This window comes from Lotus japonicus, chromosome 1 (assembly GCF_012489685.1).
Source record: "Lotus japonicus ecotype B-129 chromosome 1, LjGifu_v1.2".
Taxonomy (NCBI): Eukaryota; Viridiplantae; Streptophyta; class Magnoliopsida; order Fabales; family Fabaceae; genus Lotus; species Lotus japonicus.
Window position 1 is genome coordinate 93,862,246 of NC_080041.1, and position 72,089 is coordinate 93,934,334.

The window sequence follows — 72,089 nt, forward strand, 5'->3', positions numbered from 1 at the left end:
GTCATACATAATTGGTCACATTAATATCACATGCCTTTATCTTTTTCCCCTTTTTAATCACAGGAAGTATGTTACAGTCAGAATCCCACTAGGACAACAAACAGAAAAGCATATATGCTAAGTTTCGACCCTATCACCCACTATTATTTAATTCGTTTCCTGAATTGACCAAGGCAATATCTTTTAACTAAAAAGATAGCACATGAAATGAAAGGAAAAATCTGAAATGTGATTATTGAAGATATTTCCTTTTCTGGTTTTTTCCGTGTAAACTATTACACTGCACCCGGAAACAAGACAATTTTAAACCATACATATTGTAGAGAAAGATTCCAATTATTTAGATGCATTAAATGTTCCATTAACTATAAATGGACATAATTCTTGGAATCACGTTTGAGAAGCCAAGGATTCAACTTGTGCCTTTCCACAGGGTCCTTGTCTCCTAATGTAGAGTCTGTATTCATCATAAGTCATTGGTGGGTACAGTGCTGGCTTCTCCTCTGTCACAAGCTCCTTAGCAGGTTCAATAAGCAAATCACTCTTTGGGTTGTAAAACATGGCCAATGAAACTCGATCTTTGTTTGAGTTCACAATCACCCTGTGTTCCACACTCTTGTATATTGTGTTGCTCAGCACCTATAAGATAAACATTACATTAATTGAACATTTATTTTAGTCACTCACAGGCACCAAAATCTGAACCTTAGATACTGAAATTGCATGTCAAAGAAAAAGTAATTACTAGTATATGTCTTATTAACCTAACTAGCTAGTTAAAAGCTTTTGGTTTTTAATTTGAAAAATTTATGTTGAGAGGATATATGGTGACTCAATCTAAGGCAGATAATATTGCTATAGGCTTAAAGAGCATAGGGGACAAGCTAGTGGGGCTCCAACTGCTGCATGTCAGGTACGATATGCTGTCATGTTCTATTCGACTAATTTTTCAGGGTTAGTTAAAAGGTAATTGAACATTCTAGAGAGCGGTTAAAAAGACCTGAATTTGGTCACCAATGTTGATGATGAAAGCATTAGGGACAGGCTTAACAGTGATCCAATAATTTCCTTTGCGAACTTGAAGGCCAGAAACAAAATCATCAGGGAGAAGAATGGTCAAACCACCAGGGTCAGAGTGAGGTGAGAGTCCAAGAGTGAGGTCAGGTTGAGGGCATTTTGGGTAGAAATTCACCCTTAGGCAAGCACCAATCTCATTTTCTCCACCAAATGCATTAAGAAGGTAATCCTCATTCAGGCCAAGATCCATTGACATCAAATTGAGCATTCTTCCTCCAAGCTTAACCACCCCTTCACTATATTCAGAGATCACTTTCCTATTATCACAAAAAAAAAACAATTAGAAGAAGATATAGACATATAGTACAAAAATTACTAAGAAATCAATGGTTGTTATTGTTTTTCTCTTCATCTGAGATAGTGACAAGGTTATATACCATATATACTAAATATATATAAAGTATTCTTTCAAAGGCAAAAGGTTCAACATAAACGCCAATTAGAAGCTATTAGGCCTCACTAATTAGCCAGCTTGTTTAAAATATATATTATTCAGCTCGTGAGTTAGCACATGTGGCTAACAACAAAAAAATGCACTGGCTTCCCTATGTGTGACATTTAAATTATTGGATTCATTTGCTGATGGAAAATTTGACCAGAATGGCTAGGCAACTGGAGTTGGTCCCTCCAACTTTATAGCATTCACCCATATTTTACAATCATGATTTCTAAACATCCCAAACACACATCACATTATTTTTATCTTTATCATATTTTTTCTCTTCTATTTTTTTCTCATAATAATTTGGGTCTATTGAGTCTAATTATATTCAGTCTATTTTTATTTTTATCTTTTTTTTTGAAAAACCAAAGAAATATGCAATAAAAAAAGGAAAAAGGAACAAGTACAAAACCACTAGGTAAAGGAGCCAAGCACCAGAAGAAGGAGGCTCTCAATTGTAGAAAAGTTTGAATAAATCAATTTTCACCATGTAGCCATTAATTTAATTTTTTTTAGTTCTTTAGTAATTAAACACACTCTTTAATTGTGAGATTGCGAAACATGAGAAGTTTTTTTTTTCCAACTGAGTATTCCTCTCCATTAGATATCACATGTTTCTTTTTTCTTTTATCTTTGTCCTTTCGTTTTTATTTTCTCATTTTAATTTTGGTGTAAATTATGGGTACAAAACATTTTGCAATATTGTAATTAAACTACAAACGTGAGCCTCTTTCTCACTAAACATCCATCAATTGCACGTGTTAGAAGTAATTGTATTCTACTTTACAAGAAAGTTATATTTTTATTGTTTTTTCATGATTTGCTTAAGAGTATGGCTTCGCATACCCACACGTTTTCCATGCGATGGTATGGTAGTAGAATATAGGTGTTTGCGCTTGGCAAAAGTGTTGAACAAGCGTTACCATATCAAGCTTCACCACCCCACTAGTGGTAGTTACAAGTCTCCAAAGGCTCAACTTGGCTTTTTCCAGATTAAAAAATTAAAGGTTCACTTCAAGTGTAACACGGCTTTGCCGGGTACCCTCCAATTTGATGGTCTAAATTTTTCTCACTTTACCACCCTCTCCCCAACCCTCTTTTTCTACACCATGTAATATCTCACACCTCGTAGCTTTGAGATTAATTATTTCTTATCTCACAATCATCAATAAGTTCTTTTTTACCGCAAAATAAGGGTTGTCTAAATAATTCATGATAAAGTTTGGGTTAAATAACCCACCATCCAATCACATTGGAGATAAGTGAGTTGGAATTCTATATTTTATTTATTAATTTATTTCCAACTCATTTATCTTAAATGTGATTGGTTTACATGGCCCATATCATTTTGCACGTGTTAAATAATTATTTGGGAGCTTATACTGAACATTGTTCAAATCTACTAGGGACCGTTCTAACATATGAAAATAAATGGTTACCATACAGATATTTAAGATATAGACATATCACATATCATTTTTTATGCATGCACAACGAGTTTCTCATGCTTATGATATATAATGAAAATGGGAAAAAATATATAATAAAAAAAGTAAAATAAGTGATATGATAGATAATATTATTTTACTAAAAGAAGATAAAGAAGAAGAAAAACTAATGTATCAAAGCACAATGAATATTATATATAAAAGATAAATAGATAGAGATATTAAGTAAGTGCAAAAAAATGGCATGAAGAAAATCAAAAGTATCCATATATACCTCAAGGATGATGGAAGTGCAGGCCACTTAGATTGGTTCCTAAGTGAAGGAGGCATGTAATGGAGAAAGAAGTAGTCACTCCAATCCAAAATGGCACCTTTCTTCACTCCCAAACGACTTCCATAACCCTCATAAGTGGTAGGAGAGTTGGCATACTCCTCCTTCATCTCAAGTGGCTGGTTGAAGAACTCACGCCACAGCTCTCTAGCACTCTTCATCAGCTCATGGCTCACCCCATGGTTCACCACCTGGAAGAAACCCCACTCTCGGCACGCCTCTGAGACACGCCGCAGAGCCTCCTCGCGGAGGACTCGGTCCTCGCCTGAGAGGTGCTGAAGGTCGATCACAGGGATGTTAACGTGATCATGATCATCACTTTGGTGGGGAGCCAAGGTGGTGGTGGTTTTGATGGGTCTCTGGGAGCATGGCTTGATGTAGCGTGCAGGTATGGAGCTTAGGCCACTTTCAGCTAAGGTTTGGACTCGAACAATAGGTTCTGGCCATGCTTGGCAAGTCAACATTTTTTTTTTCTTTTTTGTGTTTTGCTTGAGTTAGACAGAGAACTTGAGAGACACAAAGACAGAGTGATTGGAGAGGGATCAAGAACTAGCCTTATGTAGCTTGTTGAAGTGTGATTTGAGAGCAACTAAGAAAGGTCTATATATAGATGGAATGGGATGATGACATGCCATAAATGTGGGCGCCGTGATGAAATTGAATTGCTATTTGCTAGTGCAATAAAATTTGGTGTACACACAATATTGTGGTAGACTACTAAAGAGATAGGAAAAGAGAAAAAAATAAATGATTTTGAGATGAAAAGAAATAGCACAAGAAATGAGGGTTTGAATTGTGTCATTCAAAAACTTGGTTTTCCAAACAATTAATGATGTCAATTAGTTTTTCGAGAACATGTGGTGCAGCGGATAATCAAGAAGAGTAATAAGCAGATGACACACATACTTTTTTCCCGGTTCACCCCTAAACAATGATGCTACATCCAGTCCTTAGTTATACCAAGATTTCACTAAATAAGTATCTAGGACTTCTCCTTTACAAGTATTCTCAGGGACTTCTCCCAACCCAAATATTCTCAGGACTCCTCCTAATCCAAGTATTCTCAGAAACTTCTCCCACAAGTATTCTCAGGACTTTTCCTAACAAGTATTATCAGGACTTCTCCTAATAAGTATTATACAAGACTTCTCCTACAATATTTTTCAAGATCGTTACACAGATCTCTTCTTACAAGAGTGATTGTAGAGACTTTCTAAGCACTAGAACTATAAAGTATGTGGTATTAGTTTTGACTCTAAATATCTATTTTATGTTCTCATTCTAGAAAGATAAAGATAGAATGATTTGATTCTTAGAAGATCTTCTCTCTTTGTTGACGCAGACGATGTTAGTAAGCCTTTTTTATGTCTTGCAAAGTCTTCATATCTTGCTCTTTATACTTCAGGGTCTTCTCTGAGGAAGATGATAGCCATTGGAGTTTGTACTTCACAGAGATTCTAGCCATTGGATCAAACAGTACATCGTGTACTTGTGTCAGATGCATTAAATGCATGGTACTGCTTGATGAAGACCTTTTGCGAAAAATGTGTAGTTTGTCAGCTAGTAGGTAGCATAGGCCTGTGCTTCTACCCGTTGGTGAAAAGATAAGGTAACTTGATAGTGACACCATTATTCTTTCACTTTGTGCATTCTACCTTGTTAGCTAATGTGATCTTGCTTTAAAACTCCTTCACAAGATATTCTGAGTTTTCTTTCAATTCTAAAGTGATGCACATTCTTTAAACACTGCAGCTTTCTTTGTATGATGAGCTCTTTCCTTCAGACAATCTTTTTGCTTTCTTTCTATTGATCAGAGAATTCAGATGATGTGAGTCGATCAATCATGTAGCTTCTGCTCAGAGATTGTATTATCTTGCTACTGTGTTGCCTTACTAGGATTGAACCAGGTAGGCATAGACGATAAACTTTGCCATTCCTTTAGGGAGAAAAAGAGGAAACTCGACCATGACAATGTTGTACTTGTTTCCTTGGTCAGTGTGCTTTGTAGAGTATCACATGATTCTTTTGCACTTGACTTTCTCCTAAAGAATATAGAGATAATTTTCAATTTGAAGATGATGCTCAATCTCTGGGCACTACTTTCTTTGGTCAGCTTGAGATAGACGGAGAATGCATTCAGTCAGTGTAGTCTTCTCTTGGGCAGACAGTCTAGCAGACTTGACTTTTCTTAGCTAGTGCAGACTGTCTTGTAGCTTTGACCATTCTTCTCTTTTGTAAATTGTATGTTGCTTCGTCTTGCATTAATCATCAGACAGTAGAGGATGTGAGACATAACTGATATTTCCTGAAATATAATTCACATGAAATTTTTAACCATTGCACTTATACTCTTGAAATTGTTATCATTCAAAATATGATAAACGGTGTATCTAGCGTTTGAACTTAACAGATCTATGTGATGTGAGATATATATGATGTAATGTGCGAGTAAAACACAGAGATAAAATGGAGAAAAAGAGTGTTTTAGGGTCAAGGTAAATGAATTTTGGAGTAATCTACATATTATTACTATTGCTAGTGGCTTGTGGCAGTAATATTTTATATGTGTAAAATATTTGAAAATATATGTTATTTTACAGTAGATTGTAACACCTCAATTTCTCGAGGGTCACTTTAGTAACCTTTTCCAAAAACGTGGGTAAATTTTTTATCCAAACCTTTTTAAAACATAGCTTGACAATTAAAGGAAATAGCTGAAGGAGTTAATTGACTGAATAATTTCATTTTATTAATCAAAAGGTTGATTACAAATAATTCATTCAATTTTAAAGACATAAAGGTAACTAATGTTCGACCGCCCCTGAGCCAACACAAAAAGAAGGTTTCTAGGTTAGGTTCGAACCCTAAAAGCAAACTCGGTTCACCCCCAAGTACATACACATCACACAATCCAAACCCGACTCATAAACCTCGAGCAACAACAGTCTCCTTTGTGGCAAGGATTAGATAATCTCCAAATGAGGAGGGCGAATCCTGGCTGGGAACCTCCTTAGTAATCCTATCAGCATCAGCTACAACCGGTAGTGCGAATCGAGGTGGAGAACATGGCATCCTAAGAGTCCCGTGATAACAGGTGAGAATAAGAGTTCACATCTGACGTGAGCGCTTCCATTCTCGTTACAGCCGGTGTAAATGTAACACGTTGAGCGTTGTCGATATCCCAAGCCGCATCGCCATCCATATCAAGCAGGTATAAGGTCACATCTCGGCTGATCGCACACATGCTTGTCATCTAGGGGTTAAGCGCCCCAAACAACAAGCAAGCAAGGGTATACTTCTAACACTCACATGTCACAAGGTATACTACCCTATCATCCACAAGTCATTCCTTAAGCTAACATTCACAAGTATAAGGAACTATTTCAAGTACTTAGATTCACAAGTAGAGGGAACTATCTCATAGTTCTAAGTTCAGTTAGTCAATGCTCGTGCAAATGCATGCATACGCTTTGGATATTCATAACGCCAATCCTTCCCGGAAATGCAGGACAAAACACGACTCCACGATCGGGGTCAACTCCCAGCCAACGAACCGCTGTCCTACAGCTCCACGATCGGGGTTAGCCTACGCTAATGCACTGTCGTTTCACGTTTTGTCCCTCGTTCAGGTCCATCGCGACTCCCGAACATACATATTAGCCCATCGCGGTCGCTGATCAAGGCCATCAAGCCCATCGTGGTCACTTGGTGCTTGACTCATGCCATGCAAGTTAGTCATCGTCTCAAGGCTCCCAACCTTACATGTTTGCACCTCAAACATCATCGTAGATATATAAATATAACTTGCATGCATATCATAAGTAAAGCTAGCAACCTAATCACATAATGCATGTTCATCATAACAACAACTAGCATTTATCATATCAACAATCTTATATCATCTCTAGCATATATAATCATTGACAATTCTACTATCATGTTCACTGTAACAGTCCATAACAGGGTCATACACAATCACAAACAAGTATCTAGGTCGTAGCCGAAGTGTCTTTACTAGCATGTTCATATTCTATATAGATCCATAACATTTCACAATCATACATATCAAGCACAATCAAGATCTATAGGCCGTAGCCGAAGTGTCCTTATCTCAAAGTACGCTTTCTTAAAAGTCTCAGGTGTTAAGTTCAAACACTAGATACATCATTTATCATATTTTGAATGATAAAAATTTTCAAGAGTATAAGTGTAATGGTTAAAAATTTCATGTGAATTATATTTCAGGAAACAACACTTATGACTCACATCCCTCATCATCTGATGAATAAGTGCAAGACAATGCAAGAAGACAGTCCATACAAGAGAAGAAAGGTCAAAGTTAAAAGACAGTCCGCACTAGCAAAGAAAAGTCAAATCTGCTAGATTGTCTGCAAGAAGAGAGACTACACTCAGTGAAGAAATTCATCTTTTATCTCAAAGCTGACCAATGAATATAATGTATAGAGAAAAAGCGTCATGTTCACATTGAAGAAATCTCTCTAACATTCTTGAAGAGAAAGTCAAGTGTCAAGAATCAAGTGATACTCTACAAAGCACATTGATCAAGGAAATAAGTACAACGTTATCTCTATCAAAGCTTCTTCTTTCTCTCATACAAGGAATGAAATAAAGCTTGTCGTCTACGCCTACAGTGATCTACCGTGATCTGGCAAAGCTTCATCTGAACAAATCCAGTTCTTAAGAAGACGCTACAAGAATTTGGTCATAGGTTATCGTCTAGTTCCAAATGACCAATAGAAAGAAGAAGGAAAGAAGAATGATCGAAGCTCAAAGACCGTCTGAAGAAAGGACGAACGATTGAAGCAGAAAATATCGTTTATCATGGAAAGAAAGTTGTAGTGTCTAACGAATGAACCTTATGCTCAAATTGGAAAAGATCTCAGAATAGCTTCTTGAAGAAGTCTTGAAAGACAAGATCACATGTCTTGACAAGGTACAATGCATAAAGTGAAAGTACAATGGTGTCACTATCAACTTACCATATATTCACACCAATGGATAGAAACAAAGACCAATGCTACCAACTAGTTGACAGACTACGTTTTTTTCAAACAAGTACCATGCATTTAATGCTCTTGAAACAAGTGCCGTTTGACCCAACGGACAGAAGCTCTGTGAAGTACACGCTTCAACGATTATCTTTCATCTCACAGAAGATTCAGAAGTATAAAGAGAAGATCTGAAGATATTGTAAGTAAGCTTTCGGCTATTTTTCATCATCACTGTCTGCTTCAATATGGAGAGAAGATTTTCCTAAGAGTCAGATCTATCATTTTATCTCTCATGTAAAAGAACATAAAGTATACTCTTAGAGTCAAACCTTATCCCCAATACTTTATTGTTCATGGACTGAAATATCTCTACTATCATGCCTTTGAAGAAGAGAACTTTATAGAAGTAAAAGATCTTGTAAGAGATTGTTTAAGGAGAAGTTCTACATAATACTTTGTAAGGAGAAGTCCTGCAAATACTTGTAAGGAGACGTCCTAAGAATACTTGATAATTCTTGAAGAGGCCGTGACAAAATAATACTTGTTAATGCTTGAATAGGCAGTGGTAAAAGAATACTTGTTTTGCCTAGAGAGGCAGTGGTAAAAGAATACTCAACAATGCCTGAAGAGGCATGAACAATAATACTTGTAAGGATAAGTCTTTGATATTGGCATAGTGAAATCTTGGTATAAGCCAAGGACTGGATGTAGCCCTATGGTTCTGGGGTCAACCAAGATAAAAATGATTCTTCTCTATACCTACTTATCTGCTGCACCAAACAGTACCAACGCATGCGACTATGCTTTCAATCATTTGGAAAACCAAGTTTTTGGATCACACAATTCAAACCTCCCCACTCCCCACTTTCTTGTGCTACTTCTGATCATCTCAATTGGTATTAGAGATTAGTCTCTGAATACTACCCTGATTTAAGGAGAAGTAAGGGTGGATCATCCTTCTGAACAAGTTGGGGAACCACCAGTGGCATAGGGTGTGGAGAAAGGTGGTGAACAAGGTGTGGTTCTACAGTAAGACAACAATGATGAGAGGTTGAAGGATATTTGATTCTAATGAGGTGGAAAGGTGTAGGGGTGAGGGTGATGTTGATAATTTTGGGATCCCTAGTTAGCCATTTAAAAAGCAAGTGAACTTTGAGAAAGAAAAAAACCGCTCATGCTACAACGCTTCATTTGTCTCCATGAAAGTCTTTAGGGAGGATGAAAACATTAGCCATGAGATAGAGATGGAAATGGGTCAAATTAGTGTTTGTTGATGAGGGTGAATTTGGGAGTTGAAAGTGGTGATGGGGTGGATGAAGGCTTCAAGGTGGTGATGGGGAAATGAGGGAGTTCAAGGTGATGGTGGCTTGAATGAGGGGGTGAAAGTTTTACTTCTACAAATTTTTTAAAATGAGCATGTCAGATGCTGAATATGTAAGTGAAGAGTTTGAGAGTGAAAACTATGATTCATATAGATTCAGGCGATGGGGGATCAAAGCCAAAATATGTAAAAATTAAGCAAAAAGAAATAACAAAGAACTTTAAGTTCAAGATGGACATGGAGTTCTCATCTCTTGAAGAATTTAAGGATGTCATCCTTGAACATTCAATTTTAAATGAGGGAGATTAAATTAAAGAAGAATGATTTGAACCAAGTTATGGTGGTTTGCAAACACAACTTGGTAAAAAAAGGTTGTACAATATTAATGAGCAATTTTAAGATATCTTTTTCTTTTCATATGTTGACACATGTATAAATTAGAATATTGCACTTGTGTTTTTACCTTTAAAGGTCATGAATTCAATAAGAAAGTCTCACCAATAATAATACGATAATGTTTTGTTTACCATTGTTTTCCACCTCCATTCAACAAGAGGTGTGTGTGAATCATTACTCTAACATGAAACAAACATTTACCATGCGTTGTTATCAAAAGCTTTAATTGTAACCCCAATAGCAACTATAAAATGTTCATCCGTAAGAATTTACTTCAACCGATAATAATTAGCTTACAAGTATAAACGATAATGTCATGTAACCATAAAAATTCAAATAAACATAATCTACAAATAAGGGTGGAAAATGAAAATATCAAATTTGAGTTGGCAAGCCGATCCAACCTAAATCGTCATTAGCTTGCTAAAATGCGGGTTGGGTTGGGCTCATCCACTTAAAAATTGGGTTCAAAGGCTAATCCAGCCCGCCAAAAAAGGTGGGCCAAACAGGCTGACCCAGCTGGTATATTCTCTTCAAGACTTGATACTTAAGTTACTGACCAAATGTCAAATCCCTTATAGCTTAGTAGAAAAAGAGCTGGGAAGACACTTGCAAGTCCCGGGTTCGAAACCCGTCGGTGTAAAAACCACCAATCCCCTCCCCCTGACCAAAAAAAAAAGTTACTGACCAAACAGACAGGTAGATGAATTTTGAAACCTTACATCGCATCCGAAAATTAAGACGGCAGTTTAATTTATATGGGATTAGACTAACATCTTACTTTCAAGTGTTCAGATCCCAAAAAAAACATATTTTATTGTTGATAGTGTAAAACTGACTAAAAAAGAGTTATACTAATGCTGCAAGTCATCATCTTCAAACGGAAATAGTAAATACTTTCTCTACCAGCTATTTTCAAGCAGAAGTGAAGATAGTGTACAAGATGCGAAAGGAGCATAGCTTTGCTTTTGGAACAAATGGTATCTTTTTATTTTTATTTTTGTGCATAATAATAACAATAATAATAGGGTGCTTGTTGTGGTACCTTAATTTAAATGAGGGTACGATACCTTAAATGATGTAAAACCTCTTTATCTCCAATTTTTTAACTTCTAAAAGCCTCTAGCACCATCATTCATGAACATTTTAGTAGATTATCTCATTATCTTGTCGTTCGCCAGACACCAATTTTCATATCTCACTCTTATTGTGGTCAATAACTCTCTTGTTCTAACATCGCATACATTTTCACTTCGACCACTAGATTCTAACTTAAAAAGAGCTGCAATAACCGACATGATGTCTAAGATTCCAACAAAAGTTAAAATGTCTAAGCTTCTCTCTTTCTCTGCCCTTCAATTTCACAATTTCATCTAGTCGGGATACCGTAGCAAAAAAAAATCAGGGTACCACAGAATTTGCCTAATAATAGTTACTCACACAACGTTACATCATAATAAAGCAATCATACATGCATGTTATTAGTGGACAACTCCCTCAAGTGAGGAATTGAAACAAGCCAACCCAATACTCCCTCCGGTCCTATTTATAAGCATGAAAGAGAAGAAAAACCTTGGTCCTTTTTATAAGAACCAAATGAAAGTTTGAGCTATATTAATTAATTTTTTCCAATGATGCCCTTATTAATTCTAACTTGTAAAATGTGTTTCATTAATTATTCTCTCTCTTTCCCACTTTCCAACACTAATAGCAAAGGGTAATTTTGGAAGTTTATTTTGATTTAAGACAAATTTAATGCATTTTATCTACTTTAACTACATTTCTTAAACTATGTGAATTTTTTTTTTGTTGCTTATAAATAGGACCGGAGGGAGTATAAAACAATTCCAAGACCAGCATTTAGACTGGTGCTAATATATAAACTTCATCATATCCTTTCCTGCAATTAAGTAGTATAAACATCAAATGAGTGACTTCACATGCTGCAAAAACAAATAAATTAATGTCAAAGTCGTAAATACAAATTGGGCCTACCCAGCTTTCCCGCAATAAGTGGGACTGTAATTGTAAATGAGATTGTCACGTACTTCTTGAGCAACAGGTCTGTTTATGGATTTCCTAGCTTCACTGAATCCAGATCCGTGAAAGTAGAAAAACAATTGTAAACATAAGCTATATATATTCATAAATATGTTCACCAAAAGAGAAATGACAAATGGAGCTCAAGCATTCATAGGTACCAAGTGTGAACTACTTCTCAACATTATTTGAATCCACAATTAAGATGTAGTTGGTGCCAAATCCATGAAGTATGAGTCTGATGCACTCCATTTCCTCCCCACAAGCTCAAAATTTGTCTCAATAATGCTAATATTCCTTTCCTCATATTTCTGTATTTAATTCCCCTATCACTATTCTTGATGGTTAATACCCATAACCTATCACCTAGTCAATAATACTTCCCCTCATTGTAAACAACACTAAACATATATTACATTATCTTTTATTTTCATTACAAACAAGCAATTACGCTGGATAAATTTGTCAACTATTTAGATAGCATGATGGAGAACCATCTATCAGGCATGAGTAGCAAGTAATTGACGAATATATCATCAAATTCTGAGTCCTAACCTGACCAAAAAATTGGCAGCGTTCTGAGTTATCTGAATGGCATCCTCCGTGTGTGGAATTTCCCGTGAGCCCCATTCAAAGGCATTTTTCTATGGCATCATTTACAAAAGGATGTTATATAGAAGAAATTAAATAGTAACGAGGAATTGGATCATGCATAGAAAATTCATTAATCACCTCTGGATGCCATTGGAAGGCAGTCACCGGATAGTTACGCGAACGCATTGTCGAAACATAAACCTGAAACAATTACTAATGCTATTAGATTTACTTATGAAAGAAGCCAGTGGCAGGTTATGGATATGTGAAAAAATTGATTTACAAACAGGAATCAAGTTACAATATTGAATACCTTATCATCTTTATCCTCACAAGTTGTCAAGATCTCAAAAAAACTAGATAACTCGTGATTTCCCTGAAGCTTTCCTGGGGATATGCCATACTGTCATGAACCAATATCAGATAAAAATCATATTCCTGAATTTTGAAAATGTATATAAAATAATCTTCATTAAACTGTATTTTAAATGTTTAAGAACTAAGATAGAGTCAACATTTACAACTTTCAACATATAAACAACATCCACATAACTAAAGAATGGAATACTACAGGCAATTGTGAGGTGGGGAACCTTCAGAACCAGGTACACAAATTTTAGTTTGTTAAGTGGGATACACTAGATTAATGTCAAGCTATAATGGTTACTTACAAAAGCTGAGGGGAAAATCACAAGATAGATGAAAGTTGACAAGTGAATTGTAAACTTAAAATTCAAGCACGGGGTAGGTCCGGTGCTATGAAGCTCAGTCACACATTGCTAACTCCAACCATTGTGCTAACACCCTCCTTTAAAATTCAAGCATTTTGAATATTATATAAAATAAAAAATATAAACACTTTGAACCATATTACTCAGTTTCATATACTGGCACAATGGAATAATCTTTAATACCAAATGAAATAACTGATGCTTCATTGTCCACTGCCATCCATCATGACCTTTTCAATCTTCACATATCTACGACCACCCTCACTTAAATCATCATACAAACTTTGATTAGGACATGAATCAACAGGCGTAGGAACAGAGTTATTGACATCATTCCTGAGGCCTCGAATCTTAGATAGCCTGGCATAGACCTGCTTTAATTTCTTCTCTAAAAGAATCAGATAATGGAACCTGATGCTTAAGGTAGGTGATGGTGGTACTATAACTGAGCTTGCCTGAGATCATGCTCACATATATACCATGTTATCAAAATCATTCAATTGATTCAATGGTTCGGATTCAGAAGTGCACCAAGGGATGTACCATTATAGATTTGGCAGAAAAAATGTACAAGTTGTAAATGTATAAAACAGGGCAAATTTAAAGTTAAGATCACACAAGGAAGCTAAATACTCAAATTGATGACATTTTACTGGTCAAATTGTGAAACTCAGTAGAAGACTCATGTTTAATTGCCTATAAATACTCACATGATGATTTTGCATGACAAGACAATCTGTACTCAACTTCTCTAACAAGTCTGAAGGAAATCTGCCAGAAAGAGAGAACTGAGTAATTATGAAAACTATCAGAGTTTAGGAGAAGGAAATGAAAAGATGAACTGAACTCTTAATTAGCTGTAACTGATTTCAAAGGTGCTGTTATATAGTAGCACAACTAACTCAGATAGCACAGCTAACTCACAACTAACTTTATATTACCAGCTATTCTAAGTTTCTAACTACTTAACAGAACATGAGAAACGCTAATTAGGAAAGGCTATATACTAACTACACTAAGTGTGACTATAATAAGTGAGATACAAGTAAGAAGCCTCATTATTTCACATATAATAACTATAACTTGTTCATAAAATTCTGTGACAGAAATGATAAAAATCCTATAAATTTAAAACTTCTATAAAAAAAGAAGATAAACTTCACAGTAGATGAAGAGAAATTTTTTTATAGACACCAACTTAAAACATCTGGAGGAAATCTGAATCCTGCAGGAATGAGAGAAGTTCTTGTATGATGGCATTGTTCTCCAGAGTCTCTCACCCCTCTTCTCTCTCAAAGTTATCTCTTGGCCGTCTTTCTCTTTTCATGCTTACCTTTCATTCATTATCTTTTACTCTCTCTTATTTCATCTTTGTGCCAAATCAAAATCCCTTGTCATCATCATCTTATCATGTTCCCTTTCTGGTAAAGAAGAGGATTCTGGTAAATCTGGTCATGCCATATTGGTAGGAAGCAGTGTGGCTTCATCCACATGCTGATGGACTTGGTCAGTAACTGGTCTTTACATACTTGCTAACTGCTAAGTGAGAAAGAATCCGTTTGAATGCAAAGGAGCACTTATTGGAGCTCATTTAGTTTTTTTCTAGTAGATAAGGTCCAAAAAATCTCTATCCAAACGAATTCTAAGCATCAGACCTTATCATAGTGGCTTTTGTGTTTGACAGTTCATATGGACTTGTACAGAAAGTAGCCTAACTTAAAACTTGAAAGAATTTTATATGGTACACAATAGCAAACCAGTTGAGAAGGGAACAGAGAAAGTAGATTCCTACCCACAAGAAATGTTTGCTCTTTGATCATTGCACACCAACCTCCATTATCACAGGTTACCCTCATGTCCAAGTACAAGGCATAACAGTATTTCATATGGATTGAGTCTTAATGCAACCATGTATGAGGTCTGTTTTAATAAAAGAAATTATCTTCGGTAAATGAATCCCATGCCCTTGCTAAAAATGGTATAAGATAGACAAAGGAGAGAACACATTTTATCAAATAAAAAGGAACAAAATCTTTATCAAAAAGAACAGAACAAGAAAATTAGACGATTGGGGATACTCTTCAGCGAAAAAGGGGTAAAACAACATAAATATACAAAAAACATCCAGGGAATAAAGTTGGCAATTTCTATTAAGGGAACCAAATGCAACTTCAGAAGAAATACAATGGATTGTTTACCTTTGAAATAGAGTTCCTTTGATATTTACATTCTCTACAAATTGAAGAGTAGATGCCTTATTTGATGCAGCAAATTCTTCAAGAATATTGTTGTCCTATTATCAAACAAAAGAACAGCCGAACTTGTAAAATCACAAAAAGAATACAACAGGAATTGTTGCACAAGTCTCCAGCTTTCCTCAACATTTCATGAAATGTCTAACATAGATGCAAAGTAAAATTTACCAAGTTGACATAGTGGCAAATTTTCTACTATCACATGTTCCAAGAGAAATTATAACCAAACAATGCTCACAGCACAAGGCAACATGACAATATATAAAATGTATTCCGCTTGAATTAAATTAATCAGAAAATTATCCAACGGTGATTTACAAGAATTATCTGCAAACTTCTTCGGGCAAATGAATTTTACAAAGGAAGTCACAAACGATAAAACCATGCTATAACTTACCTTGCTGACGATCATTGTTATAAGTTCGAAACCTAAGCAGATGGCATATATAGGGAAATGGTGTCCGGCATCATTCTTCTCTAGAGCTTTCTGCATGGACAAATAAAAATTAATACCTTAAAATCCTAAACAATGAACAAATTAAGTTCATATATCAATGAAGCATCCTTAGCATCTTGAAAAAAGAAAAAAGCTACTAACAAGAGTATAAGTAATACAATTTCTAATAACTAACTCCTCCACTATATCATTATTTCCAATTCTACAAGCCACAGTTTTTTCTTCCCTTCCCTGGTGCAAACAGAATTTCCAACAAATGCAAGTGGTTACTTACTTACTCCTGTCTCCTGGTACAAATCACTCAGAAATGTGCAAGAAGCGAGTATTCGTAAGGGAGTAGTAAAGGGAAAAATAAATAAATAGACAGATACCTTAAATATTCTTCCAATAGTTTCGAAATACAATCCACTTTTTTCCCAACCACCAGTAAAGAGGACTCCATTTACCAATTCGAGCTTCTGCAATGAATTGAAAAATATACACATAGCATCATAAATATTCGCACACCACCGTGAGTGGAAAAATTTAGGATAATGAAAAATAGTGCAGTATTTAATATATTTTACAAAATGTTTTTGATTGAAATTAAAGGTACGTGCACTTGTAAAAAAAAATTGAATTCCATCAAATTAGAAAATATATTTTAATTTTAATTAAAAATAATTATTCTTTATTGATTGTCTATTTTACAATGACATATCTATTAAACTCATTTTTTTTATAAGCTACCCTCACCCTTCAGAAGCCTACTATTACGGATTCAGAATTTAGTCACAGTTAAAGCTCTATATCACTCCCGCTAGGATCGAACCCAAGAGCAGCTTACTCCACACACTGTCTGGGTTGTCAACTGAGCTACCAGGCCTAGGGTACCATTAAACTCATTTGATTATGTAAAAAAAAAAAAACATTGAATATTGTCAATAAAATCTTAATAACAGCTCTCTTAAAAAAAGATCCCATACCAATTAAATATTTTTTTAATAACTAAAAAAACGCTGGTTAAATTAAATTAAATGCTGTAATGATTTATTACAGCAATTTTTTAAATGCTGTAATTTAAGATCCTATGATAAATGCTTTTTTCATTTTACCAAATTCTTTCAATTGATGATTTTAAATTTTAATTGTAACACTGACAGAGGATAATGGACGATTCATACCTTGAAAAGCTTCTCCGGTGGCTCGTTATAGATGAGGGGAACTACTCTGGCGCCAGCGACCTCCACGAATTTAACGTAGGAGGCGGCGATGTAGGAAGCGCCGGTGGCGTTGCTGAGGCGGCCGGAAGCGCCGTCGCCGGGGTGGGTGACGATCCCGATTACCGGCTGGTAGTAGAGGTTGGGGTCAGGCGCGGGACAACTCGCCGGCGTGTTACGGTTGAGTTGACTAGGAAGAAGGATCGCCGAGTGGGACTCGGCGGAGAGAAGAAGGCATTGAAAGGTGGCGGCGACCAGGAAGAGAACCCAAACGGCGTCGTTTGACATGACGGAGGTGATCACTGATCAGTGTCGCTGTTGCGGAATGTTGCAGCTGAACAACGTGTTGAAAATATATCACGTTCACCGGGCCCACTTGTCACACTTTGCTGACTGTATTTCTGTTTATTTGTTGGAAAATTTTAGATTAAGTAATAAGTGTGTACACGTGTTGAATTGGATGTGTTCTTTCTCGAATTTAGAATGTTAATCTCTTGATGCATTTGCATTTGGTAGTGGAACTCAGACGTGACTTATCCTGAGATGGTGATGGCAGTGGGTTTGAGCGAAGGGGAAATACTTGCAGAAGATAAATTGATGCTCCGGCTAGTAAGAAAGCAAATAGAGAATCTATTAGTTTAAGATGAACTTATAAATGCTAGAAATGAATAGCATACTTAATAAAATAACTATTAACCTATATTTATAGGTTAGGGTATTTTCATAATCTCTGCAAGTGAGTGAGAAGATCTTTAACTGGAGTTTTCGAGCGCACATTGGCTTTGATGTCGTTGGGCATAAGTGTATGTCTTGGAATTGAACATCTCTAGTACAAAATAGTTTAGTTATTGACAAACATGAAATATAAAGCAAAAGAAATAGAGAAACTCATAACTGGACTAGAATGATGAAATCATTGTCCTTGCACAGCTCCAATATCTTCAAAGTAACCTCCCTTGATCTTCTTTTCAAAAGCTTTATCTTCTAAATCTCGTTAGGTCTTCGATCTTTCATTTTGATCTCATTATCAAAATATATTAATTAATCTTTTATCATCTTTTTTTTTTTTTTTTGCATATTTGAGATACTTGGATTGGGTGGGAGTGGGATAATTGGAGAAAGAAAATAAAATTTAGTTTATGATGGTGGAGAAATAAATATTGATTCAAATTTGGGCCGAGGCAAATCAAAATGGTTTTGATCATATCATCAAATAAAATCAATTACTTTAAAGAGATTGTGAGGTGTGAATAAATAAAAAATGTTTAATTAAATAATAGAAATTGTGTCCTATCCTACTTCATTGAGTCAAATATCAAAGCTTGTCCATCTCTATAAAACTCGCACAATCTTCTTACTCGCTTTGCATTAATTCAAACTCAATCCGCATCATCACTTCACTAATACTTCTCACCATGCAAACTTCATCATACATCAACTTTAATCAATATCAATCAATCAATATATATTAGAAAAGAAGAATTTCTATCAGGTTGATTCAGTGACGTGTCATTCTCACGTTAATTCTCATAAAAAAAATTTCACGTGTCATTCTCAGCTAATTCTCATAAAAAAATACATTTTTAAATTTTAGATTTGATTAGGATTTATGATGTTTATTTCTTGATTTTATCTTAATTTATTTTTGATTTATTTTTAGAGTATTAATTAATTTTTATGAAATTTTTATTGAATTTTTGGATTTTTAATTAATTCAAGATTTTATGAGTTTTTATTGTGATTTGCTAGATTTTGATAGTTTATATATATATATATATATATATATATTTATTTAGTACCTTTTTAAATTTTAAATTTGAATGGGTAGAATATTCTTGATCTTAACTGGAGTCCCCATGGAATGGTGGAAGAGAAAAGATAGAACAAGAAGAGAAAAAGAAATGAGTAAAAAAAATGTGGAGTGTAATAAGTGTATAACTCATCTCATATAGTTTTTCAATGTTAAAGAAAAGACTCATCTCATATACAAATATGACTTTTATTTGATCAATTCCACCTTGGATTTGCCCTAAAACAATAAAGTAATTAACTTACAATTTCTTGCCAATTTTCTATAAATATACTAATTACGATTTGTGTGTGGGAAAGCATGGGTTGTTCACATGGTTTCATCTTATTGATGGTTATTTTAATTTGTAGTAACTGCGCTACTTCTTGCATACTATTTTACATGGATTTGGAGATTTCAGGTCAAGTCCAGCTAATGGCTCCAAGTCAACTCACTCGTTAGTCAAGGGATCAAGTATAAACATTTGAGACAAAACAAGCTTACCCAAAAAATTTGAGACAAAACAAAAGTAGTTGGGGCAAGAAGAAAGGGTATTTAATTAAAGGTTGTCTAAGTAACTCATGTGGTGATATGAATAAATAATGTGAGGTATAAATACTTTCTGATTTTCTTTCAAAGAGATTGTGTGGTGTGAATAAATAAGCAATGCTTAATTAAATAATAGAAATTTTGTCGTATCCTACTTCATTGAGTAAAATATCAAACCTTGTCCATCTCTATAAAACTCGTATATTCTCCATACTCCCTTTGCACATTAATTCAAACTCAATCTGCATCATCACTTCACTAATACTTCTCACCATGCAATCTTCATCATACATAATTCGTCGTCTCTTAGGAAACTTTAGACCTGAACTCCTAGTTCAAGTACTGAATTCCATTCCCACTCCCTCGTTCATGTAAGTTGTTTCTTCATCTTTTATTTCACTACTACATATTGCTATCTACATCCTTTTCATTCGTAGGTATACAAAAAATGAAATTGAATTATGAACTAACATTAATTATTGATTGTTCTTTAGAACATACAGATCGCGTGGTGGACCTAGACAATCAGATCCCAGCAAAGGGAGCGGTGGAAAACATAACCGATAATAGCTGGGATTGGAATGAATCTATATAGGATGAATAAATACTAGCTACTATCTAGCTAATATAGCTTTACGGATGAATAATGACTGTTTGAGTGTCAATTAGTTGTAATCAGCTAGTGATTCGAAAATTATTGTGTGGTGAAAGCAAAACAGCACAAATTCCATAACAAAATCTTCAACAATCCAAGGCTCAATTATTGTGTAAACTTCAGCTCTAATCATGCTGTTTAATTTACTTGTGCTTCATCGATGATATGTTCTTGATCATTTTTATTGCTATAGCGTTTTTCTTTTCCTTTACCATGCCAAGCTAGCCAAAAAGAATATAAAAAAATATAAGTTGGAAGCTGAAGTGATAACTCACAATTCATTATGTGAGACCTAAAAAGTCAAAGCATCTGGAGTCAAATTGATATAAAATTAAATGAAAAAAAAAAAACCTTGAGAGTGAGAGTAAAACTCTTGGTGCTTGCTATGATACCACAACACTTGTGTGGGTATGATAGACGAAAAGGTTGTGGACCAATCACATCCTCTGTATTTAAAAAGAAAAAAATAAAAATATAAATTATTTTTATTGTGGACCAATCACATCCTTCATGTATGATACATTGTGGGTATCATAGAAACCACCAAAACTCTTTCTTTCAAGTAAGTATAATGAGTAGTGATTGGTGGCCCGAAATGTTTTCCTTACGAATTAAACGAACAGTTGTATAGTTTATAACAAAAAATCTTGTCATTAGTAGAAACACAATTTTGTTGACCAATCAAATGAGGGCATGGCACGCAGACGAATTTCGTGAATTTCGTCTCATGCCATATAAACTAAATACTTTTACTACATAATTTTTTTTTTCTAATGTACTTTTTCAATTTTAAGTGAGGACACTTGCCCTCATACCCATGTACTTGCATCCGTCTATGTCTATGCTAGTCTACTCTTGAAGTTTGGAGTGGAAACTTCTGGCGAATAGAGCTCTGCACTTTGTTGAGGTCTTGGAGTATTGCAATTTTCTAGACATCGACTATCGAGGCTAAAGTAGAATTTATGTGAATTGGCTCTAGAGGTGAATTTATGTCTTGTAGAGGGTAAATTAAGTAGAAGAAAAGCAGAGGCAATTACCAAAAACCCTTAGGTGGTAAGTAGGTTCTTTGCTATAAAGAATTTCATAAGGCTTCTTTGTAGAGGGTCTTGTTGTTTTGTTTCATATCTCTTGTTTTACCCAATGCAATTTGTTTAAATAGGCTCAAGATGTAGAGTATGATGCGAGTTATGATATACACACACATATTCACTCATTTTTCACCTTCATTCTATAAATTTTTCTTTTTTTTATTAATCAAATCACCTATCACATTTTTACTTTCTCTCTCTTTTCTTCCTCCACCTCTCCACACCTCATTACACCTCAAAAAATGAGGTGTGAAGATATAATTATTCGTATGATGTTGAGTGATAAAGAGTATGATTAGAGGCGTTGGACTTTCGTTACTGAATTTTTTTCTCATTGTTCTTGACCGGAGTCGCCATGGAAGAGAAAAAGGAAAATGATTGAAAAAAAAAATAAAAAACGTGGAGGGTAATAAATGTATCAAAATTCATCTCATGTAGTTTTCCTATTTAAAAAAAAAAAAGACTCATCTCATATACAAATATGATGTTTTTTTTAATCAATTAATCCACCTTGGAATTCCCCTAAAAAAATAAAGTAACCTAAAATTTCCTGCCAATTTTCTATATATATATATATTACTGACGAAATGAGTGTGGGGAAGAATAATGTTCTCTTCACACGTCTAAGAGAGGTGGAAGGAAGAAAAAAATATAAATTAAAGAAAAAAAAATAAGAGAGAAAAAATATGAGATGTGATAGATGATAGGAGAAGAGGAATAGAAATAAAAATAGATAGAAGTGAGATGTACTAAAAATGAGGTGTTAACATATCTTTACTAGTGTGGGAAAGCATGGGTTGTTCACATGGTTTCATGCTATTTTAATTTGTAGTAACAGCTACTTATTTACTAAATTACATGGATTTTCAAAGTTGGAGTTTTCAGGTCCAAGTCGATCCAGCTAATAGTTCCAAGTCAACTCACTCGCTAGTCAAGGCGATCAAGCTAAGTATGAACATTTGACAAATAGACCAATAACCATGGTAGACGCAGAGATAGAAGAATCAACAAAACAAAACAAAAGTAGATGTGCAAAAAGAAGGGGGGTATATAATTAAAAATAAAGTTTGATTCACTCTTTAATTAAATAATAGAAATTTAGTCCTATCCTACTTCATTAAGTCAAATATCAAACCTTGTCCATCTCTATAAAACTCGTATATTCTCCATACTCCCTTTGCACATTAATTCAAACTCAATCTGCATCATCACTTCACTAATACTTCTCACCATGCAATCTTCATCATACATCAAGGTTCGTCGTCTCTTAGGAAACTTTACACCTCAAGTCCTCGTTCAAGTACTGAATTCCATTCCCACTCCCTCGTTCATGTAAGTTGTTTCTTCATCTCTTATTTAAATTCTACATATTGCTATTTGCATCCTTTTCATTCGTGGGTATACAGAAAATGAAATTGAATTATGAACTAACATTAATTCTTGTTTGTTCTTTAGAACATACAGATCGCGTGGTGGATCCAGAAGATCAGATCCCAGCAAAGGGAGCGGTGGAAAACATAACTGACAATAGCTGGGATTGGAATGAATCTATATAGGAACTCAGAAATTTCAGAATCATAACAATGAAGCTGGCGATCAAATTACTAGCGATTTTGGAGTATGCGGATTAAATACTAGCTTCTAACTAGCTAATATAGCTTTAAGGATGAATAATGTTTGATTGAATGTCAATTAGTTGTAATCAGTGATTCGAAAATTATTGTGTATATTTTGAAAGCAAAAAAGCATAAATTCCATAACAAAATCTTCAACAACCCAAGGCTCAATTATTGTGTAAACTGCAGCTCTAATCATGCTGTTTAATTTTTTTTTTTTGAACAACAAAGAATTGCATTAAAGATGAGCACACAAGGAGTACTCCAACCCTTCATACACAGAGAAGAACAATACAAAGAAAACCAGAGACAGAATAAGGAGGGAAAAAGGGTTACAAAGAGACATAACAAAATAACCCAAAAGAATTCACCCTCCCATTATAAAGACTCTCTTAATTTGGCTACTAGTATCAATTCTGTTCTTCAAACCAGATCCAAACTCCAAAGTGCTCAAATTAGAAGAAATAGAGAGCTCCAACATACCACCACTTCTGCATAACTAACAAAGGAGTACAGCACCCTCCATATAAGCTCATATAATAGCGAAACTCCAAAGGAAACCAGCAGAAACCAGAGCACATTAAACCCACCATGAATAACACAGCAGCAGACCCGTTTGATTATGTACCCCAGGTCCCCAGCTGATATTTCCTTCATGCTGTTTAAATTTTAATTTACTTGTGTTTCATCGATGATATGTTCTTCATAATTTTTATTGCTATAGCGTTTTCCTTTTCCTTTACCATGCCATCCCATGCCAAGCCAAAAAGGGGAAAAAATTATAAGTTGGAATCTGAAGTCACAACTCACATTTCATTACGTGAGACCTAAAAAGTCAAGCATATGGAGTTGGAGTCAAATTGATATAAATAGAAAAAAGAAAACCTTGAGAGTAAAACTCTTTCAAGTAAGTATAATGTATAAACTTTTAGAGATATAATATATAAAACCATTCATGGTCCCTTATCCAACAACTTGAGTTTTTCGGGATAAATGATTGCTTGACATGGTATTAGAGCCTCTATGACCGAGAGGTCTAGAGCTCGACCCTTGCCGCTTTCAATTCTTCTAATAAAAAAAAGTTTAATTTCTTAAGATTTTGAAATAAGTAATTATTTGACATAAACATCCTATCTCAATCTACCAAATCCACCCAAAAATAGCCCACAAGAAATACATATAAAAGAACATCCAAACTTCGATGCCAACACTCAAAAGTCAAAAGTTTGTACTTGAGAGTCTCTCTCATTCTTATTATATATATATATATATATATGGAGTGTATATATATATAGAGTGTAACAAGTGAGAACAATGTTTATTTGTCCTATTTATAAATGATTGTATGGTTTGATGCTCTCATCCCTCATAATAAACATTGCTCGCACTTGATTCGCTATATATATATATATATACATACAAAAGAACAATGTTTTTTGTTTGACTTCTGGCCCCTATTCTTGCTCCTTTTCTTTGTTCTATTGGTGGAATGGGTTCTGGTTTTGGGGAAGGCAACGAGGGTGGTGATGGGGACGATGATGGAAACAACAATGCATATGGTGGTTCTAGGTTAGATGTTGTTTCGGGCCGAGGTGGTTCTACCAAGGCTCGTGTGGCTCTCTTTGTAGATGGCATCTCATACTCGATTTCCTATCATTAGATTAGAGATTTGTTCACCCAATTCGGTTGCTTGGTGAACGTTTTTGTCTAGCGCTCTAGGAGGCCTGGGAGACGATTTCGCTTTGCTTTTGTTTGTTTTTCATCGTTGAAGGCTGCTTCTACGACGATTAAACGTTTTGATAGGTTTCGGATGGGTAAAACTTTTCACTTTGTGTCTTTGACTAAGTCTCCCAATAAGGCTGTGATGGATTTCGATGACAAAGTCTCTGCTAATCGACTTGCCTCTAGGATTTCGGTTTCTGGTCTTGGTGCTCCCTCTTGGAGGGATGTTGTGGGGTTAAAGAAGGATTCTCAAGCGTCGTTATGCTCTGTTTGGGGATGTGGTGGTACGCCCTGCTTTTCATAGTGATGTTGTTACCGTTCCGTGGTTGTCAGATTTGGAGGGATTTTCCGTTGTTGGCAATTGCGGCGAGTTAGGGTTGAGTATCCCTGACGAGGTTCTTTTCCCTGAAGCTTTTGGATCATTTCTTAAAGGTGGTTCGACCTTTGTTGTCAGAGGGAGAGATGTTTTTCTTTTCCCTGAAATTGGTTGTCCTTCTAGAGTGGTAGAAGATGTTGAAGGTTTTGATGTTTCTTCTATGACTGAGGTGTTAGATGACTCGCCTTTTTCCAGTTATTGCCCCTTCGAAGGCTATTAGCGAGTTGGTAGTTGATTCTTCACAGGCCTTGTCGGTGTTTTCTCCTAGTATTAATCGGCTTGGTATTAGAGGTATCATCTTTAATGATAACTCTGTGGGTGTTGTTCTGGTAAGCCTTATGCGTAGCCTCGTCTTTAGAGAAGGGAAGGTTGTCTTGGCTTTGCCCTTCGACATTCGGGTTCCTTTGCCTTTTCTGAGATCTTCCCCTGATGTCTCCTCTTGATGGATTCATTTCTACAGCTGAGACACTTGACGTGGGAAGCTATGGGTTTGACTCGATTCGTTCTAGTGTTGCTGATGATGTGCTTGGTTTTCTTCCTCCTAGGCCATGTCTGGTTCCGTTTGAAAATGATGGGGTCGCTCAACATCAGCTCATCGATATGGTAGTTGGTTTGGATTTGTCGTCTTTGCTCCTGATGTTCTTCCCCGTAGGAGAGGGCGTCCAAAAATGGTCAAGAGAGGTTGTAAGCCTCGTCAGGTGCCCCCGACGACTTGTGTGGGTTCGGCTGCGGTTGGTGGAGGAGGTCCCTCCTCGAGTGCGATCTTGCCCTCGGTTTGTCCTGCTCCGTTGGATTCAGGGAACGCTCCAGGTGGTCGTTCCTGGACGCGAGTTAAGAAGGCGTGGATGGTTGGCAAGCTTGTGGGGTATGCTTTTGACAGTGGAGATGAGACAGCTATCCGCAGCCTGGCACAGGAAATGGAGGAGTGGTGGCTGCCTTGGGTGTTGATATTACTCTTGGTGTTGTCTTTGGTTATGGTTTAGGTCTTTGTTTTTTGTTCCTTCGGTTTTTCTCTTTTGTTCAGGGAGGTTCTTGTTGTTTATACCTTTAAGGTGGTTAAGTGGCTGTATATATCTGTGGATGATTGAGGATTTTTTTTGTATCCTTGTGGTCTTATTCCTGAGCTTAGCCTTTTCTTTTTTTAAATTTTTTTATATATTTATATTTCCAAAACGATAAATGAGACTGAAATTTCATTCCACTCATAATTAAGAGGGGAATGAAATTAAACTCAAAATTATAGATTTTGGTTATGGGTTCTGGGCTTGTTGACTAGAAATTGTCATTCTAAAGAAAACAATGTCATGTCACACCATTTCACTCAAAGTTATGTGCTGCATGTCGCGCTATTACAATCCTGCTTTACAATAGGAAATGCGGGCTTCTGAGTGTTAGCTTAAGTGATAAGAGCTAGATGACATAAGAATTGGATGGGATGAAGGATGAAGTGACCAGGGTTCAAACCCTAGATAAGGAGTAACTTACTAACATTACTAAGAACTAACTTTTTCCTATGAAAAAAAGGAACTTCATGCTAAAAATGTATTTCAAATTTTCTTTAATAGGCAGTTCCATTAAGTGTGTGTCTAATTATATTGGAATAAACTCTTAATATTATATTAAAATAAAAAAAATTAGACATAAACATAGCCAAAAATTCAAGTCATATACTAATAGTTTGTCACTTTGTCCATTTGTTGTGCAGACCTGGATCTTAAAAATCAAACAGTGAGAGGAGAGAGTGTGAGAGGAGAGTCGAGAGAGTCACTATTATCTTAAAATATAAGATCATATAATAGTTTGTCACTCTACACAACAATTTTAATGGATATTGGATCTCCGACTCCCGTATGAAATCCAGAAAGGAAAAGAGTGAGAGCATAGTCAATAAAAGACAATTGGCACTTGGCTTAAGAATTGTAGCATACTTCTATCTATGACAAATTATAAAGACTAGTCCTTCACGACACCAACCAGAATTTACTTCACAACTTTAATACCAAAATTAAATCAATAATTGTTTAGTAACATTTTTCTAAACAACTCACTACTAAAAAGTGCAAATTAGTGACGGAATTTAGTGACGGATTAAAGTTCATAGCTAACAGTTACGTCTTTTGTGACGGATTTGATAAATATGTGACGGATTTATTTTCCAGGTATTTAGTGACCAAATTAGTGACGAACATTTCCTTCATAAAATGTTCCATCACTAGTTTCGTCACTAATATTGTCATTTTGCATATAGTTACGTATTTTGACATGGAATTTCCCGTCACTAAAAGTTTTCGTCACTGATTGCCAATTTTGTGATTGAAATAGTGATAGAATATTTTCCACACTATTTTATTTCATTTCACATACTATCACATTGGTTACACTACAAGAAAAATGATATTTAGGGACACTTTTTTTTAGGCAATAAAATTACTGTTGCTAATACAATTGGAAAATTAAAAACTTTGCATTAGGTATTGATTAATTGGTGATAATTTATCTTTACCGGTAATTAGACTACAGCCACCAGAAAAGACACACTCCCACAAGGCCACACACGATGTTTACCTCTCGTTTCCCACTGAAACCTGAATTGATTGAGCATTTCCCCTCTCTCATGCGAAGGTGAAAACGACAAGGATATTGCGTGAAGGATTTCTTTGTTTCTCGATCCAATATCTTCACTCCAACTTCGTTTCTCTTCCTCGACCCTTTATCTATGGTTTGATTTGAAATGTTCCCCTCACAACACTCACTCTTTGTTGTTTCTTCTCGTGCTGAGCTACGGTTTTGAGTTCAGAACCGGATCAGAGGTGATGTGAAGTGGATCTGTTGTAAATGGTCATGTTTGTGTATAAGGATGAATTCCAAGATTGATCCATCGCTTTTTCCACTGACCACACAATGGATTTTCTCATTGTTCCTCTCCTTGGTTTTGTAGTGCAAACGACTTCTCACGATTGCAATTTTCTATATGTAATCACTTGCTTTGAAGCTTGATCTAATTTTAGGCGCATAATTTTCTCTTCGTTGAATCTTGATTGCATTGGTTGTAGTCTTATTTCATAAGGAATATCAATGTTGAGTTATAGATTCTTAGATGCATACACTAAGACCATGAGAGAATATTGGGGAATCATTACATGACATGCCCTATTCAAAAAGTATTTAACTCTCGAAAAGATTGTGAAATGAGTAATAGAACACCAAGACCACTGACATGTAATTGGAACTTACATTGAAAAGCGTTCAAAGCTTGTGCAGAGCTTGTAGCTATCAGCAAGGAGATTGCAAAAAAGTGTAGGGACCTCTTGCGTCACGAGCATTATGAGCTATCTTGCACTGGAAGAGCGAGGAAAATGAATGAGTTGAATTTCAGAAAAGCACGTTTTGGAATTTACCTGATGAAAGATGTATTCTAGCAGCCTTAAGGTTGAGCTACTTTCATTTAACTTTAATCTTGGGACAATATTTTTCTTCTTGTGACATGTTTCCCAAAGATACAAAATTGATACAAGGGCAATCTGGTCCATCTTAGGATGGTAAATGTGCTTATCTTATCTAAGAAAAACAAGGAGGTAAAAGATGTTAGTAATTCAATTTGGAAGGAATGATATCGAAAATCATTCTTTAGAATATCTCTACGATTTTAGAGGAAATATTTCTTCCAAGAAGCACGACCATGTTCGTAATCTGGCTGAATTTATCATGGGGAAACAATGTGTTACTTTGGACTTTACAACCCAAAGATTTAGATTTACGTGTCTGAGAATTTCTCGGTCAAGGGAATTATGTGTTCCATTGTAAGATTTATCACATGAGAAGAAAAGTACAATGTTTTGGATATATATATGGAATATTAAGTAAAGTGGAAAAACTGTTGTAAGGTAAAATATTTTTTCTGGTTTTGGACGACTTGTGTAACAGAAATGGCCAATGAAATTCGGATTGAGTGGAGAAAAATGGAACAAGTTCATCTATGTTAAGTTTCGTAAATCCAAAGGTGCTTCTGTTTGGGTACCTACTCGTGATATGGATGTTGCAAAAATCATGGGAATGTCAACTTTTCAACCTCACTGTTTGCATGGTCTCTCCAAGGATGACATGTTGGTTGTTTTTTAAGTAACATGCAATTGGAGCTTACAATGAAGAACGTTCAAAGCTTATGCAAAGCTTGTAGGTATCGGCAAGGAGATCACAAAAATGTGTAGGGGATTAACTCTTGCATCACGAGCATTACGAGCTCTCTTGCACTTGAAAAGTGAGGAAAAGGAATGAGTTGAATTTCAGAAAAGCACGCTTTTGAATTTACCTAATGAAAGATGTATTCTAGCAGCTTTAAGGTTGAGCTACTTTCATTTAACTTTAATCTTGAGACAATGTTTTTCTTTTTGTGACATGTTTCCCAAAGATACAAAAATAAATAAGGGCAATCTGGTCCATCTTAGGATGGTAAATGTGCTTATCTCATCTAGGAAAAACAAGGAGGTAAAAGATGTTAGTAATTCAATTTGGAAGGAATGGTATCGAAAATCATTTTTTAGAATATCCCTACGATTTTAGGGGAAATATTTCTTTCAAGAAGCACAATCATGTCTGTGATCTGGCTGAATTTGTCATGGGGAAAGAATGTGTTACTTTGGACATAACAACCCAAAGATTTGGATTTGTGTGTCTAAGAATTTCTCTGTACAGAAAATTATGTGTTCTATTGTAAAAATTATCACATGAGAAGAAAAAGACAATGTCTTGGATATATATATGGAATATTAAGTAAAGTGGAAGAATTGTTGTAAGGTGAAATTTTTTTTCTGGTTTTGGACGACTTGTGTAACCGAAATGACCAAATGAAATTCAGATTAAGTTGAGAAAAATGGAACAAGTTAAAATATGTGTTGTCCTATGAATCAAATGTGCTTCCGTTTTGATACCTTCGTGATTTGGATGTTGCAAAAATCATGGGAAAGTCATCTTGTCAACCTCACTATTTGAAATGTCTCTTCGAGGATTATTGTTGGTTGTTGTTCAAGTAACATGCAATTGGAACTTACAATGAAGAGTGTGCACAACTTGTGCAAAGCTTGGCAATCAACAAGGAGATCGCAAAAAAGTGTAGAGGATTACCTCTTGCATCACGAGCATTAGGAGCTCTTTAGCACTTGAAGAGCGAGGAAAAGGAATGGGTTGAATTTCAGAAAAACACGCTTTGAAATTTACCTGATGAAAGATGTATTCTAGTAGCCTTAAGGTTGAGCTACGTTCATTTAACTTCAATATTCAGACAATGTTTTTCTTTTTGTGCCATGTTTTCTAAAGATACAAAAATCCACAAGGACGATCTGGTCCATCTTAGGATGGTCAATGTGCTTATCTCATCTATGAAAAACAAGGAGGTAAAAGATGTCATTAATTCAATTTGGAAGGAATTGTATCGAAAATCATTCTTTAGAATATCTCTACGATTTTCTTGGAAATATTTCTAAGAAGCACGACCCTGTCCGTGATCTGGCTGAATTTGTCATGGGAAAAAAATGTGTTACTTTGAACAGAACAACCCAACGATTTGGATTTGTGTGTCTGAGAATTTCTCTGTACAGGAAATTATGTGTTCAATTGTAAAAATTATCACATGAGAAGAAAAGTACAATGCCTTGGATATATATATGGAATATTAAGTAAAGTGGAAGAATTGTTGTAAGGTAAAATATTTTTTCTGGTTTTAGACGATTTGTGTAACCGAAATGACCAAATGAAATTCAGTTTAAGTTGAGAAAAATGGAACAAGTTGAAATATGTGTTGTCCTGTGAATCCAAAGGTGCTTTCGTTTTGATACCTTCGTGATATGGATGTTGCAAAAATCATGGGAAAGTCAACCTGTCAACCTCACTATTTGAAATGTCTCTTCGAGGATTATTGTTGGTTGTTGTTCAAGTAACATGCAATTGGAACTTACAATGAAGAGCGTGCACAACTTGTGCAAAACTTGGCAATCAGCAAGGAGATCGCAAAAAAAGTGTAGAGGATTACCTCTTGTGTCACGAGCATTAGGAGCTCTTTAGCACTTGAAGAGCGAGGAAAAGGAATGGGTTGAATTTCCAAAAAGCACGCTTTGGAATTTACCAGATGAAATATGTATTCTAACAGCCTTAAGGTTGAGCTACTTTCATTTAACTTCAATCTTGAGACAATGTTTTTCTTTTTGTGCCATGTTTTCCACAGATACAAAAATCAACAAGGACGATCCGGTCCATCTTAGGATGGTCAATGTGCTTATCTCATCTATGAAAAAAATGAGGTAAAAGATGTCTGTAATTCAATTTGGAAGGAATTGTATGGAAAATCATTGTTCAGAATATCTCTACCGATTTTAGAGGGAATATTTCTTTCAAGATTCACGACCGTGTCCGTGATTTGTTGAATTGTCATGGGGAAAGATGTGTTACTTTGGACAATACAACCCAAAGATTTGAATTTACGTGTCTGAGAATTTCTCAGTCTAGGAAATTATGTGTTCCATTGTAAAATTTATCCCATGAGAAGACAAGTATAATGCCTTGGATATATATGGAATATTAATTAAAGTGGAAGAACTATTGTAAGGTAAAATAGTTTTTCTGGGTTTGGACAACTTGTGTAACTGAAATGACCAAATGAAATTCAGATTAAGTGGAGAACACTGGAAGAAGTTATAATTTAGTAAAGAATTTTCGTCGATTCGATTATTAATCCTCCATTAATGACAAAGGTTCATTTTACGAAAACTCTTAAACATTAACTTAAATTAAAACCCAAAACATTTAAGACCTGCATAGCATTCATAGGAATAATGCCCATACTTGTGACAATTGTAGTAATTGTAATTTTATGTTGTTCTTGTCCTGCAGGGAAGTGCTCCTATAATCAATATAATTAGGCTAAAAAGCACTTTTGGCCCCTGATGTTTTAAGTTTGTGCAAATTCTGCCCCTACTCTATTTTTGTCGATGTTTCTACCCCTCATGTTTTCAAACAGTGCACCGTCTACCCCCCGTCAGTCGGACGTTAAAAAACTAACGGAATAAGCTGATTTGACTTTTTTAAAATATTTTTTTGACCTGCCACGTGGAAATTACAAGTGAAATTGGAAAAAGGGGGCGTGGGAGATTCAAACTCAAGACCTGTAAGTAGAAAAATATGCATTTAACCAGTTCAGTTACATACATAATTGATATATACATCAAGCAAATTTAATTTATAGCATTTTCTTGATCATCATCAACTTCATATACTCCTCTTCATCTCTCCAATCCACTCATGAACCTCTCTTGAGAAAGTCTGACTGACGGAGGGGTAGAGGGTGCACTGTTTGAAAACATGAGGGGTAGAAACGTCGACAAAAATAAAGTAGGGGCAGAATTTGCACAAACTTGAAACATCAGGGGCCAAATATGCTTTTTAGCCATATAATTAATAAGAGGTGAATCATCATGAGTATCAGCACTGTCCCTATCATATGACCATCATCCTCACTTTCGAGTGGCATAGTGAGGGTGTGACGCTCGCTCTCATCATCCCCATCATCCCCATCATCCTTCCAATTACAAACTTGTAAGGAAAATAGAAATTGGCAAAAGTAATTCAAGCTGTAACAATTAAAATCACCTGATATTCATATTTAGGTCTCTTCCTCTTCCTGTTTATGCCAGACTTCCTATATTTAATAAATGCTGCTGCTGCTTTCAGAGGACTCATTGGGAAGATTTGTGACAAGGTAGGAAAACTTATTTGTCCACATATCATTTAACTCTGGATAATTATATGCCTTCCCAAGACCCTCATATAAATACCAATTAATATCTTTGTATTTGTTAGGCTGAACAACTTTCATCTTTGGAATAGCAAAAACATTGACAACCTCCAAACCCAGTTGTTTAAAGCATATGTCGGGACGATTCAAACTAACAGTTTGGTAGCAAATGATAGGCACCATGGCATACTTCACACGCAACTGATTCACATCATCCTGAGGAAGCGCCGGCCTCTCATATGGATTCCAAGTAACCTTGCAAACATAAAAATTGACTATGTTAGATAATATGGAACAAATAATGATAATAAGGTTAATAAAAATTAAAATGAAACTTACATCCTCCTCCTTCATCCGGAAAAAATAATTTAATGTAATATTCCACTCTTTTTTGTGTGTTTGGTTTTTAAGTATGTGTACACCACATCTATCCAGGTAAAATACAAGGGTTATATAGGTGGTAAAACAAATGTGTTCCTTATGAAGGGGAACCACTCTAATGCAAATACCAATAAGAAAGAAATAAAGTACAAGAGTTATTAAATAATATAATTCATATAAATTGAAATGACAATCTAAAAATCTAAAAAAAACTTACTATCAAGCCCCATGTGAAACAACAAATACTTTTTTTGTCATTGCCCAAAGCATTTTTTATGTGTGCAAGAACAGCTGCTCCCCAAGCATATTTATTAATTTTTTGTAAATCTAAGAGCTCCAAAAAGTCTGGCATAATAGTCCCTTTCCGATTGGGAAGAAGTGTTGTTCCTAACAGGTACATAATGAAAGCCTTTGCATGGGCCTCCACAGAATCAGAAGCATCACTGGGCAATTCCTTAAAGTATAAAGGCAATTTATTTACACTGATTTCACCCTTGCATGTACCTTTTCTGAGCAAATCTCTTGCTTGATAATCCTTCAAATTTAAATGCTTCATGACTAAGTCCACAGCCTCATAAGTAATATATACAGACACCTGCCACAATCATATCAATATCAAATTGTATTAATTTCTTCAGGCTCATATTCATATAATAAAAAATTGCAAAATGCAAAAAAAATCTGAGATAGTAGCTCACCTGGATCCCATCTATGGGAAGTCCAGTGATGAAGTAGATATCTTTCTAATCTCATATCTAAAATAAAATCCCTAACCTCTTTTCCAAGTCGAAAGCAACATTTTTCCTTATCATAAACCTCCAAGAGGGCTTCTAGGGGACCCAATGGTAAATGGAAGTTACCTTTGGAAAAGCACTCTTTAACCTTAAGAAACTGAGAAAAACAGGTCATTTCAATTTTTTTGGCCACTCTCTCATGCATAGACCATTCACACAGTTTATTCATGTGCATATCGGAAGATTTACCCATAACTAGCTCTCTCATTAAACAACAAACCTGTCAAATACAAAACAATCAAAATCTCAATAAAAATACACATTATTAAAAGTTGCAATCAGAATTTTGCAATGAGACAAGAAGGCTTGTGTTGCTTAAAATAATGTAGCAATTTAATCCTCACATCTATTAAAAGTTCCTAATTACTTCCCCCAACATTCCAAACCCTAACAACTAAGAAGGCAATGGAGATGTCTCCAGAATTGCTTTGGAAGCACTGGAAGCAAGATATGCTGAACAAAATGCCTCTAGATGTAGAAATGATGGATGCTCTCCCGTTTTGGAGGTTTGTTGCAATACAATCCCCCGCTCTTATTTATAAGACCCCATATTGCCTGGTTTTATGTTGTTATTGTGATTGTCTTTTAGGGTACTCGATTTTCTAAGAGCATCTTGTATGAATATGCTGCTATGAGGAAGAAAGGAATGCCTACTTACGAGACTAGTAGGCTAGAAGGGTTGCTTCCTCTTTATATATCTTTGCAAGCTGCAGAACCACAATAGGCTTTTCCAAAGGATTAGAACTAAGGTAGTCCAATACAATCTGGACATACTCTCCAAAAAAATGAATATATCAAAACCATTTTAATCTTTCAAATGTATATATGAATTCATAAAATACAAAGATACCTACTCGTGATATGGATGTTGTAGAAATCATGGGAAAGTCAACATGTTAACATCACTGTTTGCAAGATCACTTCGAGGATTATTGTTGGTTGTTGTTCAAGCAACATGCAATTGGAGTTTACAATGAAGAGCGTGCAAATCTTGTAGCTATCGGCAAGGAGATCGCAAATGAATGTAGGGGATTACCTCTTGCATCACAAGCATTAGGAGCTCTCTTGCACTTGAAGAGCGAGGAATATGAATGGGTTGAATTTCAGAAAAGCGCGTTTTGGAATTTACCTGATGAAAGATGTATTCTAGCCGCCTTAAGGTTGAGCTACTTTCATTTAACTCCAATCTTGAGACAATATTTTTCTTTTTGTGTCATGTTTCCCAAAGATACAAAAATCAAGAAGGACGATCTGGTTCATCTTAGGATGGTCAATGTGCTTATCTCATCTAAGAAAAACAAGGAGGTAAAAGATGTCAGTAATTCAATTTGGAATGAATGGTATCGAAAATCATTCTTAAGAATATCGCTACGATTTTGGAGGAAATATTTCTTTCAAGAAGCACGACCATGTCCGTGATCTGGCCGAATTTGTCATGGGGAAAGAATGTATTACTTTGAACAATACAAACATGACAAGTTTGTTGGAAAACACACACCATATTCTTTACGGTGGCCAAGGAGAGGTATCTTTAAACCAGGGAACTTTCAAGAAAGTTGAATCCTTGCGAATATTAAATAACTTTGAACCTTGCTTTATGGAAGAATGTGTTACTTTGGACAGTACAAACATGACAAATTTGCAGGCAAACACACAGCATATTCTTTACTGTGGCTAGGGAGAGTTATCTTTCAACCAAGTAACTTTTAAGAAAGTTGAATCCTTGCGAACATTGTGTAACTTCGATCCTTGCTTTATAGAAAAATATGCTTGCCTACCAAAACACTGCTCTCTTCGAGTATTACAAACATGTTCTTTCAATTTATCATCCCTTAGAAGATTAATTCATTTGAGGTATTTGAAGCTTAATGTGATTGACATAAAAATCTTGCCCAACCCAATTTATAGCTTGCACAAATTGGAAATCTTGAAACTGAAATGTTTGCGCAAACTTATTTGTTTACCCCAAACACTTGACTCGGTTACAGAATAAGGCATATATACATAAATTATAGACAAGACTCATCACCGATTTTTACACGATATTGACACTCTGACACAGCTAGTTTTTAAAAAGTAGGACACTATGATATTGCTTATATACATAAATGTGCATGTTGCGTGTTTATAGATAGATAGATAGATATAATGAAATTCACAAAGTCAATAGAAATTAATCTCTTTATAAACAGGGGCGGAGACAGGGGGTGGCATACAGATGCCATGGCTAACTCTCTTAAAAAAAAATTAACAATAATGAACAATTTATTACATACTCTAAATTAAGTGATGATACCATATTTTCTTTGCGCCCATTTTCTCAAGATATAAATTTCTTTACTTTAATCTCAATATATAAACAATAAAAACTTGTGTATGCTCGATGATGGTACACTACTAAAGCGGGGTAAGAAGAGAAAATAGATAAATACTTTAGATGACAATTAATAGTTTGTCAATTTTTAAAGATAAAGTGTATACGTGACTTTAGAAATCTGTATGTTTTTTAATATTTAATTTTGGCCCCTGTCAACTTAAAAGTCTGCCTCCGCCACTGTTTATAAAAAAACATGAAACCAATTTCCTAAACTCTATGTGAACTTCATAAAAATACTATAAGATACCATTTTACAAAGTAACCTCTTTGTCTAAAAAAAGTTAATCTAGCTAATAGTTTTCACCTCCTTCTTGATCATCACCGGTGAAAAGTATAACCTTTAGTTTCATTCATCAAGTGAAAAATGTAACTTCTTTCATGGTTTGACTTATAAAATTATTTTTTGAAAACTATAAGTGTCCTAGAGGTGTGCGAGCTAAGAAGATGTATCAGCTCAAGTGTCTAAGCCAAGAAGATGTGTCGGCTCAAGTGTTCGAACCACAAAAAATATTTTCTTATTCAAACACTGCGAAGAAGCGTCAAATTTTATTATGTATGTATTTGGGTTAATGGTAAGGGAGTTTGATTTAAGTTCCTCTGAGGACTATATTACTAAACCATGAGAGAAAAAAGTCCACACCTTACCTGATCCAAGTCCTAGATTGCTCTTTGGATCTATTTGTTTGTGCAGGAAAAACAAGGCTCATAATTTCCCGCGTCAACTACACATTATGCAAATGAACGATATCTTAGTATATAAACAAATGAACGTAACATATTTATTGGCTCGGTGTCATTGGCGGTTGTGTCTGTAAGAGTGTGGGAAGTCCCCTAAGTGAGACCTCTGATCATGTGGGTAGCCTTTTTGGCTATCCCATATCTTAGTATATATACGCATTGTCTTGGCCTTCTTGTGGTCGGTCAGTCGTGAGCCGGGACGGGATGCATGTCTCTTTCATGGTTATTCAGTATGTCCTTCAGACAAGTTCCTGGGTGCACACCTTTAGCTTAGCGAGTTGCTTTCGGATCCGACGGCTTTGTATTTGGCCGAAACAATTTTATAATAGAAGATAATATGATACATCAAGGTAAAAAGTTAACGAGCTCCACCATTTTTGTTGGCTAGGACTCAAATCACCTAAATCGTTTTTCTGATCATACTATCTTTATTCCTTATTAACTGTTTCGAAAGAGAAAAAACATACATATTAAGAAATACAATTAATGTAGTTAACTTTCAAAAAATATTATTTATTATTTTATTTTACCATTTAAAATATATTTTATCTCATCTTATTTATTATCAAGTAAATCATCAATTAATACCCTATTAAAATTCTAAACAAGTTTGTTTATGGAAATGAGCAAAGTAAAATTCCCTTTTATACCATGTATATAGGTGATTCACCTTACAATAGTTAGACAGGTTATCAACTAAATTAGAGTAAGCACTTTCTTCTTCTTCTTCCATGAGGAACATAAACCAATATCTTCTATTCATCGTGATCACTACACTGGTGGCCCTATCATCAGTGTTAGGTGCTGCTCTCAAACGCTGTCCAGATTGTGGTAAAACTCAGGTCCCATACCCGCTGAGCACCGCACCAAACTGCGGCGACCCATCCTACAAGATTCGCTGCACCGGAGGCATGCTCTTCTTGGACTCCATCAGCGGTTCCGCTTACGCGATTACCGCCATCAACCCTTCGTCACAACGACTGATCATTCTCCCACCGGGCCTCGCCAGCAGCAGCATGTGCGTGTCCACCGATTTCCAAAACGGAGGGATGTGGATTGACAGCAACTCACCCTTCAACATCACCTCAAGCAACACGGAAATTCGCCTCAACTGTTCCAAGGAAGTCTTCACCGAAACTGCGTGGAACTGCTCCTCGTCGAGCATTTGCCACAAGTACCTTAAGGAAAATGCCGCGGCGGCGAAGGCGTGTGGGGGCTTGATATGTTGCGATCTGAAGACTGGTGGGTCTTCCACTGCTTATAGGTTGAGGGTCAGGAAAGAGCGTTGTTCTGCGTATGCAAGTTTTCCCAATTTCGATCCTTCTTTGCCTGTGAGTATGTGGCGGCCGGGGGTGGAGATTGAGTGGCAGTTGCCGGAGGAGCCGCCATGCAGAGTAGTTGGGGACTGCTTGGGTTTGGCAAACTCCGATTGTTTGCCGGCTGCCGGAGGAGGAAGGAAGTGCTTGTGCAAGTATGGCTTCTTGTGGGATCCTGTAAATGTAATATGTCAAAGTAAGAAAGGTAAGACACTTCAATTCTTTTTAATGGATTTCTGAAGTTAATTACGTTTTTAGTCACTGATGTTATGATACTCTACTTTTTGTTCTTGAATCTAGTCACCTACATTTTAGTCACTTTAGCCTTAATTTTTAATAATTATGAAAAGTAGTATTTATTAGTAATAAATCTGTAAAATGTTTTATTAACTTCAATTTTCTAAATTACTCGTGAATTTTTTGTTAAATTAATATTTTTCAAAATTATAATAACTCTTTCATATTAAATATTAAAGTAGGTTTGAAAAAAATATTGAATATTTCATTTATTCTTTGGTATTATAAAGTGATTTATAATTTAATTAGGACAAAAGGAACTCTCAAAAATGAGAAATAGGCATGAAATGAGTAATGCATAGCAGAAAGAAAGATTTGTACTAATAAACAAAGCATTAGAACAATTGCACATCCATTTGCTTTGCATGTAAATACTAAAATAAAGAATTGAAAGTACTTTAAGATGCATGTTACTTAGAAATAGCGCTTCAAGCTTTTTTCTAGGGGGAACGGGTTTTGGAGTTGGGGGTGTGGGATGCAATTTGTAACTCTAATCATTTTCATATATGCCATGTAATTCTTACATTGAGAAATTTATTTAGTGATCATATAAAATATATTTTTTTTGGTTGCAAGAGGAAATTTAATAGAAGACCAAAACTAACTAATAGTAGCATCTAGATACATAGATGCATAAACAAAGGAGGGAGGTGTAGCCCAAACTTGAACCGGAGCCCCTGTTCGCGCCGCTTCCCACCTTTATAATCAGCTGTCTTTTTTTATATAAAAAAAGATAATATATTACTAGAAAATCTTCACAACAAACGCCCCGGCCTTCCATGTAAGAGAATGAAAACCTCCCAAATTCAAACAACAACCAACCCAAACAAATTAATCCAAGGTTTTTAGTTTTTCTATATTATCAGTTGTCTTTCTCTATTAATTGGTTTTATTTTATTTTTATTGTTTTAGTTTTAGAAAATCGATTCCGATGTAAAAAAAAAAAAAGTTTTAGAAAATCGAAAATTGTCCATTTCTTAATGTAAGATGTTGGTGATCACTACAACTGGAATGCTATTTTTTTTAGATGCCAATTCCTGTCAGCATGGAAGATGCCAGCACCGTAGGAAGAAAACTCCCCTCATTGGAGGTAACTTCTTCGGATCCATACAAATTATTCAGATTTATAGTATATAGTTATTTCTTCAAGAATAGATTTTCTACGACTATTGATGTTTTGAGCCAGGTGTCGGGGACAAATACACTGAAATTTATCGAGTTTTGAGCATGCATGTGCTTGGAAGTGAACACATCGTACTTGTCTTTGAAAACGCAAAGACATTGAACACATCGTACTTGTCTTACTTTAGGAATACTCCCTCCATTCTATATATTAACGAATACTACAGCAATCTAAAAGGATTGTTATTTAAGATTTTAGTAAAAAAGAGTAAAATGATAATTATTGATAGTATAATGTTAGTGAGTCATAATTAATGTTTTTTCAAAATTGTAAAAGTGACAAATAAATAGAAATATAAAGAGAATCAAAATAATGACAACTATATAGAAATAAAGGGAGTATATATAACCCCTATATAATGTGGTTGTCTAAATGATCCAAGAAAAGTTTGAGTTAAATAACTCATCATTCAATCACATTGGAGATAAGTGAGTTGAAATTTCTATATTTTATTTATTAATTTATTTCCAACTCAATCTCCAATATGATTGCATGATGAACTATTTAACCCAAACTTTCACATGGGTCATTTAGACAACCTCATATATAATTGGAATATATAAGGCTTAAGAATTTAAGAAAATATTCTGTAAACACATGCATAGAACATGCATGGCCAACAAATATTTAAATGGGAAATAAAATGAAGAGAGAAGTCATGGATGTGAAAGATTATATAAGGGAGATAGAGAGGGAAAAAAAGAGATTGTATGTTACATATATGCACTGTTTGTATATATGAGTATCATTACTTCAGATTTAATGATATATATAACCACTCAAATCTCCCCACAAATACATGTGTATCACTTGTTCTTCTAGAGAAATGAGATAAATTACCTAAATCTTTTTGTCTCAAGTGGTGGTGCAAGTCCGGATATAACTTTTCTATCTCAAAAAGTTTTACGTTGACATGGCATGGATTTACCGATAGAAGACTCAATGAGAGTGAGAGAGAGGGAAAAAAGAGCATCTCCGGGACTAAGAAAAACTTAAGTTTGAATAATCAGTAATAAGTACATAAACGAATTGAACGACTACACCTAAATTGATAGGCTTGATGTCCATCATAACAGTCTCACAAAGCCTTTAGGAAGTCTTTTGGGAGATCTTCCAAGATCTTGGTTGTCCCTAGACAACCTCGGATTTACTTTTTGGTAAGACAAATGGATTAATAAGAAGTATAAGGGGTGTATCAACCCATTAAAAAAAGTCCAATTAAATGATAAGCATATAGTTATAATACATAACACATTTTCCAGGCATCAAACACGTTACAATTAAGCTTTAAATAGTCGTTAATGAGTAAGTCAAAGTCTCGTCACTCAGCCATAGCTGTGACGAGATGTTTCTTACCTAAGTCGCCTCATCGGAAACTATGGTGCTCACTTGATTGTGAGACCTTTCGGCCAGCGGAGATGCTATTATTGGGGCCTTTTGCCCTTTTGGAATACCACTGATTTTTTTTTCTCATAGCTTGGAACTGTTTTATGTCTTTTTATTCTCATTTCACATGTTTCACTTAATCATATAAAATGTACATAAAAAAATTGATGCATGATCCGGTTAACTACTTAGTAAAGTTTTTTACATATTTATCTTCTCCTTTTTCATCACAACAATGTGAAACAAAATATTACGTTTCTAGAGACCCACATATTTAATAGTCATAAGAAGAAATAGATACAATAATTTTAACTTGGTATTAAGGTTTCACATGAAAGCATACCAACCAGAAGTTTCAAAAGGTTATGCACTGCTTCATTGTATCAGAGAGAAAAGTTCATAGAATATATTTTGATGAATTTGAAATCTCAGGTTTAGCATTGGCTGGGGCCACCATGCTAATAGGCTCTTTGATTATGGCATTGGTCTTTTACCTTAAGAGGCGAAGGATGAAAAGAGAAACCCAAGAAAGCATAAACAAGGCCCGCAACATATTGAATACAGACAACTCTAGTGGCAAATCCGCAAAAATCTTCACCATGAAAGAGATCATAAAGGCGACCAACAACTTCTCCGATGATAACCTCCTAGGTGCTGGTGGCTTCGGCGAGGTCTTCAAAGCAACGCTTGATGATGGAACCATTACCGCCATCAAGAGACCCAAGCTTGGCAATACCAGAGGCAACGATCAAATACTCAACGAGGTCAGAATACTCTGCCAGGTGTGTTATTTTTATATTTTGTTGAATAAAAATTAGAAAAACAAGACGAACAATACAAAAAATGAGAAAAATATTCTATTATTTTTTCATCAGTTGCTCCTCCATTTATATATAATAGAGTAGGAGTAACACATAATCCATTACATAGCTGCTACGTACTAGCTAAAATAATAAATAGACCTATTAATGATAATGTGAAATTTCCAGTAATTGTATGAGGGAATAATAGCCCTTCAACAAAAAAATAAAGATTTTTAGCCCATTAATAGTAACCCACACCCACAAGCATGCGTGTGCCAATTTTTTATTTTAAAAAAGAGGCAGAAACAAACAACGGGATATAGCCCAATTTTTTCATTCTGGGCTAGGCCCTCTATGAATGAAACATCTCTCCTCTTTGACAAAAAAAAAAAAAAGAGGAAGAATAAAATTATAAAAGATTAATGGTCAAATTTGTCTCTGGTTTTGTAATTTTGTAAGCGAGTTTGATTTTAGTCTTTCGGTGGTAAAATAACGTTTAGTGACCGTTATTTTTATAATTATTGTATGTTTATTACCACAATTAAATGTCATTTTTCTTCGAAGGACTAAAATCAAATATGTTTACAAAATTAAGAACTAATTTAACCATTTATCAAAATATAAAATATCTATAAAAATTATTGGGCGGGAAAAGACTTCAATTTTTTTTATGTAAAAGTACATACATATAATTAATAAAGAAATTAAATTCGGGAGTTGCGGCTTCTATCAACCTTTTTATATACGTTCCTGGTACATTTTAGCGTGGATTAAATCACTTTCTTTTTTCTAATCACTTTTAATGATATACGTATCGCAACGGTAATCAAAAATAATGTTAGTTAATTTTTTTTTTTGATAATCCGTGAATTATATATTGAAATGAAGTACAAGGGTTACTTCAACCCAATAAAAAAAATAAAAAAATAAAGTAAGAGATCAAATTAAAATTACGACAACTTAAAACCCAACCAACAACCAACTAGAGCATGAGCACACCCATCTAATTAAACCCCTTGCTCTTGAAGGTTAGACCTTACAAAAAGTGTCTCATAAAAATCTTCCAAGGAAAAACTCAATTGAAATAAAAATTTATGAATGAAAAAGAGTACACCAAATGTAAAGCTTTAAGTCAACCTCCTAGAAGATCCAAACAGAATGAGAAATCCGAATGCCCAAAGTCCCTGAGAAAGTCCACGTTTGCCGAGTTGGAGCAAAACCAATTTCCCAAAATGCATGAATGAATGGTACCAGCTTCTTCCTAGCATCACGTTCACCCCTCAAAAGCCAGAAACATAGTATACCTGCCACAAGCACACCAACCCCTATCAATGAATTGATTTTAAGCACAAAACTGGATTGGAACACCACTCAGAAAATGATTGTTGGAATCCCCGCGCTCTTGTGGATAGCCACTTCCAAGACCTCACTTGAATTAGTTCAAAGACCTTCCCTGCAACAAATTGCTCCTCCCTAAATATCAGATTATTCCTTGCAACACCTGACCATAGCCTTCTACTAATGTTAGTTAATGAATAACTAGTACAATTTTTCATATTTGCGAACCTGCATTATATTCTTTTATTCTCTAATTATTACTAATTATTAGAGACTTGATTTTTAACAAGGTTAACCACCGGAGCCTCGTGAGACTCTTGGGCTGTTCCGTGGAGCTTTCAGTGCCACTTCTGATCTACGAGTATGTCTCCAATGGAACCCTTTTTGAGCACCTTCACTGCACCACTTCAGAAAAATGGATTCGTCTTGGATGGCACGTTAGGCTGAGAATCGCGCACCAAACCGCTGAAGGGCTTGCCTATCTCCACAATGCAGCCATACCAACAATCTACCACAGGGATATCAAGTCCAGCAACATTCTCTTGGATGAAAATCTTGATGCTAAAGTTGCTGACTTTGGCCTTTCAAGGCTAGCTGTAAGTGAAGCTACTCACATCACAACGTGTGCTCAAGGAACCTTGGGTTATCTCGACCCTGAATACTATGTCAACTTTCAGCTCACAGATAAGAGTGATGTGTACAGTTTTGGGGTGGTTTTGTTGGAGCTGCTGACTTCTAAAAAGGCGATTGATTTTAACAGAGAAGAGGAGGATGTGAACTTGGTGGTTCTGATCAAGAGGGTTTTGAAGGAAGAGAGGTTGATGGAAGTAGTTGATCCGATGCTGAAAACTGGTGCTAATAGACTTGAGTTGGAGAGTATGAAGGCGTTTGGGTTTCTCGCTGCTGCGTGTTTAGATGAACGAAGGCAAAATAGGCCCTCAATGAAAGATGTTGCTGATGAGATTGAGTACATTATTAGCCTTGTTGCTGATCTTAAGGCTAAGGTCTAATACTCTAATTAGTTCTGGGAGGTGATCCATCTATATATTCCTAATTTGAATATATATTCCTGTTAGCTAGTGTGCATGTTCAAGACATGAGGAAGATGAATCTACGTTAGCGTGGGAGATGATGACAAAGAAAATTAAAAAGCGAGGAGGAAAAAATTGAGATGGGGAAATATGAGTTTTACTACACCAGTATTTATCTTTTTTTCCAACACAAGTATCCTGCATAGGAGGTCATGGGTGAGACTTTAATTTATTTAAAGAAAATCAAGCATGTGCAACTTGAATTAACCACTTTATGTTTACATGCGCAGTTTTATTACAGGTTTAATCAATGTTAATGCTGGTACTCTTATTCAAAAAAAATCTTGGTACCCTTATTTTAAGGATTTCGTGATCACGGGTTTTCTTACTTTATAATTCTCAAATTTAGTCCCTAGTTTGGTAATTTTGCAATTTTAGAACTCTAATTTTCTTTAGGAATTGTTATTGTCATGAGTCATCACCCCACAACTATTCATGTCATCCTTAAATTTGTAAAATCCGAAAAAAAAATCCTTAATATTTTTTCGCTCGTACTTTTAAAGTGTGTCACATTCGTACTCTCAAAGTGCGTTAGATTCACACTTTAAAAGTGCAACTGTTACGCACGGTAAGAGTATAAAAAAAAACAATATCAAGGATTTTTGCAAGATTTTCATTCTGTCTTTCGTTAAACAGATTTCCAGTCCAACGTTATGGAAATGTAACGCTCCCTACCACCGTATAACGAATAAAAATCATGTGCTTTGTAAAATGTGACTTCTTGAGTATTATGATGCCTGAAATTTTTTTTCTTGACGTTGATGTCAGTATACCATGTATGAATATATTATTTTCGAATTCATAATTTTAGATCTTTTTTGAAGGTAACTTTTGAGACCTTGAGATAGCAAAGCCTATGGATAACACAAACTTTAGATAAGAATACGCAAAGGAAGGAAGCATAAGCCCAATTTTAAAAAACAGAGAATAGTACAGAGATATCAAATATAGCAACTTCCATTTACAGCATACCTTGTCATCGATGAATCAAAAGGATTCATGATTTAAATTTTTTGATAAGCTACAAGATATTCACTCTAATACACATTCTGACTGCACTAAAAAGTTTTGATACAACAGGTAAAAACGAGTAGAATCATACACGTCACACCATTGGCTCCATAACACCATGTTTAACAGAAGTAACAAGTGCATGTATATTTTGGCGTACTCATTTCTTCGTGACTCACACCGCACCAGGGGAAAAGACCCTATCTAACAAAGAACCAAATAATCATCACAAAGAAGCCAAGTCCAGAATGTAGGATGATATTACACTATTTGGAGGGACAGATCAAATATAGGCAAACACTTAATTAACAACTATTCATTTCCTAAGTTTAAAGAACCATCTTTCATCAACTTCAAGCTCAAGCTATTGAATCTTCCACGAGAGTAATGCCTAGATGCTTTTCTCCAATCCGTTCCCGTTTTCATCATAGCCACAAATTCATCATAGCTTATCCGTCCATCCTGTGATTGTTCAAGAATTTTAGAAGGTATAGTTCCCTAATAAAGACTTATTTGTAATGAAAGTACTATCAGATCTTCACCTTATCTGTGTCCACTTCTTGGAAAATGTCATTTGCTACATCTGTACAGTCATCAGTTCCATCTTCCATCAAGGCATTCCGTAACTCATCTGGTTCAATATATCCATTCCCATCCTTGTCAAAATAGGAGAAGGCCTTGCGGAGATGCTCATCATTAGCCATCTTTTTCAAATGAAGAGTAACAGCAGCAAATTCTCCGTAGTCTACTGTTCCCTTACCATTATTATCTACCTGTTGTCACCATTCAACAAAAAATGAATGACAGACAAGACAAAAAATTCAAGGTGGTGGAATATTATATTTTAGTATACCACTCAAACAATGGCTTGACAAATAACATGGAAGAAAGGAAAAGAAAAATCAAGAGTGTGATAAAGAACAAAAAAAGGCACTGGTTTTAGAATGATATAAGTGAACAAGATCATTCTGAATGATAACTAGAAAATATATCAGAGCCCCATGCATTTAAACTCACATTTACATGTTCGTATGCATGAGATATCAACTTTTGTAGGTCAATAATATGAAGAATTATGAGATGTCGCACGTGACAACTTTAGAATCTAGACGCAATAAAATAGAGGAACAAGGGAAACTTGATAAATTCTTACAGCTTCAATAAGCATCTGAACTTCAGATTCAGCAAGTTGGGACCCTAAGTTACGAGATCCAGCTTTTAGATCTTCAATGGAAACAACACCATCATTATCACTATCCATCTGCTTGAACATATCTTTGATGTCCCCAACTTCTTCATTGGATAAGAAATCAGCCATGACCTGTTTTGAAATGAACAATCTTAGCTCTAATATACAGTAAAAGCACTTGCTAAAGACATCACCAGATGCAGAGAACTGACCCTAAGGGCTTTTCTTTTGAATCTATTCATCACTGAAAATTGCTTAAGCCTTGACTTGACAACATCTCCAAGAGGAACATTAGGAGCTTTCTTAGCATTTTGGAGCCAGGGATGCTCTGCAAGACAAGAGAAACAAAAAACTCATGCATTGATTCTGACAATTCACTATCATAATTACCTTAAATAATTTCTAATAGAAATCACTAAGAACAATTCATTACTATAATGTCTGTACAAACTACATAACTCCATCTCCTTCAAACATCTACTTCATTTCCCTTTTTACATTTTTGTTCATGAAATGAAAGCTATAAGGAAAGAAGTTTATAGGGATTCAAAATAAGTACAGCAAAAAATCACATAGTCATGTCCAAGTCCAAGTTAAGGAGATACTTTAATTATTAAAACCAGAAAGGGGATAGTTTCATCCACTTATTCACTTCATTTTCTTTAGGAGAATATACAATAAACAACACAATTATTTCAATGCTGAAATTTTCAGTATTCAACAGACTATTCAAAAAGCTCCATAGAGTAAAATGTAATAAACATGGAAGGAGATAAACATACCAAGCACTTGTTTGGCAGTTAATCGAAGCTTAGGGTCTGGTTCTAACATTTGCTTAACAAGACTTTTAGCACTTTCAGAAATACTGGGCCACGGTTCACGTTTGAAATCTATTAGCCCTCGAAGAATGGCCTGGGCAACTCCTTGCTCAGATTCTGCATCAAAATTAATGAAAAAAGTATTAAAGATTATGCATCAGAATTAACATCTAAGTAATAATAAAAAGATTTCATATGGGCTGATGGAATTATATAAAGACCTAAGTTCAAGAGCACAAAACATTTAATACAAAGGAATCAAAAGAAAACACAAATCGTCAGATGATAACCTTGCTAGCATGTCAGTATTGATAGGTACTCACATATTGGGTAGTTAGTTAGAAGGTAGTAATAAGGTGGGTTGCCTATAAATAAGGGTCGTTAGTGAACATTAGGGGTATCTTGGTATTCAGTTAGGAATTGGGTTTAGAGAGAGAAGTGGTTCTCTTTCTAGGGTTAGAGAGGGTGTTTGGTATCTCTCTCATGTATCTTACCCCTAGTTCCCAATTGGAAACTAGGGAGAGATACAAGAGAAAGGGATACCAAACACCCTTCCAAGCCTAAGAGAGAACCACTTCTCTCTCTAACCCAATTCCTAACTGAATACCAAGATACCCCTAATGTTCACTAACTTCCCTTATTTATAGGCAACATGCCTTATTAATACCCTCTAACTAACTACCTAATATGTGAGTACCTATCAATACTCCCCCTCTGAAAATTCACCTTGTCCTCAAGGTGAAGGACAAAATACAAGCTACAACATGAAACCATGGTAGTCAGTATCGCAAGTATCGTGTGTGTATCCCATACATGTATCTTTTTGTGTTCGTATCGCTCCTAGTATTGCCGGTATCGCACATGTATCGCCGGAATCGTTTCTTGGACTGAATCGCGCGATACGAACACAACTTGGATCCGGGTCGGATCCTGCGGCCCGGTTTGAATTTTGAACGTGTTTCAGGCTTTTTTTCAGTTTTTTTAAAAAAAAAACAGATAAAAATGCTGTTTCATCTTTTTTCTCCTAGAAATTAGGAAGTGGGTCATTTAATTTCATTAAATATTAACCTAAAAAGTGATGCTAAGTTGCTAACGCAGCCCATTCACGTTTTTTTGCTTGCTGCCCCTGTTCTGTCCTCTGTTTCACGCTTGCTACCCATTCACAGAGTTGTTTTCTTGTTTCTCTGTTTCATGAATCAAGATTGCTACCTTGCTGCTCCTGTGATGTTGACCTAGGGGATGATTGATTGATTTAACTAGTTTGAACTTTGAAATTTGAATTATATTTTAATTGTTTGCATTTAGTCATTTTATTGATGTTTAGTACTTTAGTTTGGCTTATGGCTCGAAATTAGGTTGAACTTGAACTTTGTGAGACTATTTTTCTACTTATGACTTGGATCTTTGATTATTTTGAACTATATTCATATGATATATTAGTATATTATTTAATTTATGACTTAATTTTTTTTGTGTCCGTATCTTACGATACACATTACATACGATACGCGACACAGAATTAGGGTCTAGCGATACACGATACGTATCTCGATTTGACTACCTTGCATGGAACAACTATCCAAGCAATCCAAATATGGCAAGCACAACCTCCACCTGGATCCCATAGCATGAAGCAAATAGCCTCAGTCATGTATGAAGGGTTGATGTCTCTCTTTCCCTTCTCAAAAACAATTCTGATGAAAACTTCCAGCATACATGGCCTTCACACTCCTTGGCCCAAGTCATCTGGTATCCAGCTTCATGATTATAACCATGTATTCCTCCACTACTCTGGACCCAATCATCTGTATGGCCCAATTTCTCCAATCTGAGATTTGGGCTTGGCCCAATTGGATTGTAAATCCAACCCTTGACCTCTGCCCTCTCTGTGCTTCTCCATCCCAGCCTTCTGTTCGGTTTCTCTTCCCTCATAGCTTGAACAAACAGCAACGAAAAGACCTCACTGCAGCCAACCGATAAATCCGGCGGTGGTTTGTTTCTCCTCCGGCGACCTACAAGGGTATGGACCCAACAACCCTGACGCATGCAACAATCGCACTGCGTCATCAGGTGGTGTCGGTGACAGCCGTTGAAACGAGCCCATCACCATCAACGGAAATCCAAGATTTGATGGTTCACCCATGAAATCACGTTCTTGCCCTGTCTTTGCTTTAACCTCTGTTTCAAGATTGAGGTTTTGAATCGCAGAGGTTGAGTCTTCCTCTTCCTCAAATGCTTGCCCAGCCACCGCTGCGACTTGCTCTTCTTCCGCTGCGGTCTCCATTCCTCTCGGCGATGCCGCCGCCGCTGTTCGCTCCGCTTCGATTGCAGCCTCCGATTCTCTCCTTTCTTGTTCAATCAGAATTGCTTTCTGAACAACCTCCGAAAGAGAGTGAAATTCATCCGATCGCACTTCCACTTGTATTTCCTCACTCAATCCTTTCAAGAAGATACCTGTGACAAACTCGGGATCAATTCCTCTCAAAGCTCCGACGTACTTCTCGAATTCAACCACATAATCCTTCACTGTTCCATTCTGTTTCAGAGAAAGAAGCAACTCAAATGGATTCTGAGACTTGGAAGGCTGAAACCTCCTCACCACTGCAATCTTGAACCCTTCCCATGATGGATTGGGATTACAACTCATCCACCATCGAGACCAAGTAAGAGCTCTTCCTTCTAAAGCCTCCATTGAAGCCTGCAACTTCTCTTCTTCTGAAACTCCTCGCAGCACAACCTCCAAACGCTGTATCCATTCCAGAGCTTCATCTCCACCAAAAATTTGAATTTCCTCTGAAATTCTCAGCTTGCTCTTTGTCTCTTCCATGCGCAGATTTGTGGTTCAGGCACCAAGATCGGTGCTCTGATACCAATGATAGAACCTGATTTTTATTGATAGAAAACCCTAATTCCCAATTGGAAACTAGGGAGAGATACAAGAGAAAGGGATACCAAACACCCTTCCAAGCCTAAGAGAGAACCACTTCTCTCTCTAACCCAATTCCTAACTGAATACCAAGATACCCCTAATGTTCACTAACTTCCCTTATTTAAAGGCAACATGCCTTATTAATACCCTCTAACCAACTACCAAATATGTGAGTACCTATCACATGGCCATGTCCACAAACATTTCTAAGTGTCAGCTTTCACTCAAACTTAAAAATATAAGAAATACAACTATGCTAGCATTAGTAAAGAAAGCAGGGGCACACAAGAATGTCCAAAGATGCTCATGCACATGTCGAGGATGGCATCCATAAAGAGCACCGTGGGAATTTAAGGAATTAGCATTGTATGAAGTTATTTACCAGCCCAAAATGGGGGAACACCGCAGAGTAAGATATAGAGAATTACTCCCGCACTCCATATATCTATTTCAGGTCCATAGCTCCGCTTTAGCACCTCCGGAGCCATATAATATGGACTTCCAACAATTTCTGAGAACCTCTCACCTGGACATTTGAATATTATCCATAAGACAACGGCATGGAAAACAAATCAGATACTATAAGGAATAAAAAAAGAGTGAAATATAATGTTGAACTTGAAACAAGAGTATACAAGCAAATACAGAGCTAATAGATGCCAAACCGTCAACAAGGGATGATATGTGCTCAACCTAGAGATTAGTATCTAAGACACTAACAAATAAGATAAGTCAACATTAGAGGGTGCTTGGATTGTTTTCTGTTTCTATTTTCAATTGATAAGTCCTCACCATAATTAAATAAATGCCATCTAGGTTTCACTTTAATTCCTGTTTTCAAACTGGTATAAAGGAAGTAGAGAAAACAATGGGGCTCTTCTGTTCAATTTGTTCTTCCGTGTTCAAAAATGGTTTGCAACGGAACTTAGAAATAATTTTTAAAATTGAAATTTAGAAAATATATGTATGGGTTATTTAAGAAAATAATAGATTTTAATTTTTAAAAAAATAAATTGCTGGGAAACTGGTCATAAAAATATATGTTTTCCTAACAACTTAACACATGTAAAATGATGCATGTATGGAATAGAAAGTAACATCGAAAAAATCATACAAGGAAAGAGGGCAAAACTCTAAAGTTATGGGAAAATGAAAGGAAGAGGGCAAAACTCTCCATCTTCATTGATGGCTCTACTAGAGTGAAAAAAGTGAAGCAGCCCTTGACAAATCCATACAAAATTTGGCATTCTTGCACCAATCATCATTGGAAGAAAGGTCTAAAAGATATTCGAATACACTGTAGCACCACAGTAGTTGCACAAATCCATGAAGGTAAACTTCAGGCAGAGCTTCCGTCATATGAAAAAGGAAATGGAGGAAGCATGGAAAGGGGTGGGCCTCTGGCTAATAGAAGAGAAGTTTCTTGCTGCAGAGAACAAAAATGGGAAAAAAAATAACAGGTTGCTACTATTAAAATAATGCAATTGATGAAATCTTTCATTTAACAATTGCCACTGCCTATTTTTACGTTTTAGTGTTTCCGGAAGAACGGTAAGAAATTTTGTTTTTCATTGAATTCAAAACTGAGGTTTTGAGAATAATCTTTAGAACTGATAGTAAAAAATATTATCCAAATAAACCTATCTGTTTATTTATTGTTAACAATGGAAAAGTTTATTTCAACAACTGTAGCCAAACAGAGCCCAATAGTTGTTGTTTTCAGCAGCTCCTTCATAAAATTTTGAAAACCAGAATCAAAATGAAAACATTGATATATTTAGGAAATTATAAAGAAAAATGAGAACAAGAAAACAAATGACAAATCACAGACCCCCTTAGTTACTGGAGCACATGATCCCACTATTTTGTATCCAACCATGAAGTAGTAGAAAATGGATCCTCTCAATTGTAAAAAATACTTGACCATTTTATTTAGTATCCTAAAACTACTAAACAATTTTATTTCTTAATGTGACATGCAGATCATGCATCACATGAAATAAAAATGCTATATGGTTTTTGTGCTACATCCTTTTTCACTTTATAACTATTAAAGAATTATAGGTTTAAAGTTACAGAAAAAGGATAAGTGAGAATAACAAAAATAACATACAATATCATTAACAGGATGGAGGGAATTACTCAATAACCTAATGTATCTATTTATTCCACCAAATTAGTAATGTACAAGTCCTACTATCACAAACCAAAGACCACCACCAATAGGCCTAATATATTTCAACACTTACCCTCAAGCTACAACTTAATAAGCATTAAGTTTAATACAAGTAATAAATGCATAAACTAAAAGCAAATAACACGAAACCAGTACTCCCACTGAATCATAAAAATTGGCAATGTGCTTAGAAGATATTTCCAAACTTCACCTAGCGACACACCCAAATCAAATAAGATAGTTATTGTAGCATTCAACCTTTCTCCTCAGCAGCCCCCTCAACCTCCAAATTGATCTCCAAAACACTAAGTCAGGTATCACACCACCTAGTAACATAATTTGGGGCTAAGTCCCTGACCAAACATTGTGACACACTGTCAAAAGGAAGTCCTTAAGTGTTGCCACCCTGGTTGAAAGAAAAATACTGGTCACCCAGATGCAGTCAGAAATGACTAGTTTCCTCACACACCATTGACACAGCTTGCCTCCAACAGACTCAAATATTACTAATTAGGTCAATTATTCCTACTGGTGCAAGCCCACTACCAATAACCTTAACATATACACCAACAGCAATCGTCAAAACATAACAAAAAATTATCTCTGTTGTTTGTGCATGAAGAGATATTAAGGTTCTATTATGACAGATTAGGATACGATATATTGTTCTTTTATTATAGATTACAATAATAGATATTGTTAGGATAAGATATATTGTTCTGTTATAACTTATGATATATTAGGATAAGATTTTATAGTTTAGACTTTGTAGTTGATTAGGTAACCTCAAGAAACCTAATCTATGAATATTCTACTTCTAAATTAATCAACTATTCAAAATATTTCAGTATCAAGAGTACGGAAGCATAAAAGACCACATTAAAATATCACATTACTGCAAATCTTATTATTGCTGATCAAATTTAAATGTGTCAACTGTCAATGCCTAGCACAGTTGCAAACTTGCAACAATGACTACGTCTTATGCTACATTTGGCAAGAGTTTGAAGGGAAGGGAAAGTAAAAAGGATTTCAACATTTGGACAAACAAAGAAACAGGGCAACTACCTCCAAATTAGAGTTTGCTGATCTTTCACGATCAGAACAAACCCAGATCAAAGGCAGACTCCACATTACCAATTATATTTTACAATAGAGTAGGTAGAAGCATTCCAATCAACACAAATGGTGTTCAGAATTTGAGATTTCAAAACTCAAGAAAATTTAAGCTCCTCAAAGTACCGACAACTGCTCTCGCTTCACCTTTTATGCAGCAGATGCAAAATTTAGACTGTACATAACTAAATCGAATAAAGTATGCTAGACTAGAAAGGCATCACCGGCAATCGAGCACCCAATTAAGAAACAATTCGAGGTCTCATTACCTACCAACAGAACTAACCCCAATTAAGAATTTCCTATTTGGGCTAACTTCTAATTACAAACGCAATATAACAGTTTCTGTGGTTGCATATCCAAACTGTTCACAATTGAATTCATCATCCACTAAAGGGTCTATACCTGGCTTGAAGAATATGGAGAGCCCAAAATCAATGGCCTTGAGAGGCGAATTCTCCTTCTTATTCGCAAACAAGAAATTCTCCGGCTTAAGGTCACGGTGGATGACCCCGTGCTTGTGGCAGAGCTGCACAACCTCGACAATGGTCCTCACAACAGCCGCGGCAGCCCGTTCGGTATAGTGGCCGCGAGCGACAATCCGGTCAAAAAGCTCTCCACCCTCACAAAGCTCCATAACAAGATGAACAGCATTATCGTCTTCACAAGCCTCCCTGAGCGACACAATGGAAGGGCTCCGCGGCAGGTGGCGCATAATAGCAACCTCGCGGCGAACATCGTCGACGTCAACGGCGGTCCTCAGCTTCCGCTTGGAGATGCTCTTGCACGCCAGCAGCTCCCTGGTGTCCCGATCAATACACAGGTACGTCACGCCGAATTCGCCGCGGCCGAGCTCGCGGTCAACTAAGTAACGGTCCTCCATATTCTCTTTCGCTACGCCGGCGAGAACTGCCACCGGCGCCGGCGGATGCTTCTTGTTTCCGGCGGTGGCTCCGTCGGCGGCTCGCTTGGCGTGATCGTGGTTGGAGAAGCTCGATTTGACATCTTCTCGGGCAACGGCGGCTGGGGATCTGCAGCAATTGCCCATGGCGGAGGTGGATCGGGAAAGGGGAAGGTTTGAGGGTTAGGAAGAGGAGGAGGAGCTAGGGTTTCACATGACAATGCAGAAACCCTAACCCTAGAAGAAGAAAGGGTTCAATTTAGAAACAGAGAGGGACAGTGAAATTGAAAGGTGACGAAGGAGGAAGCGATGGGAGTGATGGAAGAGCGAAAGAGACAGTGAAAGAAAGAAAGAAATCAGTGGGAGTGTGAAAGGGTGTACGGTAACGGCTATGGGGATGCGGTTTTTTAGGTGCCTGGAGCCTCGTGTTTTTTTAGATTTTAATTTATTATATTAATATTAATTAAATATTGCTAATAAATTTTGTTAATTCTAAAAAAAGTATAAGTTAATAATTTTTTCCATGCACTCAACATATTTTGTGGGTGATTGGATTAAATATGATATAAGAGTTTGATTATCATTTGTGTAGAAATGGAAATGTTTTTAGTGCTACATTTGTAACCTGACATATGTTGCTTTCCTTTCAAAAAACATATGTTACTTATAGTTATTTATTCTTACTTTAGATACTAATTAATAATAGAAAATAATTGTGTTTGTGTGTTAGAAGGAAAGTATAGTGTGACTTTGTTGGGAAGTTTTTACTCTTGAAAAACTACACTGTTGAGAGGTAACTTGGTCACCACCATGTGTAAGAAGTATTGTTTGTTGACGGAGATAACTTCATAACACTTTAAATTAACTTTTAGGTTTAAAAATGTTTACATTTTTTATGAAAACTTAATTGCATTTTTAGTTGTTGTTTGGTTTTCACTTAGAAAATATGTTTGAAGCATTAGAATTCAAGATGATCCAAGTCCTTGATGGGTCTATAATCTTGTGGGAGGGTGGTGTTGAAGGTGGCAATGAGTTTGAAGGTGGAAGAAGTGGAGGGGTTGTGTTCATGTGATAATGACAAAGAAGAAGGAGGAGGAGGGGGTGGGTGGAGAAGAAGTGAAAGGTGAGCTAGGTTTTGGGGGTACGGGTAAGAAGCTTTTGGGCTTAAATATATCCCTATAAATTGGAATCTATCGGTTTCATTCCCTACTCATGGTCAGTTAAATAAAAGGTGTGTTGAGAAGTTCTTAAATTAACTAAAGATATGGCCAAATTAGCTCTTATATATGATTAGACAAACTTCACCTCTAATCTAGATTTTGTGGTAGAGTTAGATGTCTTAAATTTTAATATATGAGTTACTTTTATATTTTCATACTTTTTATGGGTATTTTTATTCTTAAATGTTACTTTAACCTGGGTTGTCAACTAGACGGATTCACGGATTCAGGCCATGAAATTCGGTTTTGTACGGTGAGAATTAGCAAACCACCAAGACCCCACTGTCTGTTCGCCATATCGATTTTGTCAAATCTCATTTATTTGCGGGTGTGTTGTGTCGATTAATGAGTGAAATCGTGAGAAAAAAAAACCAGAGCAACCTCAATACAGAGGTTCATAATACATAGAAAAAATTAGAGAAGGAACAAGAGACAAAATTTTCATTAAAAGTTCATTTTGCAAAGCAATAGAAGAAAAATAAAGCCAGAACACCTCAATACAAAAAAGCAAAGAGGAACCTCAGCAGCAAAAATAACATATTAGTAAAAATTACCCAATCACATGAAGGTTTCGCAACTAGCCATAGTTGCCCAACCGCACAAAAGGGATCATCTGCGTTCATCAATGCGCCACTTCACCTTTGTGTAGAGGAAATGAAACACCTTGATGAGACAGATCGAGCGCTTATAGAGAAGGAAGCGGCCTCCAGAGAGGTGTGTGACAAGCGATGTCGTGCAGCCTGAGTTGTGGCCTCGTGGGGTCTTTGCGATGAGAAGAAGAGAACAAAAGTGATAGCTAGCTAGGTCTTGAAGGAGAGCAGAAGAGAAGACAACGAGTGTGAGGTCATCTCTGAGAGGAGAAGAGAGGTGACATTGTGGCGGCGGCTAGGGTTTCATGGGAAGGGGAGAAATTGTGTCGTGTGCGTGCAGTAGGGCTAACGTTCTAAAAGGCTAGGGTTGTTTCTACTTCACATACTCATAATGGGTTGCGCGCCTAGGTCGCGTGTTATTTTCTTTTTGTTTTGTTTTGATAGCAATATTTCAGTCGGGTCAAATTTTGACGGTTTTTTTACTAATCTAAGCATGACCAAAAAAACCACACAAAATTGCTTTTTAGTGATTTTTTGACCCTAAGATTGACCTGATCTGACCCGAGAAGAGAAGAAAGCCAGAAAGGCCTCGAATAGTGCGGTTTCGGGTGGGTCTTGACTACTTGAACCTACCGGTTGTTATATTTGGCATAAGATACGTACTACATAATTTACTAATAAATAGATAGTGGACAAGATGAAAACCTCTTGTACGACAGATTCAATAATTGGTATTATATAGTTTACCAAATAAAAAAAACATTTCATGCATTCAATAAAAAATATTCATTCTAATCATCCGCAAACGTATTTATTGACTACACTAAATTACTGATCGAGAATGTGACAATTCAAAGTTCAAACAACATTTCTAGTGTTTTAAAAATGAGTCATATTTTATAGATGGCTAATGATACATGCATCCACACTGAACTCTTTTTTTCATATTATTTTTACTCATTTATATGACTCACTTTTTTTATCATATTAACTATCGTATCACTTACATTTATGGGAGTGATGGAAGAGCGAAAGAGACAGTGAAAGAAAGAAAGAAATCAGTGGGAGTGTGAAAGGGTGTACGGTAACGACTATGGGGATGCGGTTTTTTAGGTGCCTGGAGCCTCGTGTTTTTTTAGATTTTAATTTATTATATTAATATTAATTAAATATTGCTAATAAATTTTGTTAATTCTAAAAAAAGTATAAGTTAATAATTTTTTCCATGCACTCAACATATTTTGTGGGTGATTGGATTAAATATGATATAAGAGTTTGATTATCATTTGTGTAGAAATGGAAATGTTTTTAGTGCTACATTTGTAACCTGACATATGTTGCTTTCCTTTCAAAAAACATATGTTACTTATAGTTATTTATTCTTACTTTAGATACTAATTAATAATAGAAAATAATTGTGTTTGTGTGTTAGAAGGAAAGTATAGTGTGACTTTGTTGGGAAGTTTTTACTCTTGAAAAACTACACTGTTGAGAGGTAACTTGGTCACCTCCATGTGTAAGAAGTATTGTTTGTTGACGGAGATAACTTCATAACACTTTAAATTAACTTTTAGGTTTAAAAATGTTTACATTTTTTATGAAAACTTAATTGCATTTTTAGTTGTTGTTTGGTTTTCACTTAGAAAATATGTTTGAAGCATTAGAATTCAAGATGATCCAAGTCCTTGATGGGTCTATAATCTTGTGGGAGGGTGGTGTTGAAGGTGGCAATGAGTTTGAAGGTGGAAGAAGTGGAGGGGTTGTGTTCATGTGATAATGACAAAGAAGAAGGAGGAGGAGGGGGTGGGTGGAGAAGAAGTGAAAGGTGAGCTAGGTTTTGGGGGTACGGGTAAGAAGCTTTTGGGCTTAAATATATCCCTATAAATTGGAATCTATCGGTTTCATTCCCTACTCATGGTCAGTTAAATAAAAGGTGTGTTGAGAAGTTCTTAAATTAACTAAAGATATGGCCAAATTAGCTCTTATATATGATTAGACAAACTTCACCTCTAATCTAGATTTTGTGGTAGAGTTAGATGTCTTAAATTTTAATATATGAGTTACTTTTATATTTTCATACTTTTTATGGGTATTTTTATTCTTAAATGTTACTTTAACCTGGGTTGTCAACTAGACGGATTCACGGATTCAGGCCATGAAATTCGGTTTTGTACGGTGAGAATTCGCAAACCACCAAGACCCCACTGTCTGTTCGCCATATCGATTTTGTCAAATCTCATTTACTTGCGGGTGTGTTGTGTCGATTAATGAGTGAAATCGTGAGAAAAAAAAACCAGAGCAACCTCAATACAGAGGTTCATAATACATAGAAAAAATTAGAGAAGGAACAAGAGACAAAATTTTCATTAAAAGTTCATTTTGCAAAGCAATAGAAGAAAAATAAAGCCAGAACACCTCAATACAAAAAAGCAAAGAGGAACCTCAGCAGCAAAAATAACATATTAGTAAAAATTACCCAATCACATGAAGGTTTCGCAACTAGCCATAGTTGCCCAACCGCACAAAAGGGATCATCTGCGTTCATCAATGCGCCACTTCACCTTTGTGTAGAGGAAATGAAACACCTTGATGAGACAGATCGAGCGCTTATAGAGAAGGAAGCGGCCTCCAGAGAGGTGTGTGACAAGCGATGTCATGCAGCCTGAGTTGTGGCCTCGTGGGGTCTTTGCGATGAGAAGAAGAGAACAAAAGTGATAGCTAGCTAGGTCTTGAAGGAGAGCAGAAGAGAAGACAACGAGTGTGAGGTCATCTCTGAGAGGAGAAGAGAGGTGACATTGTGGCGGCGGCTAGGGTTTCATGGGAAGGGGAGAAATTGTGTCGTGTGCGTGCAGTAGGGCTAACGTTCTAAAAGGCTAGGGTTGTTTCTACTTCACATACTCATAATGGGTTGCGCGCCTAGGTCGCGTGTTATTTTCTTTTTGTTTTGTTTTGATAGCAATATTTCAGTCGGGTCAAATTTTGACGGTTTTTTTACTAATCTAAGCATGACCAAAAAAACCACACAAAATTGCTTTTTAGTGATTTTTTGACCCTAAGATTGACCTGATCTGACCCGAGAAGAGAAGAAAGCCAGAAAGGCCTCGAATAGTGCGGTTTCGGGTGGGTCTTGACTACTTGAACCTACCGGTTGTTATATTTGGCATAAGATACGTACTACATAATTTACTAATAAATAGATAGTGGACAAGATGAAAACCTCTTGTACGACAGATTCAATAATTGGTATTATATAGTTTACCAAATAAAAAAAACATTTCATGCATTCAATAAAAAATATTCATTCTAATCATCCGCAAACGTATTTATTGACTACACTAAATTACTGATCGAGAATGTGACAATTCAAAGTTCAAACAACATTTCTAGTGTTTTAAAAATGAGTCATATTTTATAGATGGCTAATGATACATGCATCCACACTGAACTCTTTTTTTCATATTATTTTTACTCATTTATATGACTCACTTTTTTTATCATATTAACTATCGTATCACTTACATTTATTTCTCTTTTCTTCTAATATACATATTTTTCTGTGTATAAATGAAATATAAGCATGAACATATATTTTACCTTTATAGTTATTTAAATTAACAAGACCCAAATAGGCCTGTTTCATTAAAAAAAATTGGTGTACACCCAAACACTTTTTTATTCAAGTGTCTACACCATAATAACTTAGAATGAGGTTAGAAGCTAAAATAGATAATTATAAATATAATATATAATGTATTGTGATAAGAATGTTTAAAAAGAAGATAGAGAATAAAATAATGTATATATACTTTCAAAAAATAATGTATATATGGTATCATTGCTGTAATGATATCTACAAATAAGAACTATTTTTTTTTCTCATGTTCCCTTCCCCATGTAACTAAAAAAAACTATTTTCTCTCTATTACTCTTTCCATCAACTCATACCCATATCAATCTATCAAGTATTTTTTTCTTTATTTATCTCTACTTTAATTTTCTACATCCAAAGTGAGTTTTCACCAATAATTTTCGGTTAAAATTGAATTCTAGATGGACATGTGCACAAGTGCCTAAAACAGAGGTGGTTTAGTGTCCTAAGTTACAGAGGTGGTTTAGTGTCCTAAGTACTGGTAGCATCACTTAAAACAATTATAAAGTGACACAAACAAACGTGCCTTGTCTGCATTTTTTTTTCGGTACAGCTTATCTTTTTCTTTGTACAAGCCTTGTCTACATTTTAGAGGAAAAGAAAAGTGGTTACACATCAAAAATCTTAAATATGTGCTATGTGTAATCGAACCCTCATGTTGAATTTTTTTGTTCACAACTATATTATTATTAAATACTTACACGTTTTAAATACTCATGAAAAGAGGCATAAATACAATATTTCACATTAGATTTTACATAAGAGAATCAAATTCAAGTATATATGCTTCTCAATTGGTGAGCATATAAATTGAGTTCGTTTTAATTTGAGGATTATTTTCCAATCCAATTCAATAATATACTTCTTCTCGGTCCACTTAATTGAGAAGTGATCTTGAGTAATGGCGACATTCAATCAATGTCTACAAGTTGTGATAATTTTTACAGCAACAACCTATAAAGTTAAAAAAAAAAAAAGTAACATGACTTAACGGTGTGAGATCGCCACAAATTGTGCGTATGTTTTCTATACACACAATACTTATGTTGAACAATAATTTACCTTAAAACATAAATATCAAAATATATAGATCCCAATGATTTTTATACCTTATGATGCAACTAAAGTAATCTCCAACAAAAGATAAATCTTCTCATTTTGTATAGCGTTCTTATGTAATACAAATCTAACTGAAAATGATCTTTACAAAATGCAATTTGGATCCTCCGGAGCCCCTTTCTACAGCCCCTTGCAACAAAATTCCAATCATTAATCATTAATATATAACATTAATGGTGAAGATTGGATAAAGTAAAAAAGTGATGAAATTTTAAAAATATTCGCTTAATTATTTATAGCTGCCGCAGCTGCAAAGAGTCCAATAGCAACAATTCAACGAAACAACAACAGTCTTATCCCACTAGGTAGTCATAGAAGATCCAAATTATACAAAATGTTGAGGTCCAGAATTATAATTGAGTAACTTCTCAAGGGCATCATTAAGATTAAGTTAAATGATAGAAGCACAGTGCAGAATCCAGCAACAAAAAGAGGAAAGAGTGAGCGAAATAAGAAGAGAAGATGCCATGTGCTGTCTCTTTAATTAACAAGCAAATGAAACCAATGGGACCTTCTTGTCTGTTTTCTTTCTGTGTTGTTTTTGCCTAAAGACCAAGTGAGTGGGTCTCATGGGGCATCTCTACCAACTAGCTTTTCCCCTAATTCTACTTCTCAAGTTGCTTGCATTGTTTTTAAAGCTGTCCATAATTCTGATAAGCCTTTGGGAAGAAAGGATATAAAATTATGAGTCATTCAGTCACACAAATTTTGTTTTTAACCGAGGCTTACTATTTAATTGGGGAACAAAAGTTATAATGCTTCCTTTTGTATTGATTTTCTTCTCATTGGAAGTAGAGAAGAGAACAAAAGCATATGTTATCCAACATTTAGAAGAGAGAGAGACAAACAAAGACAGAGGAAGGCCACATTGACAAATCTTAAATAAGATTTGATTCTCTATTGAATTTTATAGCACAAACAACCATAATGCCGTCACATGAATGGAATGAAAAATAAGTAATAAGAAATTAGTGAAGAGAGATGAGAGCAGCAGCATATTAGAACATTCAGAAAAATAGTTTCCAAAACTGCATTGGCAGAACTTGCAACTTAGCTACCGAGAGTTAGGTGTGGGTGGCAGACAGTGTAATGGTTATGAGTTCTTTACAAATTCAAGCTAAGACAATTCAATTTGTAGAACCTTCTTTTCATGTTGTCTATAGAAACTGACATGAGTAGTGTACAAACAACTAGACAAGTTTTGAATGATGAAACACGGGTAAGAGAGATTGATTGAATGGTCAGAAATATCAGAAGCAACTTTTTAACAAGAATGCAGCTTTTGATTCAAATTTTTAAGTTGTCCTAGTTTTCTTTAGCTGAATGTAGCACCATTTTAGCCAACCATGAAACCAAGTTATTAGTGATTTCACACACGTTTTGTTATGCTATTTGATGATATTGCTATATTTTGGGAACATCCATGATTCTTCTTTTTGCTACTTAGCCAATTCTCTAGTAAAAATAAAATTTGGGGAGACGCCAGCTACGGTTATAGGAGGATTTCATTTTAAGAATACTCGTGGATATAATATCTTGAAAGCTTTTCTCCCTTTTAATCTAACAGGGCCAAAAAAACTATATCCAACCCAACGAAATAAATGGACACATGTCAAACCCACAAACATCAATATATTTTATGCACATTTGGTAGATAGATGAGCTTTTTAAGCATTTAGTCGATAATTCAATGCATTAACGACGTGTTGATAAACACTTACTCACTTAATGCAGTCACCGAGTCCTAAACTGATTAGTCTCATAACTTGTATAAAAAAAAATTATTTCTGTTGTCAACTGGTCTCATAAGCTAAAGAGCATTTCAGTTTAATGATACAGACAAACCTATATATTATATATACCCTACTTTATTCTCAATAATGAATGGAGACAAGAAAAATTGTACCCTTGGCCACTGACCGAAAAGGGTAGGAAACTATATTCATCAAGAATGATAATTATGAACGGGAATTAGAATGCCTTGTTGTATTTCTGTCCACCACTTTTATGACATCATTGTGTACTAAGTTACTAGCATTGTGGTAACTTGACTTGTAAACAATGACAATTATCATAATAAGGATTAAAAGAACTGTTTTATTAGTATTTCTTCACACAATCACACTCGATGAGAAAGACCTAAATAGTGTTATGAGGGTTTATTGGTAATATGATCACAGCAATATTCATAATGGCAAATTTGCAATGACTTCAAGGTCTTTCTTCTGTGTTTGCAGAGCCGTTTTTCTGAATACAAACCAACTTTCATTACAAGGATCAGTTTCTCCTTTCATGTTTTTTGGGTTGGGTTGGAACGTGTAATTTATCAAGGCCATAAAGACAAATTAGCTTGCTACCGTTGGAAGGTAACATTTTTTTTCTTTCTTTGATTATGGTGGTGCGTTTGGGAAAACTGCGCTTATCACATATACGCTTATTCTTAAGTTAATTTGTAAAACTTATGGAAATAAAAGCTGGAAATAGATTATAGTTAAATATAAACTCTTATTCATTAGTTATTCCAAATAACATAAGTAGTTTATAGGTAGACAATAAGCTATTTAAATATGTTCTTAAAAAAAATTACATTAGCAATTATGCTATGATAAGCTCAAATAAACTATTTCTAAGAGAGCCTTAATGATTGGTTCACTTGTATTTGGGTGTGACTTGCTATGTTTGTTGGTTGTTGGTTTGTTAATATTTTCAGGATTCAATTTTAGTTACAATCTTTTCATGCCTAACAGGAATGGAGCTCTACCTGAGGCATGGTCACTATACTCTTGATCGTGACCATGGAAGGATTAACAACATTCATCGTGACACTGGAACTCGTCGCTAGGTTGGTACCTCCTTTAGTGGGCCAATAACTCAAAAAAAATTAAAGGAAGAATTGTGTGTTTGATGGGCCGTGGCCCATGTTGCTCTTTTGAGGGGTATTAAACTCTTATCTTAGTTGAAGACAAATTATTGAATTGACCAAAAAAAAAAAAAAGACAAATTATTGACCACAAAAAAAAGTTGAAGACAAATTTAGACGTCATCCCCAAATTTTTCTGGTAGGATTTGAAGGCAACAACAACCACCTGGCCCCTGGGGTTCTTCCTCCTCCATGGAGGCTTCCTTTCCTTGTAGTTATTAGGTGTTTTCTACCATAATAGGTGGGTTTTCTTCGGTACTAGGTGAATTTGATACTCAATAAGTGGGGTTTTCCCTTTTTAGTTTGGTTTTTCTCCTTGTTTTGCAGCCTTCCTTTACCTCACCGTCATTACCTCCATCTCTGGTTGCCTTTGTTGACGATGTCATGCATCGACACCGTGTCACCGCTGAGTCAACCCTCGTCTCCTCAGTCGCGAACATCCATTCCCACCACTGCCACCACCACCCTCCTCTTCCACTTATGTCCTTTACTGTTGTTGTGTAAAGTTGGTTCTGAAGCTGTCTCTTTCCTTGATCTCAGTATTGGTGGTTGATCTCCTTTCAATATCGTTTTTTATAACATCCTTTCAATGTCGTTGAAGCCACATGTTATTAAGTTTTTATCATATGGAATTGGCATTTTAAAAAAAATTAAATTCTTCACATATTATAGCCCAACCCACGTATGGTTAATTGTAAGATTTTGTGTTGAGTAGAGTGAACAAAGTGTTAAATCAAATATTTTCCACGACTTGAATTGTGTCGAAGGTAAAAATATGAATCGGAATTTGAGACCTAAGGCATTTTAACTCTTGTCGAAATGGTAGCAAATTCAATGAAGACGGTTGTGGTGATTTTAGAGTTATTTCTCCGCTCAAAAACTTTTATTATGCCTCATAAAAAGTGTTATAACTAGTATTGCATATAACTTTTAATAAATTCTATATAAATATTCAATCATATAAGATTGAGAATAATTCAACTAAAATTGCCAGGCTAGTATACATCCAAAATTCATCTTATCTTATTTCTACATTTTAAAAGTAGGTGTTTGTCCAAAAAATAAAAGTAGGTGGGAATGGATTATCAAGTCAACGTTATTCTTATTAAATTCTTCTTATATCTTTCTCTTGTCTTCTTCTTCTTTTTCTCTCTCTGCAACCCGATCTCGCTTTCTATCTGTATGTTCTGACAAGGGTAATGATATATACACACCTCATTTTTTAAACACTTTATTTCCACATCTTTTTGTTTTTATCTCTCTCATCTTATCACCTATCACATCTCATACTTTATATCTCTTACTTTTTCTTTTCTTCCTATCTCTCTCCTCATTCCACCTTTTCCACCTCAAATGTGAGGTGTGTAAATAACATTATTGTTCTGACAATGGCAGCCGCACCCTCACCTCGCAAAACATACTCGTACATGGCCAAGCTTGCCTGGGAAGCCTGGAGATACGAAGAAATGGTGGAGTTCATGGAGGAGGTTTCTGCTGCCGCCGACAGTGAGGAACTAGAGCTCACGGCTGACAAGAGGAAACTCCTCTTTGATGCCCATGGGAACGTGATCCAAGCAAGGTGCGACTCGTTGCGCATCATCTCCTCCATGGAGAAGGACGAGGAGAGCGGCGGAAACGAGGACCACGTCGCTATTATTCGCGACTACCTATCCAGGATCGAGTCCGAGCTCTCCAACATCTGCGAGGGCATCTCCAAGCACCTCGACTTACGCCTCAACCACCCCGCCTCCTCCGCCAAGGGCGAGATCGAAACGTGCGTCGCTGAGCTCAAAATCGATGACCAGCGTAAGAACACGACCCTCACTGATATTGCACCCTCGCCTCCTCGCAAAAAGTACATGTACATGGCGAAGCTTGCCCAGAACGCCAGGCGTTACGATGACATAGTGGAGTTCATGGAGAAGGTCATTGACGCTGCCGGCAGCGAGGAGCTCACGTTTTTGGAGAGGAGGCTCCTCAGCGTGGCCTACGAGAAGGTGATGACACAGAAGCGCTACGCGTTGACCGTCGTCTCCTGCAAGGATGAGGGGGACGAGGAGGAGAGCGGCGGCAACGAGGACCGCGTCGCCGTCATCCGCGACTACCGGTCCAAGATTGAGAACGAGATCTCCAACTTCTGCGACGGCATCCTCGAGCTCCTTGACTCATGTCTCATCCTCTACGCCTCCTCCGGCGAGGTGAAGGCCTTCTACATCAAGATGAAGGGTGATTTCCGCAAGTACCTGGATGATGTTAAGGCTAGGGCCTAGCGTAAGGAGTCCCCTCTTTGGGTGCAAAGATTTTTGGTATTCAAGTCTGTTATGCATTTTGGATGTATACTAGCCTTGCTTAGTTTGTCCTTCCAGTTCCATTTTTGTATATTTTGTATGTGTTTTACAAATTGCTATTTTCTTGGTTCACTTCTTTTTTGGTTTGCCCATTTTTATTTAAGAAAATACTGTAGAAAATAAAGCTAAAAATATGTGTATTTGACATTTAGAAAATGTTCCCTAATTAAGAATGATCAAAACAAAATATAAAATAAGACATTTTTATTTTTGAACTGCCACCACGACCACTACCGCCATCTCTGTCGTCACCAACTCCACCTTTGTCGTAGCAATCTCATCATCGCCACTGACACCAACCAGTGAGATGAAAAGTGATGATGGTAGAGGTTGGTGGTGAGAATGGTGGCGATGGGAAAGGCAATGATAGCAGTGATGTGGGAGACTTCTGAGGCAGTGGCGGTCGCAGGCAGTGGGCTGGAGACTTAAGGCCTTTTTAACTCTTGTCGAAATGGTAGCGAAGTCATTGATCAAGAGTTAATTAAGGCTAAGTCATTAAAGAATTGTTTTCAACCTAAAGTGGAGAGAGAATTCCAAGTTGAAGTCGCTTTAGAGGACTTGGTAACATCTAAGTCACTTTACTCAAAGTCTCAAAGTGCAAGGCAGTTATTCATTGTAACTGGATCAGAGATTCAAGTTTGAAGGTAATTCTATGTACATCTACGTGAGAGAGAAGTTAAAAGAAGTTACCTACCGGATGCACTGAAGACTTGCATTATATTTCTAGCTAAACTAGTTTTATACCCGTGCAAGGCACGGGGAATTTATTCTCAATTTATTTTTTTTAATTAGTTGAATGAATTTTTTAATATTTAATTATTAAATACAGTTATGTTTTTTTTTTAATCTTTTTTTAAAGAATTTTGGGTGTTATTTTGTTAGTTTAGTGTATAGGTTTATTGTGTCAAAAATGAGCAATTGTTATGTGGTTGTTTCATATCAATTTATTTTTGGGTGAATAACACATATATATATTACTCTGCACGAAGATTTTCAAACAGACATCGATTTATTGAAAAATTGACAACCGTGGTAAATATATGAAATATTAAAAATTGTCAAAATGATTCAAATTGACCACCGAGGTCAATATACCCAAAAAAAGTAGAAATTCTCAATGCGGATAAAGAAATACAAAGCAAAGTTTAGCACAAAGAATATTTATACGTAAGCAACATTAAGGGAATGGTACTACATCTTCTCCACCTTGATCTTCTTCATCATATGTGCACTTATAAATTTGATTTGAATTTTGAAATAACTTGTGGGTCCATGCAAATTTTCAGGACATTAAATGCTGATTTAAACCACTTTCTGAATCTATCTTTCTCTTCGACCTTGAAAAGAAATTCCTTATACCGAAGGACACGTGTAAGACATAGATTATTTAGCCGTTAGAATGGTAGTTAGGATTTAGTCTATAACAAGAAAAAATGTAATCTGAATAATGATTCGCAATTTGTTAATCGTAAATACCCTAAAAGCTACACGTTTGATACATCTACGAAGTGGTAAACAACGATATGGATGCACTAGTAGTATGCTTGTTGAACCTCTTCATTTCTTTTGCAATCTTTACATTCAATGCAGTTTTTTATCTTTTATTGAATTTGCTTTTTATTTTGTTTTTCTTCTTATTTCATTATTTTAACTTTGAAGTCAATTTTCTTTTTCTGAACAAAAGTCCAAAAGCACTTTGTTTTTTTCATCATCAGATTTGTACACAAATGTTTTCACTAAAAGAATCAAGGAGGACTCTAAACCAGTCCCCAAATTGTTTCGTGGATTCTCATTTGTTTAAAAAAAAAAATAGAATAAATACAAAGCAAGTGTAAAAGTCAATAGTGTTGTTAACAAGTGGCTAGATCAAGTGAAGAAGCTTATAGGCGAGGTGAATACGGCGAAGAAAAAAGTAGATCCTGACATTGATAATCCTAAATGGATAAACAAAATAAGGAGGCTTGATGAAAAGAATAGTAACATTGAGTCATCTTACATCACAAGCCATGATTCACGTCTGAAGTTCTCAGAAACCCTAAAGACTAACTTGGCTCGACATGTCCCATGTACTTTTACAGAGTACTCTAAGAGAGAGGGTTCAAGTCAATCGTGGGAGGTGCAAGAAAAATGTGATACTTAGCGGTGAACGTAGAATTCCAAGTCTAGGAATGTTGTAGTCCTACCCTTCTGGAAACTTTGAGTATTATTTCAGCTATACGAAGAAGGATGATGAGGAACTCTTGAAGGAACCGTAAGATGATAGATGCTACGAATTAGATTGTGTGGAAAGACGAGCTCTGGTAAGACAACATTACTAAAAGCTAAGAGGGATAAGTATGAAAAGATTTTCCATAGGGCTTTGTCTTTCAACTAATGCATATCATTTGGCTCGCCTGAGACTTGGCTAAGTAGGGTGGCCTGGTTAAATGCAATGTGTTGGCTTATCAAAAAAAAAAAAACGAGAGGCTTTAGTGGTAACGTTTACCACCGGTACCTTGTACCATTGTGTACTACAATTGGCGTCTAACACATCGGGTTTGCCCATGGCGACATGTCTCAAAAATATTTCTTGGTTAAAAGGAGAGAGAAGTGCCCCATTTGGAATTATGACCTTGGGTTGCACAAGGTAACTGATTTGAAATAAAAACAATTTTAAGTGATGCCTCCTTTAAAGCTTCCTCATTTTGGGAAGAAATTAGTACACTTGTTTGAGGGGTCCTTAAAAACTTCACAAATTCGAAAAAGAGTACATCTCATTTTCATTTTCAAAAGACAATGTGTAACGGTGAAGGGAATGTCTCCATTACGACTTTCCATTGTTGGAGAAGTCCCCTTGTTTTCTTTTTCATGCACATAATCTTGTGTACTTCATTAAACCTTCCTGCATTTGTGCCTTCTTCCTATTGTAACAAAAAAAAAAAAACCTTCCTGCATTTGTTAGTATAGGGAAGTAACAAAATATAGCCTTTATTTAGTGTAAGGCAAGCAAATATTTTTCACCTATACCTTCAATTCAATCGCCACTCCTCTTTTACAACTGGCCAGGTTGTAAAATTAGAAAGTCAATTGAGTTAATCATACAGTTCAGGTATGTTTGAAGTATATACAAGTTGAAATTTCATGAATACATCAGTCACTTATAACAAAGCATGCAGCTCTAAATTCTTAGCAAAGAATATCCACATATCATATAGTCAAGGAGAACTCAGCTATCATGCCCCTAACATAGTTCAAATCAAGCTCAAAATTTATTACAAATCTAGCTCAAAACAAAGCAGTAAGAATCTAATGGATGAAAAACCAAATACGGCAAAAAATAAATAGAGAAAACGAATAACATTAAAAAGAGAAGAAACAGCAAGGAAAACTTAAGAACTTAGCAAATTATGAACGAAATGAACACATCTGGCAGCATTGGGCCCAAAGGAAAACACAAATATTCCAAGCCCAAAAGAATTACCAAATCACCAGCTTGGTTAAAGGGATTTGATCAGACCAGTGGAAGGAACAAGAAGAAACGGAAATGAGTAAGAAAGTTTGGCAATATATTAGGAGTACTATTATATATATATATATATTAAATAGTCTCATATTATTAGTTATTGGGCCAGTAGATTTGGGCCTTAGTAAGTACAAGAAGAGACAAGTAGTATAAATATGTAATTTCTATTTCCAGTCAATTAATCAGAAAATTGAGCTTGCTCACCAATTTGATTTTTCTTTTATTTTCTTATTGCTAACTCTGCTAGGGTTTATCCCTTGGAAGGGTTTCTACCTTCCAACTGGTGCTTTCATTGATGTCTTCCTCTCAGCCAGAACAGTCCTCCATGGACACCATTGAGGACAAGCTCACAGCTCTCCTCCAACGCCAAGATTTCCAGGATTCACGAAATGAGGCCTTTAATGCCATCTTGCAGACTCTACACAAGCAGATTTCTACTCTTGTTTCCTTGCAAATCCCACCTCAACCACCTCCGGGGTTTACATCTGGATCTGGCCTTGTTAGACCCCCAGGACAGCTTGGTTTCTCCTCTGGACCACCTGGGTTTCAACCTTCTTTGGTTACCCTCACACCTGAGGAAATCTTGGCAGCTTTAGCACAACCACAAACCGCTGGATCTGTTCCTACTAATCCAGTAGCAGCTGGATCTGTTGCATCCGGCTCCCGGGTACCTGCTGTTCCACCTGCACAGCACAACAAAAATCTGAAATTACAACTCTCTTCATTTGATGGTAAGAATCCTCTTGACTGGATCTTTAAGGCTGAACAATTTTTCCAATATCATCAAACATCACCCACACAAAGACTAGAACTCGCTGCTTTTTATATGGATGGGGAAGCTTTAAGTTGGTATAAATGGATGTACAATAATAGACAGCTCCATTCTTGGGAGGAATTTATTAGGGCTCTTGCTCTTCGTTTTGGTCCTTCTACCTTTGATAACCCACAGCAAGAGTTGTTCAAACTCCAGCAACACACAACAGTGACTGAGTACCAGTCTCGTTTTGAACGCTTGTGCAATCAAGTTCTGGGTTTGAGTGCTGAAACTATGCTTGATTGTTTTATTTCTGGGCTACGGACTGATATCAAGAATGAGTTGTCTATTCTAAGGCCCTATTCAGTGTCACATGCTATTGGGTTGGCTAAATTAGTAGAATCAAAAATCGCAGATTCAAAATCCCAGCCCTATAAGTACCCCAAACCAGCACCAGCTCACCACACTAACCCTCCATTTTCCCCAAAACCTCATCAACAGCCCTCCCCACAAACACCACCAAGTCGCCCCCACAATCAACAACAGCCCCTCACGAAATCCCCAACCCCAATGACAGTGAAGCGGCTGACTTCAACCCAAATGCAAGAGAGAAGAACATTAGGGTTGTGCTACAACTGTGATGAGAAATATGTTCAAGGACATAGGTGCCAAACAAAACAGTTTCTCATTTTACAGATAGATGACCCAGCTGAATCAGAATCAGCACATGACACAGAGGGATGTGGCACAGTAGAAGAAATAGTAGAAGGGGAAGAAGAGATAATTCATTTTCAATTATCAAATGCTGTGCTAAAAGGCGTACCTTCTCCGCGGACGCTGAAGTTCTTTGGAACCATCCTTGGACAGCAATTTCAAGTTCTGATTGACTCCGGGAGTTCCCACAATGTGATGCCACCACGCATTGCTCAATACCTGCATTTGCCAATTAAACCAGTTAGCACATTTCCAGTCATGGTTGGGAATGGAGCATACATCTACTGTTCAGGGGTATGTCACAATACTCCCTTAATGATTAAGGGAACAATGTTCAATGTACCTTTCCATCTCTTGGACATTCAAGGGGCAGATGTTGTCCTAGGTGTAGAGTGGTTGCGCACCCTAGGCCGCATTGTTTCTGATTATTCCATTCCAGAAATGACATTCTTGGTCAATGGCATGCCTTTTACCATTACTGGCTTTCCTCACCCTCCCCCGAAATCAGCCACTTACCATCAAGTGCAGCGACTCCTTCACTCAGATGC

General features: G+C 35.9%; 5 protein-coding genes and 1 long non-coding RNA gene across 6 annotated transcripts; 3 read left to right on the forward strand and 3 right to left on the reverse strand.

The window, feature by feature from the left end:
- Positions 1 to 208: 208 nt before the first annotated feature.
- LOC130727948 (jasmonate-induced oxygenase 2-like) lies at positions 209 to 3,872 on the reverse strand. Its single transcript, XM_057579259.1, has 3 exons — positions 3,242 to 3,872; positions 1,001 to 1,334; positions 209 to 639 (listed from the first exon to the last, which is right to left on the reverse strand). The coding sequence occupies exons 1-3, from the start codon at positions 3,760 to 3,762 to the stop codon at positions 391 to 393; spliced, it is 1,104 nt and encodes a 367-aa protein (XP_057435242.1). The 5' UTR covers positions 3,763 to 3,872; the 3' UTR covers positions 209 to 390.
- A 7,482-nt stretch (positions 3,873 to 11,354) lies between these two features.
- On the reverse strand, positions 11,355 to 17,675 carry LOC130727949 (gamma-glutamyl hydrolase 2-like). The gene is made up of 10 exons (XM_057579260.1): positions 17,268 to 17,675; positions 16,476 to 16,562; positions 16,045 to 16,134; positions 15,591 to 15,685; positions 14,103 to 14,163; positions 12,975 to 13,064; positions 12,800 to 12,862; positions 12,623 to 12,711; positions 12,023 to 12,115; positions 11,355 to 11,927 (listed from the first exon to the last, which is right to left on the reverse strand). Exons 1-10 carry the CDS (start codon positions 17,589 to 17,591, stop codon positions 11,888 to 11,890), a joined length of 1,032 nt encoding a protein of 343 aa, XP_057435243.1. The 5' UTR covers positions 17,592 to 17,675; the 3' UTR covers positions 11,355 to 11,887.
- A 4,416-nt stretch (positions 17,676 to 22,091) lies between these two features.
- LOC130732244 (uncharacterized) lies at positions 22,092 to 23,171 on the forward strand. The gene is made up of 2 exons (XR_009016980.1): positions 22,092 to 22,716; positions 22,840 to 23,171. It is a non-coding gene; the product is annotated as an uncharacterized LOC130732244 (long non-coding RNA).
- A 14,706-nt stretch (positions 23,172 to 37,877) lies between these two features.
- LOC130732245 (wall-associated receptor kinase-like 20) lies at positions 37,878 to 44,862 on the forward strand. Its single transcript, XM_057584339.1, has 4 exons — positions 37,878 to 38,692; positions 39,812 to 39,874; positions 41,786 to 42,135; positions 43,785 to 44,862. The coding sequence occupies exons 1-4, from the start codon at positions 37,903 to 37,905 to the stop codon at positions 44,502 to 44,504; spliced, it is 1,923 nt and encodes a 640-aa protein (XP_057440322.1). The 5' UTR covers positions 37,878 to 37,902; the 3' UTR covers positions 44,505 to 44,862.
- Positions 44,863 to 45,496: 634 nt separating this feature from the next.
- On the reverse strand, positions 45,497 to 55,110 carry LOC130727950 (calcium-dependent protein kinase 13). The gene is made up of 7 exons (XM_057579261.1): positions 54,230 to 55,110; positions 50,915 to 51,058; positions 47,568 to 47,720; positions 46,998 to 47,113; positions 46,750 to 46,917; positions 46,139 to 46,369; positions 45,497 to 46,058 (listed from the first exon to the last, which is right to left on the reverse strand). The coding sequence occupies exons 1-7, from the start codon at positions 54,870 to 54,872 to the stop codon at positions 45,909 to 45,911; spliced, it is 1,605 nt and encodes a 534-aa protein (XP_057435244.1). The 5' UTR covers positions 54,873 to 55,110; the 3' UTR covers positions 45,497 to 45,908.
- A 10,501-nt stretch (positions 55,111 to 65,611) lies between these two features.
- LOC130732246 (uncharacterized) lies at positions 65,612 to 66,543 on the forward strand. Its single transcript, XM_057584340.1, has one exon. The coding sequence runs from the start codon at positions 65,612 to 65,614 to the stop codon at positions 66,491 to 66,493; it is 882 nt and encodes a 293-aa protein (XP_057440323.1). The 3' UTR covers positions 66,494 to 66,543.
- The last annotated feature ends 5,546 nt before the right edge of the window (positions 66,544 to 72,089 follow it).

What these genes read in the sequence shown, in the direction of transcription:
- LOC130727948 (XM_057579259.1), bottom strand. Translation starts at nt 3,762, where the DNA reads ATGTTGACTTGCCAAGCATGGCCAGAACCTATTGTTCGAGTCCAAACC. An exon ending in GCACTTCCATCATCCTTGAG is followed by an intron (nt 1,335 to 3,241) that starts GTATATATGGAT and finishes TTGTGATAATAG; the next exon opens with GAAAGTGATCTCTGAATATA. An exon ending in ACATTGGTGACCAAATTCAG is followed by an intron (nt 640 to 1,000) that starts GTCTTTTTAACC and finishes TTTATCTTATAG; the next exon opens with GTGCTGAGCAACACAATATA.
- LOC130727949 (XM_057579260.1), bottom strand. Translation starts at nt 17,591, where the DNA reads ATGTCAAACGACGCCGTTTGGGTTCTCTTCCTGGTCGCCGCCACCTTT. An exon ending in CACCGGAGAAGCTTTTCAAG is followed by an intron (nt 16,563 to 17,267) that starts GTATGAATCGTC and finishes AATTCATTGCAG; the next exon opens with AAGCTCGAATTGGTAAATGG. An exon ending in CTATTGGAAGAATATTTAAG is followed by an intron (nt 16,135 to 16,475) that starts GTATCTGTCTAT and finishes TTGTCCATGCAG; the next exon opens with AAAGCTCTAGAGAAGAATGA.
- LOC130732245 (XM_057584339.1), top strand. Translation starts at nt 37,903, where the DNA reads ATGAGGAACATAAACCAATATCTTCTATTCATCGTGATCACTACACTG. An exon ending in AATATGTCAAAGTAAGAAAG is followed by an intron (nt 38,693 to 39,811) that starts GTAAGACACTTC and finishes TATTTTTTTTAG; the next exon opens with ATGCCAATTCCTGTCAGCAT. An exon ending in AGGTCAGAATACTCTGCCAG is followed by an intron (nt 42,136 to 43,784) that starts GTGTGTTATTTT and finishes ATTTTTAACAAG; the next exon opens with GTTAACCACCGGAGCCTCGT.
- LOC130727950 (XM_057579261.1), bottom strand. Translation starts at nt 54,872, where the DNA reads ATGGGCAATTGCTGCAGATCCCCAGCCGCCGTTGCCCGAGAAGATGTC. An exon ending in TGTTCCCCCATTTTGGGCTG is followed by an intron (nt 47,721 to 50,914) that starts GTAAATAACTTC and finishes ATTTTGATGCAG; the next exon opens with AATCTGAGCAAGGAGTTGCC. An exon ending in AAGAAGTGGACACAGATAAG is followed by an intron (nt 46,059 to 46,138) that starts GTGAAGATCTGA and finishes GAACAATCACAG; the next exon opens with GATGGACGGATAAGCTATGA.
- LOC130732246 (XM_057584340.1), top strand. Translation starts at nt 65,612, where the DNA reads ATGGCAGCCGCACCCTCACCTCGCAAAACATACTCGTACATGGCCAAG.